Consider the following 68,941-nt stretch of genomic DNA (forward strand, 5'->3'; position numbering starts at 1 on the left):
TGGTTGTCTTTTTTGTAATGAACTATGCTTATGTCTGCCGATGAGGTCTAAACATTGATATGCTAATTTGTTTGCTAATTTGGCCATATAAGTGGCCTCAATTGTTTGCTTACAGTGTCCTGGCGGCCAAAAAACAGGGGAGTCCTTCGAATTGTGGCGCCAAACATGGGCCGCACCTCCCATTTATAAACACAAGAGTAAAACATAATGATATCTGCAGCATGTAGCATTTTTTCCACCGAGAACACCAGACTTGCACAAATTGAGCATACAGATGTTTCTTCAAAATTAAGAGCACAAGTGCAAACACAACATTACCTAGATATAGCATGTCAGGCAGAATCCATCCATTCCAATACAGCGTTAGAAACCAGGTTTGCAAATTCAGTTGCACCTCCCATATGGCAGGTTTTTCAGTATTTGGATACACAACTACCATATTACCTTCCAAGAGAAAGGAAAAGTGGCTTCTAGCCTTTTTACTTTTTCGAACTGGCTATTTGCACGTTACCTCAACAGAGACTATGGTTGCTTAATCGTCAACACTGCTCTCAAATGCAGCATGCGGTCAATAAAAAATGGGCTGTTATCAGCAATCAACTCCATCCAAGGAGTTGAGGAGATCTCTGGACCCGAATGAGTGACCGCAGTCGGTGAAGGTGTGGGTATACTTGGACTTAACCACGAACCCTCCTGAGGGTCTTTCTCTAGCAGCAAACTCACAGTCTAATGTAACTGGCATTGGGCCTCTATTCAGCAGTCCCAAGTAAAGACCAAACCTGTGTGTCATACTCTGCTGTTCCATCATACAGCATGCTTTGAGGAAAAAACCATGTGCTGCAAAACAAAATTCCTGTGACAATGCACATCCAGAGGGGAATAACTGGAAACACTCATCAATCTTCAGATCCAAATAGGCCATGCACTGCAGAAAGGGTCGATCAAAAACAATCACTTTCAGAGGCCTACACGAGTATGACCGTTCCTCATATTTCCGAGGGGCCACTCCATCTGCTGCAAGACAATTCTGCCGGTATGATGCATCAGCTTTGTATAGAAGTGAAGAGATGACATTTGAGGCTTGTTCATTGCGGTCTAGACCCATGAAAGCTAGGACTTTCTGCAGCTTCAAGTAGGACAGATGACTGAAGCGCAGCAGTGGAAACAACGAAGTGTTTAAGATCTTACGGCACTCCTTTGCATCAGGGTATTGCGCGATAGCCCACCTCAACAAGAAGTTATAGACATGATCCTCCGAAGGAACTTGCAGATCACTGCTTGAAAAAATAGCTTCAATGCCAGAAAGAGGGAGCCTCATCACCTCATCTTGGAACCTGAAACGAGACAACCATACCTAGGAGAATTCATACATGATGACAATCATGTCCAGATTTCTCAAAGATGGAAAAGGAATCGAGATCACACACCTCAAGAAATGCTTGTACTTGTTGGCAAGGAATTCCTTGGCTGCAGCTTTTACAGGCTCAAGCGCAACTGCCACTGAATGGGAGCACGGGTGATCTAGGTATAGGAGAGCATAATCTTTTGACATAGGCAATCTTGAGAGCAGCTCCGTGCAATGAGTAATGCAAGTGGTGACCTCAAATTTGTCAGCAACCATTAAAATATCAAGAAGAAGAATAGGATCATTTGTTTTCAGTTCTCCACTGTACATAAAGCTTAAAAGCTCCAGCATGGCTTCTTCTTCTGTACCAAATAGAATGAAAACAAGGAGGCATAAGAATTAACAGAAAAGTTCAATGCATAAAAAACAGATTTTTTTTGTTTCTGCATGATTATTTAGGTGAAACGTTGACTATCTATAACTGATTGAGAAAAGCTATATACTCACAGCAAACTAGACAAACTACCCATGCATTACATAGAGTTGATGCGGTTAAAAGAGACAAACCATTTCATTATGAAAAGAAAAAAGGAACAAGAGTGGCAGAAACTTCAATTCTCTAGAAAAAAGAGTGCAGAACTCAAGAGATAGAATCTGTTCTTGACAATTAAAATACATAAAGAAATAGGATGCTTGAAATCAATTGAGTTATAATGTTACCAGTTTCCATAATCCTAATAGTCACAGACTTCTGATTGGATTCTTGCATTCCATTTGTGAAGAGCTAAAAAGAATCATGAGGCATATTAGAAAGCTCGGCGAGCTGACTATAAAACAAATGCATTTCAGAAGGTTATCAGAATTACCTTTCGGAAGAAAGGACTACTTGCAGCAAGTATCACCGAACTTACAGGAATGCTTTTTACTCGTAAAGCTGGTGTGCCCATCATGCTCGGGGAAGTGTCAAGGTGTCCTTCATCACCTGCAAAATAACACAATCATAGAAAAGATAAATCAGTAAAAGATACATAACAGAATAACAAGATGTCTTTCTGCAATCAAATACTTGTAACAATCTGTTATTCCATTCTGCAGATTCATTTAATCAAAATTCAGAAATACGGTATACTGACAAATAAAAAAGGCCTCATGGAAACTAAACACCCCTAGCTACATTCAGAAATCTAGGCATGCCGGTAGCTCACTTAGAAATCATAACATTTCACAGAGGGATCCTATTAGAATTTCCTAAAACAGTAAAACTGGATTCAAGTAAAAAAGAATTTCCTACAACTGGATTCAAGTAAAAAAGGACCACATCAAGTGTTAGACGACTGTTATGTACTCCCTCTGATCCTAAATTCTTGACTCAAATTTGCCCAAATATGGATGTATCTATTCTTAAAAAGCGTCTAGATACATGTAATATTTCGACAACAATTTAGGATCGGAGGGAGTAATTATTATTATTGCATACCACACACGCATCTAGTAGCAGTAGCAAGTTCAAATAGCCAAAGTGTAAACGAGTGGTTAAAAAAGGACCGCATCAAATAAATTGGTGTGTACGATAGGTACTTTTACTACTTGAAAGTAAGTGATTTCAAGTAGGTAATATTCACCTTGAATGTTTCAAATAAAAAATAGAAATAGAGGTGAACAAGAAAATAAAAAGAAGAATAGCATTGACCTTAAACATTTAACAAGTATCGTTGTTGTCAAGAGTTCCAGAGTGTTCGCAAATATACTTATTAAGGATCATACTTGCTCGTGATAAGAAACTGATGCTACGAAACCCACAATACATTCGGTTAAAATATACTCTTCATGTTTGTTTTGTTGTTACATTCAGAAATATAACAACTGAAAGATTTCATGTGGTGATCAGGCAAATTTGATTTTCAAATTATCTGACACAACGACGTGTGAATAGATGCTAACCCAGAAATAGTAATTCAGAGAACTTTGAAATTTCCACTGATAAAGATTTTTCAAAAAAATTGTTAAATAAAGATAAAATTTCTTAACGAGTTTACAAAAGACGATAAGTAGTAAAATTGTCAGCTGGAATACCATCTTCACCAATGCTAGGCAGATGTTCTTCAGTCAATGACCCAAGCTCATTTTGATCTTCTTCAGATAAATGACAGTCTTTTGTCTCAACTTCATTGCCATTAGGATTAGGTGTGTCCAACAGGTGCCTTGCAGAATCTGTAGATGGAAATTGACAATAAAAGAGTTCTTTCAGTTTAATTGATTTAGTGATGGAAATTAAACTAGCACAACAACAATCTTTCGGATGGAACAAAAAATCATGGCACAAAGCAACAGAGAATGAATGTATAAGGAAAGTTGTAACATATACTGCATTAATAACATCTACACCAATCCATCAGGTATGCCAATAACCTGCAGACCAAACAAACAAGCTACTCCCATTTTCCCAAGTTGCATGGTTGTGCCCCTTTGTTGCACAGTGGTCATTCTCAATTAGAAAGGTCACATATTATTTAAGACCACATAAGCTTGCACTATTGTGGCTAAAGATTTACTGCATTCTAACTGGATGCATGTGCATTATATATTTTTTAAATCGTTTTGTCTGAATAAATTTGATACAGATAGAACTGAGATATATTCCAATATCATAGAACTGTTACATTTACACCACATCTCAGAGCTAAAAGCTGATTAATCCCCTCTATCGCTTCACCCATGGCCTAATCACTAATAAAATGGTCAGCTACTTACAAAGCATACACTTGACTGCCCCAAAATCACGAATAACCTCGAATTTATATTTCAATCTTGTCAAACAGCAGCAAAACTACTTACAAAGCATACACTTGACTGCCAACAGATGCTTCCATCCTACTTGTGCGCTTGCGATGGGGATTAGGTACGCACCTTTGTCCTCGCGGAGCTCCAAACGGCTACGCTTGCGGTGGCGCGCCGAGTCGGCTAGGGATCCGGCATCGTCGACGCCGCTAGAGCCCGGCAATGAATCGATGGCGGTAATCTCTAACCGCAGAAATCTGTCAGAGAAGCTCGGCGAGTTGAAGGCAAAAGCGAAGCTGGGCACCACGCCTCCACGCCGGATCAAATCCTGGTCCATCACTGCATCCGCCATAGACTCTTCAGCGCCCGCAGTCACAATGTACCTCTGGAAGGAAGGGGGTCGAAGCAGACACGGAGGACGAAGGCCGTAAACCCTACCTGATGGAGGCTTGTTCGGTTTTTACAGAAGGCAATCGAGGACGAGGAGGCGTAAGTCGCCCCGGAGCCGGAGGCCGGAGAGGCGGAGACGGCCAGACGGGGAAGAGAGAGACCCCCGTCGAATCCTTGACAATACTGGCACGGCACCGACTCACCGTATTTCCGCAGCGGGTTCGGCAGGCCCAGCTGGCTGCACCCCGACTCCCCGAGCGCCAGCCCAGCCCCACCTCAAAGAAACCTATGATTCCAACTGGCTCATTTGCTAGACCGAATCTCCGCATGGAATCGCGTCGTTTTCCACGGTCAGAAAAGCACGGTCCGCATTAACCCAGGGTAAGCCCAGGGACGCATTTGGTGGTCCGCGAGGGGGAGGGATACCAGCCTTTTCCCCGGCTCTTTCCTGGGCGAGATCTCCACGACCCTGCAAGTCGGAAGAAATCCCGGGCGAGCGATCAAGCGTGGCATTCGTGCGACGCCGCTGTCCTCCTCCGGCGATCGGGAGCGACGCCGCCGCCTCCCTCCGAGGTTGCTCGAGCGAGCTCTCACTTCCCTCCGACGACCGCGACACGAGCGACCCCGCCGCCTCCCTCCGACGACATAGAGCGACCCTGCCGCCTCCTTCCAGCTACCCGGCCACCGGCTGCAGTTGTGCCAAATGGCCACGGATACTTCCCCGTGAGAGGAGAGGTGATCCCCTGTGCATCCCGAAATCCCTGTCTGGGGATTCTTGCGCCGGGTTTTCTTCTCCCTGTGACCAAACGAGCCCTAAGAGAAACCTATGATTTCAAAATACCAATAAAAAAACAAGTTTTCCAAAATACCATCACTGTCACTTTTTTCGGTTCCAGAGTACCACCACCGTGAGTCCCTGTTAATCGAACCGTAAAAAATGTTGTTAGTTTTTATCCCATACCCAAATTATCCTCCGGCCTAAAGGAAACTGGGCCCCCAGCCTTCGCTCCCGCTCCTGCTCTGTCCAAATGACGCGGCCGCTCCCGCGCCACACCGCCCGCCCGCCGCGCCCGCGGCTTTCCGACCCCCCGTCGCTCACCCCACCGCTGCACTACTCCACCACGAGACCGCGCCGCCGCTCCCCTTCGATCCGCCCGCCGCCGCCGCCTTCTGGATCGCCGAGCCAAAGACCAGGTGATCCCGCCCGACCCCTCCAATCGCTCCGCTCTCTGTTTCCCCCTTCTTTGTTCTTCTTCGGAAAACTGGCCGTAATGTCCAGCGTGCATGCTCTGGTTCGTGCAGTACGAGAAGGTGGAGAAGATCGGGGAAGGGACGTACGGGGTGGTGTACAAGGCCAAGGACCGCTACAACAACGAGACCATCACGCTCAACAAGATCCGCCTCGAGTAGGAGGACGTGGGCCGTTAGGTCCGTTAGGGTTATTAGTCCATAGTGGTATTTCGGAGTGCAAAATTGAGTTACAGTGGCATTTTGGATAGCATGGCTTTTTGAGTGGTATTTTGGAATCATAGATTTCACATGGTGGTACTGTGTCAATTCTCTCCAACTCAAACCCCGCAATGGCAGCCTAGAAAGCACCCGCGGCCACACGGTTTTTTCTTCACAAACTTCCCGAATTCTCTGATGTGTTACTATTTTTTTTTTGACAAATTGTTTTTGCGGGGATTTGGACAATTTTTCAAATTCTGTAGGATGGATTTTTTACAAATTTTCCAATCAACGACGAGTGAAGCAACAAGAATGGGATCATGGCGTACAAAGGTGGAACGACCGCAACAGTCAGCCCAACACCAGCCGCCCAAATAAGAAGATGAGGTGGAGGGCGACAAGGTAAGTTGTCGTGCAGCTGCAATTGCCATGTCTCCTGCGATGATGGTTTCACTCTCTTGTAGTACGAGTAGCCCATATGAATTGGATTCAGAGTTATCCATCGGAACGAAAGAAAGAAAATAAGAACCAACTTTTAGGATATTTTCATTCCGGCTGGACTGGACTTGAAAGTTAGAACTTGGAAAGAAAGAAAGCTCCGACCAGACTTAATTGTAGGGATGCAAACACGATCCCGCGAAGAGCCCACTATTATTTCAATTCGCAATCCCCTATTCAAATTTGAACAAAACTTTGAATTGTATTAGTTGTGGGTAATTCTTGGAGTCCCGTTTTTGCATCCTTACTTAATTTCTATAGATTCATTTCACAATGAAATTTAAGGCGGCGCCTATGCTCCATGTCGTTAAGGTGAGCTCGATTTTGAATTTTTTTTTTCTAAACGACTAGCAGTGTTGTTGCGTTTATAATTACTCACTCCGGCTGGAATTATTTTTCACTGATTTAGCAAAAACGGTATTAAATCAGTGACACGTAATTTCGGACCAGTCAAGGATCCTTGATATTTACTGGAAAAAAAGGATTAATTGGATCTATGCCACTCCCTATTCTACCGGTTGGTGATATGCCATTAAAAAAACGTGACTTGGAGAAATGCCACTCTAACTTTCTTATACCTCTATCAATGCCATTCTGTCCACTTAAAACCAATAAGTGTTCATAAAATACATGTATTTCAGCGTGTACAACAGTATTTACCATAATACCCCTATTTACAACGTTCATCAGTACGTTCGATTCTTCTAGGCACCATAAAGGTTCAAAAAATTCAAATTTTACCCAAAATTCAATTTTCTCATAAAAGTCTATAAAAATTACAGAAAATAAAAAACAGTAATATGAGTCCACCGTTGCGGACCGGATATGAGGAGCGCATGAGAAATAAGAGGAATATGACTGTTTGACTTGGGATGAGAAAAAAACTGTTTGTATAGACCTATATTTATATGTATTTAGACAATATACGTGCTGGTATTGGACAAAATGGCATGAATAGAGGTATGAAAAAGTTAGAGCGTCATTTCTCCAAATCAAATTTTTACAATGACATATTTTCAACCGGTGTAAATTATAATGACATGGATCCAATTAAAAAAATCCACACCTTTGGGGTAACGCCAAAAGGTTTCCTCGCCCCGCAAATACGAATATTCCTCTCGTTCTGATCCCCACTCTTTCCTCTTGCTAAATGCTTGCAGACTTGCAATTACGCAGCAGCTGTCCCAGATCTTTACACGGCTCCGCCCCCATCGCTCTCACAGTCTCGCCGCCGCCCAGTCCCCTCTTGGAACCTCGTCGGGGCTTCCTGAAAAATGGTGGTCTCGTACACGCAGGAGCACGTGTACCGGCACCCCTGGCACCGCGTCACCGCCGCGGCGTGGCGCAAGTTCACCGACCCGGCGGCTCGCGAGGCCCCGCTCTCCCACATCCTCGACGTGCAGACGCTGTCCCGCCGCCTCGACCCGCGCGCCGGCCGCCTCCATGCCGTGCGCGCCATCGCCGGGCGGGCCCCCGCGCCTCTGCCCTTCCTCCTCCGCCCCCTCGCCGCCGGCGTCGACGCCGTGCTCTGCGTGGAGCGCACCACCGTGGACTGCCCCGCGCGCGCCATGCTCGTGATCTCCCGCAACGCCAACCTCCGCCGGCTCGTGGACGTGGAGGAGCGGTGCCGCTACGGGCCCCACCCGGAGCGGCCGGAGGAGTGGACGCTTGTCACGCAGGAGACCACCATCCGGTGCGCGCCGCTCGCGGCCGTGTCGGCCGTGGTCGCCGGGCTGGTTGAGCGGCGGTGCGCCGATAGCTTCGTGCAGAACGCGGCCAAGGGGCAGGAGGTCGTCGAGCGGATCTGCCAAGGTCTCGCGCTTGCAGACCACGAGGACTAAAAGTCTCCGGCGGCCGAGGCAGAAGAGATGGTCTTGGCGATTTTCTGTGTACAGGCGTTTGCTTTCAGACAGTAGTAATAATATGTAAATACCGGGAGTGAATAAATATCGCAAATTCTTTGATCACTTGTTAATTTGCTGAATCCGTCATCCGTGTCAATGTTGAGTGAAAAAAGAAGCAAGAGGCGAGACGCTCAGTTTTTTCATATTTATCGTTCACAGCTGCTACGAAAAATTGCGAGTTCATGGTGGCCAACAGCTGCACCCAGCAGTCGATTTGAGGTATGATCGTCACAAGCGTGCTTAAAATCGACAGAAGTTAATAGCAGTGACTAGCGAGGACGACGGTTTTTTATAGTGGTGTGCAGTGTGCCGCGTGTTGTCCTCCTACAAGGCTAGTACTATGCTAGGAACCTGTGGGAGCAAGCCATGGCGTGGTGGTGGCGACCATCATACACGTGTGAAGCGTATGTCATTAGCACTTGTGCGGTGGCACTTGTGGGCCGCCCTGCGCCAACGAAACGAGAAGCCCCTGTTTTTTTTTAAAATAACCCGTAACACGAGAGAATCGTACACTTATAGACTATAAGATAACTCTTATAATTAAGAATTACAATGTAATCTTTTAAAGATATCTTTTCCGTGATTTCATACTTTGCAACATGAAATTCTGTCGAGACTTCAACATAGAGACTGCAATCAGACTGTAACAGCAACATCGTTACAGGTATCTCTGCACGAATTTGACTACCTTCAAAGGTTTTGAAAAGGCTCTTGAGTCGCTCAAACAAGAAGATGAGAAGATGAGAAGCCATGAACGTTGAACGTACTTGGGCCGGGGATGATCCCCTAAACGTGCAGGTCGTCGAACCGCAAGATCTTCATCAGAACGCTAGAGAAGTATTCCAACATTACAAAAGATAAAATCAACAAAAACACCATGACACACTAACAAAAACTCAACAGATACGTACACAAACCCAAGATCCACAAGATCGGGTACACTAAATCCACAGGGATTAAAAATCTCTGGCTCCGCAGCAACGCCCGTTGAGGCACCACCGTAGCGGACGAAGAAGAATCAGAGTACCTTTATTCGCGACGGCATCGCAATCTCCACCATTGCGTCGCTTATCGGAACCAAACAATTGAAATATGCAAACACTTCTGGATAATTTTAGGAGGAACTGAGGTTCCCCCAACCTCGCAGCGTCAAGATGGCAGCCGGAGATGAGGGGAACGCTAAATCTTCAACGATGACGGCGAGGGCAGAGCTCTCGTGGAAAACCTAGAACAGTCACGCCACTTCATTGATAATTACCGGAAGACCCCAGTTTTTTTTTTTTAGAGCAACCGGAAGCCCCCAGTTATGCCTGTTGCCTGGTATCTGGACTGGATCGTTCTGTGTTCTAGACAGCAGGTCCTGTTGTTGGGATTACCAGGCCGGCCCATTGCTGTATGTCTCGGAAGCCGGGACCATCGATCGATCCCAGAGTCAGACGATCGAATGGCATCAGTTCAGAGTCCTCAAGATATACCGAAAGCAGGTTCGTACGAGATGCTACTTTCGTTTCACATTAGATCACCGAATCCCCTCAAAAAAACAATTAGATCAGTGAATTTTCCTCTAAAAAAAGATCACTAAATTTTCACAAAGAATATCTGTCCAAGCAAAACGTTCCAAACAAAAGCTCGAAGCAATGCCGTTTCAAATATTCAAAATTCACTTGCCCGACTACTTTACTTGCGAAGGAGTTTTCCTCTGCAGCTCTGCTGCAGCCGTACTGGCGATCCATCTAGAGAGAGACCAATCTCCTTTTTTCATGGACTACCTCCAATAGACCACAGACTCTGTTGTATTGGGCCCATAGGTGGACAAAGCGTCAAGTCTGGGTCGTCAAAGACTGAAAAGCTGAAGCGCAGACTGCTGCGCAGCGCAGTGCCACCACGGCACCACCGCCCACGATGCCGCTCCCGCTCCGCCGTAATGCCCTCTCCGCCGCCGCCGTCTCCGGGCTCCTCCTCCGCCGGGCACTCTTCACGACGGCCGCCTCGCGCCCGCAGTGGGCGATGACCGTCCGCATGGACCTGCATCTGATCAAGTCGTCGTCGACGCTCACCGCGTCTTTCGACCTCGCCGAGCCCCCGCGCGCCTCGCGCCTCGCTGTCCCCGACAACCGCGTCGACCTGCGGTTCCTCCCGGGACCCGACGGCAAATACATGGGCTTCGTCCCGGGCGACGTCCGCGCCGTGAGCGAGGACGGATTCCTCCTCCTCAACTTCATGGACCTCAATCTGACCGCCCAAGAGACCGGCCCTGATGTCTTCCGGTTCGTCTGCAACCCTCTCAGCGGAGAGCTGTTCCGCCTGCCGGACATGTTCGGGACCAGGAAGTCCGTGCGCTACATCTACCCTGGCCTCCTCACCGAGACCCGCCGCGGCAACGGGCACGGGCCGCCGGAGAGGTACGCCGTCGCCGAGGCCCTACCGAAAACGGAGCCGTCGCGGTTCTTCTCTCTGCGGCGCTTCCTCTCGGAGACAGGGGAGTGGGAGAAGCTGACGGGCCTGCGGTCCCCGCTCCCGCCGGCGCGGCAGATGAAGGTGGACCACGAGGCCGTGGCCTGCGGCGACCGCCTCTGGTGGGTCGACGTGAGCTGGGGCGTCCTATCCGTGGACCCGTTCAGCGACCGGCCCGAGCTCTGCTTCGTGGAGCTCCCGGAGGGCATGCCAGGCAAGGAGCACGCGGCCTCTGACCCTGAGCAACGGATCCTGGCCAGGTACCGGCGCGTCGGGGTCAGCGAGGGGCGGCTGCGTTACGCCGAGGTGTCCCAGAGGGAACCCTTCCTCCTCCGCTCCTTCGCCCTCGACGGCAACGACGGCGGCGGTGGCTGGACGCTGGAGCACGAGGTGGCGCTTAGCCCACTCTGGGCCAACGGAGGCTACCCATGGCTGCCCATGGAGGAGGGCCTCGATGGGACGCCGCGGATTGGCGTCTTCGACCCCATGAACGCCAGCATCATGCTTCTCACCGTCGGCAAATATGTCGTCACCGTGGACATGGACAGGGGAAAGGTGCTTGCCAGTGCAGTGGTATGCCAAGATCAAGATCACATTATCATCAGCTGCCCCCACGCTTCCTTGCAGTCATTTCTGCTCCCACCGTGGCTTGGATCAACCCGGATCCCTCCTGCAGGTAATCAGCTTGTTGCATTCTTCTGTCCTGATCAGGATGCTTGCATTAATGTTTGTCTAGCACATATATATATGAATATATGCTTAAGTAGCATACAGGATCTAATGGAAAATTTTGTTTACTATTTGTTAACAGTTTTGCTATTGATAAGTCGTCCGTTTTTTAGTTAGAGATCAATCGACATGTTAGCCATCGAATCTTAATCCAACGATAGAAAGTGAGAGATGAGAGAATGGGGGTGACCCTTGGATCTTAATCCAACGGATTTGAAACGTCGCCTGATATTTAAGGCTCATTTCTTAAAAAACGGGCAACTTAGAAATAGTCATACCCATTTGTTAATTGTAATGTGGGAATTAAAATTGAGGGGGGCATTTGACATTTGTAAACTAATAGGTTCTTCTGCCTCAAACTGTACCAGCAAACTAAGCAAAGCCCCAAATTTGTTGGCTTCCTTGAACATGGGGATTTCAAATTTGCCACTGTATATAGTATAAAGTACATTTTGTATCCATCTTTTTGATGTCCAGACTTAGGTTAAGGATGTTGTATCCATTTAACCATTCATCTAAAGTTCTTCGTTCTGCTGACTACTCAAGTAACTAATTGTCTCCAAAATAATCATATTTGTCTTAGAAGCTCAAGCTGTGGATATGTTGTACTGAACTATATATTGATAATTAATCTGGTAGATGCCAAAGTCTTGTTCCGCAGGTAATTAAGCTTGTTTGGAACATGAGAGTGATTCAGTATAAATTGGTACATTCTAATTCAATCAAAATTTTCTTTAGGTTTGAAAGGAAAACCTCAATTGTTATCTTCACTGCACAGTAATCTCTACTGTTATAAGTTGTATTGTGGCTGATGCTATTGTTCAAGGATTTTTCATCGTTTATGACGAAAAGAAGTATTTTCAGGCAAGCGGGGCAATCCCAAGAACAAGACTTTGGCAGATGTTTTGATACGTTCAAACTGATACCAGAACAGATGAAGCGTACAAGGTTACTATATCTTTGGCACTCTTTTCGTATCTAATGCTTCTATGACCCCATCAGGATACTGCATTCGTTCTACTCTATCCATGCGGTGTGCATTGCTTGGAAAAACAGTGTATGCATATTTTACGAACTATTTACTACATTCAACTGGTTCCCTCCGTATTGATCAATATATTGCCATCCTTAATAGTTAATGCCTGCTAGTCATTGGTTATAGTAAAGATAGTGATATTTTTTCAGACTTGAGACTGGTCACATATGATTAAGTTACAGAGTCTAAAGTGAGCAATGCCATTTGTTAGTCGCATACTGAATGTTCAAATTATTGCAAATAACTTCCTAGAATGCTACTTCTGTCAGAGCTTGCCACCTTGTGTTGGCAGTGGTGCTGAAAGATGAGAATTTATGGCGTATCACTTTATTCTGAACTAGTAGAGATCATGGTAAGTGAAGAATAACAAAATAAGATATTGTGTGTCAGCGCTACAAGATGTCTAGTGTTGCCATCATGCCGACCACCGTGTTTACCTGTTTTAGATTATAATCACACCAATTAGTCAAGCCTGAATTTGAAGCTTTAACTATAGCATGCATTTTTGCTGAAATCAAGACATAGATGTCATTTTCATATAGGGACGACATAGGGAGAGCGCTATAGAAGTTGCGCACGTATGGTTTTTGTTTAGATACTACTAAGCTGTGAAGAAAACTAAGTTTCTTTTCCTTTATTCAAGCATCCCTAATGATTACTCCGTATTATTCTCCTTTCAGGTTTCTTAATTAAGACTGGCAGATATGTCCTACTAATATACTAGGAAGCTTATGGTGGTATGGAGAACTCTGCTTTCTGGGGACCTATATATGGGAACTTTGGGTTTGATGAGTTTGCTGCTAAATTTGATGGAACTCATTTTGGGAAAGATTGTTTGAGGCTTTCCGTTCATACTTGACATTCCAGTAAAATGTCTCGATCCAGACAGTCTATTGTTCATATATATATATCCCTGAATAGTATGCTACGTTTACTTGCAAGACAATTTTGCTGATCTTTTAACTAGAAATTGTCTATTTCACCCAGTCATGTTTTGTTAGATACTATAACCTGTAAGAAGTTTTATAATGTCCTCATCTTAAATCGTCAACTGCATTCCGATAAATCTATGCTGATTATCTCAAGCGTGGTGGATAAGGTGGCCAACAAAATCCAAACGTGGGCTTCCCCTCTTCTAACGCTCGGTGGACGTCTCACTTTGGTTAGATCGACGCTCTGCGCCATGCATGTGTACGCTATGATGTCTCTTGACCTCCCTATGAAGATCATCAAGAGCATTGAGAAAATTTGTCGAGGCTTCTTGTGGAAAGGCCGGAAGGACGTTCGTGGGGGGCACTGCTTAGCGGCTTGGCGTGATGTCTGTTCTCCCCGGGAGTTTGGAGGTTTGGGTCTTCCAAATCTCAAGTTGCTGTGAGCGCGTTGGGGATGGCTTCAACGGGCCGAGCCTGGCAGGCCGTGGGCGGAATTTGATATTGCAATTCCGAAGCTGGCGAGGGGCATCTGCGAAGCTGCCATTGACTTCTTCGCGGCCACGGCCGATCGATTTTCTTCTGGCTTGATCCTTGGTTGCTAGGTGGTGGTTCTCTGGCGGTGTTTGCACCAACTTTATTCTCCCTGATCTCGAGCAGAGCATCAAGGATTTCAGTGGCAGATGCTTTGGTGGATCACGGCTGGCTGCAGGCCCTGAGCCCCGAGCTCACTCATCCGGCGCTCTTAGAGCTTCTGGCCGTTCTTGATCGGTGGGTACGGTGGTCCTTTCTGCGGATGAGGATCATTTCCACTGGAAATGGAACGCTTCTGTCATCTATATGGCCTCTTCGGCGTATGCAGCTTTCTTTGATGGTCGCGAGCTGGCTCCTGGGGCTGCCAAGGTCAGGTCCTCCAAAGCACCAATGAAGTGTAAGCTCTTCATGTGGTTGGCGCTCAGAGGCAGGTGCTGGACCGCGGACAGATTGGCTAGGCGCAGCCTGACTCATCCGACACGATGTCCTTTGTGTGATTAGGAGCATGAGACCATCTATCATCTTCTTCTTGGTTGTGTGGTTGCCAGGCAAGTTTGGGCATCATATCTGAGTGGTTGGGGCAAGCTTGGCTGGGTTCCTTCCTCACATGACACCCTTGCTAGCTGGTGGCCCGGTCTGGATGTACACGGCAAAAAAGACAGAAGGAACATCAACACTAGTATCACGCTCATATGCTGGTGTATTTGGAAGCACCGAAATGCGGTGGTCTTTGACGCGCTAACCCCGGGTGTCGCTCAGATTAGGCGGGCGATTGACATTGAAGGAAGGGCGTGGCTGCAGGCGGGGCTTTTCAGCAATGTTGCTGGTTTTTCCATTTCTAGGCTAGTGGACGTTGTGTGGAACATTTCTGAGTAATTGTTGTACCTGAGCCTATGGGCATGTAACCGCGTCGCGGTCTTCTTCAATATATGATACTCCTGCTTTGGAGTATTCTAGAAAAAAAAATCTCAAACACTCTTGACACTTATATCTACGATCCTTGCAAGAAGATGGATTGTTGTACTCCGTGCTTCATTTGGATGGATATATCTGTTTAGATACCCCATCTAACCATCCACATCCATCCCAAAAGACTGATCTAATAGGAAGATGAGATTTGATACACTTAACAACCCCCCCCCTCGACCCCTCCTTCACATCCGACGTGGATGTGGAAAGAAAGAAGCTCCCCCACGCCTGACGTGGCCATGGATAATGATGGGAAAATGCAGGAGGATTGAGACTCGAACTCGAGACATTTGGCTCTGATACCATGTTAAGATACACCATCTAAACATCTATCCCAAAAGACCGATCTGATAGGAAGAGGAGATTTGATACACTTAACAATATCACTCTTCAACAAATTGTGTGTGTATATATATATATATATACACACACACCTACAAGAACCAGTTCCTGTTTAACTAAACAGGGAACGAAGCGAACCCCCACGCCTGCACGAGTGAACTTCCGCTTATGAGGATGTGAACTTCCCCTCGCTGCGCTATACTCTGCACGCGCACGCAGTACGGGTGGTCTATGCGGACGGTAATTTGAAATCTTCTCTTAAACCGTACAAAATTAGCAAAAACGTTATATACGAAAAAGGTGCGCCTGGTTCATAGCTTTCCAACACCGTATTACTTGCATCATTCCGACAAGCGGTTCAAACATAATCGTAAAAATACTGTCCGTCCTTTTTAGATTGATCCGATTTCGGTATTTTTGAAATTATTCCTAAACCGTGGGGAATTTGGAAAAACATTACATATGAAAAAGCTGCGGATTTTTAGTAGTTTCCAGCGGTATATCGTTTGTGCAAATCCGAAAAAGCTTGAGAAACGCGAAGAAAAATCAGTACATCCTACGCGGCAACACGGCGTGCATGTTCTGAACTTCTATCGATACACGAATGAACTTCCATTTTATAGACTGTGAACTTCATGACGGTCTCTGAACCTCCGTCGGCTGTAATATTTTGCCCGCGCCGGAGAAGGAGGAGGTGTCCGGACGTGAATGAACTGAACTTCCCTAAATACAAGTGTGAACGTTTTATTTTATAGACCGTGAACTTCCGTAGTACAAGATTTCTGGCGAGGAAGTTTTGCAAATCCAGATTAACAAGGCTACTACACCCCTGTCTTTGCTGCGTGCCAGCTAGTGAACTTCCCAAATAAAACTTGCGAACTCCCATGAAACTAACTAGTGAACTTCTCAATCTAAACAAACGAAACTTTCATGAAAGGGCATCTGAACTTCTCAGTCTAAACAAGTGAACTTCTCAGTCTGTACGAGCGAACTCCCATGCTAGGGCATCTGAACTTCTGTACAAGTAAACTCTCATGAAAATTAGCTAGTGAACTTCTCAATCTGCATACGTGAACTTCCCTAAAAGCCAATGTGAACTTCCCAGCGTACCACGCCGATAACTGTGGTCTACGGGCGTGAACGTTCTGAACTTATATCGACCACACGAATGAACTTCCGTTTTATAAACTGTGAAGCTCTGCCGACTGTAATTTTTGCCCGCGTTAGAGAACAAGGATGTCAACGGGCGTGAACGTTCTGAACTTCCATTGATACACGAGTGAACTTCCGTTTTATAGACTGTGAACTTCCCGGCGGTCTCTGAACCTCCGCCGCTTATATCTTCCTCGTTTATACCTTGTGAACTTCTTGACGGTTTCGAACAACGGACGATAATTCGAAATCTGCTCTTAAACCGTAAGGAATTAGCAAAACCTTTATACACGAAAAAGTTGCGCCTAGTTCATACCTTTCCAACCCGTATCATTTGCATCATTCCGACAAGTGCTTCAAAATATATCGTAGAAATACCGTCCGCTGGGTTTTGTTTGGTGTAATCTGACGGACGGTAATTTGCAAACTGCTCTTAAACTGTTAAGAATTAGCAAAAACGTTGTATACGAAAAAGGTGCGCCTGGTTCATAGCTTTCCAACGCCGTATTACTTGCATCATTCCGACAAGCGGTTCAAACACAATCGTAAAAATATTTTCCGTCCTTTGTAGATTGCATCATTCGCTCGCTCAGCCGCACCGGCGGGAAGGAGGTGGGCGGCGTGTGGCGGCCGCCGCGGGCTCCCTCGCGTCGGCCTCCGCCGCCGCTCGCTCGCCCGCGTCGGGTGGGGAAGGAGGTGGTTGGGATCGGGGTGGTCTATTTCTCGGGATCGGGGTTGGTCGGGTCGGGATGTCTAAACAGGGGAATAGTTCCTGTTTAAGTTAAACAGACTTAAACAGGAACTCGTAAGGTAGGTTCCTGTTTAGTCCTGCCCAATTCCCACATGATTTGTGCAGGCTCCATTGATGAATTTGGATTGTATTAATTCCACCCACCATCTTCAAATTCGGATACAATATATATTCACAAAAGCATCGGACTCACCCACCATCTTCAAATTCGGATTATATATATTCACAAAAGACCGACCAACTTCTCTTCTTCCATATATAAGGCTGGACTAATTGGTGGACGACCACCAAAATGCATATGGGCAGATGAATTCCGACAACTCAAAAATGGATAGTCGGAGTTTTTTTGCTATTTTTGGTAACTTTTAATTTGTATTCATGTAAACCTTCATCATTTTTGCTCTTCCTTTTTATATAGGTGTGAATAGAGGTAAGCTTTTATTAATTTCATCAACTTTACAGTATTATGTAAGCCTAATTTGCATAGCGTAGGCTAACATGTTGGCAATTTATCAACTTTACAATCGACATAAGCATCCCACTTGCGAATTGTTAAAGACTATGGCTCATTAATTTCCAGTCACTCGTGATGATCGAGTATTAGCAACAAGGTGCCAAGCAACAAGATCATGCTCATCATATCGTGCTGCAAATCAATAATGGCTCAGCAGCAATCTGCTAAGACCATGCAAGTCTGAGTCCCATATTAAATGATTTTTTATTATATGTATTTAGACGTTTTTTAAACATAAATACATTTATATTTGGACAAATCACTTAATATGAAAGCGAGGGAGTATATGAGAGGCATTCCCTATCCGTCCCGTTGCAGTAAAGCCAAGGCGCTCTACGCACGAAGCGACGTGATTGTGTGGTCGTGGACTCGTGGTCCTGCAGCTGCAGGTGCGTGCGTACAAGCACGCCATGCTTAACCACGTTCTCCAATCCTGTTTATGACTAATCATTGTTTCAGGAAGGAAACAAAAAGCAAGAAGATTTCGAGCAATGAAACCTTCACCAACCAGGGTCTAAGCCTTGACCAGGCAGGGGCCTAGATCATCCATCACTGTCACTCTTGTACATGTGTCATGCAATTGTTGAGTCGGATGGTTTGGCTTGGTTCTCATGGATATCACCTAGTTATTGCTTTGAAAAAGCGGATTAAGTGATGATATCATAAAGCTTAATAAAGCTATTTACAATTAAAAAACAGATATTTTACTCACACCACAAGTGGTCTGAATTTTGACACTCCAATTAGTAAGCGGGCCTATTAGTTTTTCATTGCAGACAAGAAAGAGAAGGAAACTCAATAACTTTGACACTACAATAGCGTTCATCCATCTCTTATTTTGAACCTGCACAACTGGAGCTTTCGTTTGTTGGTTGAAGTGTCCCATTGCAATTTGTAAACTATACTGCAGGTTACCCTCAAATTCAGGCAGCGCTGGGCTCCACGAAGAATTATATGACTTGGAGAAAAGACAGAATAAAGAAACTCCCCCTCAAAGTAGGACAAAAGACGCAGCTGACGGACACTTAGCTTGGACTACTTGTTTTAAAAGTCGACCACTAAACTTCAACTTAACTCCACGCATACGTACTGTACTTAACCAGTAGTACATCTTTATACTCAACTCTCATGCACACTCATGATCGATCGATCCCTGATAAGTGTTCGTTGTTGTTTTTGTCAGGAAACCGGACTGGTCTTTTATTCAACGCGAATTTCAGGCTATTTTGGACGGGTAGCTCCAGTTCCGTGCTGAGAAACAAACAGTGCTTTCCACCCTGCACTTGCAGCGCCTAGTTTCTCACGGACAAGATAAATTCAGGGCACTGACAGACACTGTTATGTAGTGAACGCTGCGGCGGACCTAGCTAGCTTAGCTGTTTGTTAACACCTCAACTCTGGTAGGTGAAAATGACCAGATGCAATCCAGAACTGATTCAGTTAATGGTCTAGCTAGGACCCATTTCTGCCACGAGATCTAGCCAGCATTCATCGATCATGTTCGTTTTTCTTTGCATTGCATTGGTGGCGATCGCCAGCTTCCAAGACCGTACAAATTTTAACACGGATCGGGAAACGGCATCCGGAGGCGAAAATTGACGGCACGACACGTCCAATCGAAACCATCATCTTTTGTCAGCACGTGCCATAGCGGCCTTCGATAGCCCGTACCATAGCAAATTTCGAATTGCCCGTTTCCGTCCCATCAATATCAGATCGGCTCGTTAATTATGTATTTTTATTTCCCTTTGAATTCTTGTTCGGGAATCATTTATGAGATCCCTGATATGAGTATTGGCCGCACGTGGAAAGCTGCAGTTTCTGGCCTTGAGCTGCACGCAGAATGATGTTTCTTTTCTTTGTGTACTTAATTAACCGATCGAGCAACCTGCAGCAACCATTTTTCTCAAAGTATATATACCATGCCAAATCCGTTGCCTAGTTGCGTCCGGCCACTCCCAAGCAAAGCTGAACGTGAAAGTCGCGTTCCAGAACTGCCACCTACGAGTATAAACAAAGGAAGAACAGTCACAGTAATATTTTTGTCCATCGATTGACTGCAAAGTATAAAAATGTCTCCAAAGTCGAAATCGTATATTTTGGTTTCTCAGTTGGCAAAAACATATTATTTTAGTCTCTTTCGAGGCTGGTACTACCTCCATCGAATAAAGAATGTCTCAACTTTGACTAAATTTAAATGCATTTATACACTAATCTTAATACATTCAAATTTTAACACGGAGAGAGTATTATAGTTCGGAATTGTCATGGAAAGTTTCCGTCCTATTATTAACATCATGGAACGCCACCAGCGAGCCGGGTCCAATCATGTTTAGTGCAGTCAGTCACTTAGATACCAGTAATTTGCACTCCGCAGTCTGGTGGTTTGCTGAGCATCAATAAATTAGCCCCCCCCCCCCTAATGATTGTAGGTAGTACTCCGTATTTTTTTTTTCTTTTCAAAATGGAAACCATAACATACAAATGATCAGTAAGGTCTGTCTTGCACAGAAAAAACAACGGAGAAGCTCCTCTAGGATAAAACGGACGATGGAAAACAAGCCAGAGCCTAACAAAACTTTCCTTAATTTGCAGCATGACACAAAAGAAAATCATTTGTACTCAAGGCATGCCGCCACCCCACCCTTGCACTCAGCCGGCGGCCCCCTTGCCCCTTTATAAATCGCCACGAATCCACGTAAGTAACCCTCCCGACACTTTCAAAGTCCCGGCGCATCGACACGACGTGTGCGTGGTCACTCCGATGCAGCCCGACGAGTCGGGGTCGGGCGGCAGCGGCATGCCGGTGGACATAGACCTGGGCGCCGTGCGCGCGGTGCGCGTGCTGGGCCGCGGCGCCATGGGCACGGTGTTCCTGGTCGCGGACGACGCAGACGAGCCGGGAGTGCACGCGCTCAAGGTGTTCGACAAGCGCTCCCCTTCTTCTTCCCCTCGCGTCGTCAGCAGGGAGGCCGATGCCGCCGGCGACGCAGTGAGGCGCGCGCGGTGGGAGGTGTCCGTGCTGTCCCGGCTGGCGCCCCAGAACCACCCGCACCTCCCGTCGCTGCTGGGCCGGGCCGAGACGCCGGACCTGCTGGCGTGGGCCACGCCCTACTGCCCGGGGGGCGACCTCAACGCGGTCCGCCACGCGCAGCCCGACCGCGTCTTCTCCCCTGCCGCCGTCCGGTTCTACGCCGCCGAGCTCGTCTCCGCGATCGCGGGGCTCCACGCCGCCGGCATCGCCTACCGCGACCTCAAGCCCGAGAACGTGCTCCTCCGCGCCGACGGCCACGTCACCCTCACCGACTTCGACCTCTCCCGCCTCCTCATCGTCCCCTCGTCTTCCCCCTCCACGTCTTCCACCACGTCATCCTCGTGCTCGTGCTCTGCTACGCCTTCGCCGACCACGCCGAAGCCCCGACGGAGACAGTACCGCCACCACCTCCGGCGAATCTTCGCGAGAAGCGCGTCCGCTCTGGCCGCGCCATCATCGACACCCGGACAGGAGGAGGAGCCCCGTAACCTTGCCTGGTTCCTCAACAGAACCCACGGCGGCGCCGGCAATCTGACGAAGAAGGCGAAATCCGCGAGGGCGGCGTCATCGTTGCCGTCCGACCGCGAGAAGCACGCGGGCTTCTGCCCGGCCTCGGCCTCGGCGGCGGCTACGAGGTCGTTCTCGTTCGTGGGGACGGAGGAGTACGTGGCGCCGGAGGTGGTGCGGGGCGACGGGCACGAGTTCGCCGTGGACTGGTGGGCGCTCGGGGTGCTCGTGTACGAGATGGCGTTCGGGCGGACGCCGTTCCGCGGCCGGAGCCGGAGGGAGACCTTCCGGAACGTGCTGCTCCGGGAGCCCGGTTTTCCCGCGGACGTGCGGCGGCGGTGGCCGGACCTCACGGGCCTCGTCTCGCGCCTGCTGGACAAGGACCCCGCGACCAGGCTCGGGTTCTCGGGCGGCGCCGACGAGGTCAGGGCGCACCCGTTCTTCGCCCGCGTGGCGTGGGACTTGCTCGGGGAGGTGTCCCGGCCGCCCTATATCCCCTCGCTGGATGATCACGTTGTCTCGGCCGGCGAGGGGTTCAGCGTGGTGGATTACTTCCACAAGCTTCACCAGCCTCCGCCGCTGCCGCATGAATCGCCAGAGTCCGCCTTGCAGGAGTTCTGAGTTCTTTCTCCCCGACCTTTTGTCGTTTCGGACCTTCAAAAATCACCATATGTCGTGACGACGGGTTACTCGCCGTGCCGTTTAATGTGTAAATACAGTGGAGACAAGTAGAGAACAGAGTTCGTGGAGACAGCTCTCTTTTTTCATTATTTTTGCGAACAAACGAGTTTATAAGAAAACCCACATTGAATTGCATCTGGTGTGTTCTACTTCATTATACATGAACATTTGATGAATATATTATGTGAGCATGTTTTCTAGTCACACGCCAGAATCGATGTAAACATTAGAGGTCTCACTAAATTTTTGGAATTCTTCAGGCAGAGTGTATTTGATTATTCTTGTTCCTTTTGTGATGGCTAGTCCTTAATTTTCTAACATGATTATGCCAAATGCTAAGTTTTTAAGTATTGGATTTTCAACAATTCTTGTTAGAGTTATCAAATTTCTCATGTTCCAAACATGCTCTGACTATTATTTTTCTTTTCCGAAACCCCGGCCTCTGCATCAAGCGATGCACAAACCCATTTTTATTTGTCGGTGTCATCTTATTACTAACTTATAGAAGGGACTCACAACGGGTTATCATCGTCGTCTGACATTGTTAACCCTAAAACATAAGGTTTCTCCATTTCCTTATAGAAGAAAACAATTACCCAATTAATTAGATAACCATGATGAAACCTAGTAGATACAAAGAGCATGGAGCCCGCATAGGTCAACAAAAGGCGACGGAAAGCACAGATAGATGCACCACTAGACAATACCGACACACCATACAAAGTTGTTGAAGAAAAAGCTCCGCCACATCTAGTCCTACAAGGTCCCTCTACCGAGCAACCCAGATCCGGCTAACCCGCACATGACGGGGCATGAAGACCACAATAGGTTCCAGAAAGGAGTACAGAAGATACTTTGGGAAGCACCCCGCACCAACGTTGGCAGGTTCCGCCGTCTCCAAAGGGGAGAGAAACTAAAGCCGCAAAGAGGAGTGCGGTTGAGATGCCCTGAAATTGGTGGCAAAGAAGGCACATCTTGAAAAAAACGTGCGTCATCTTCATCACTCGACGCATCAACAACCACCACAAGCCCGGCCGGGATGTTACCGAAATATTTGTATTTGAGTAAAGGAAAAACAAGTAGACCCAGTTCATGCAAGAGCCAAGCCTGATCCCCGTTTTTGTCAAATGTCATCAAAATTTTGTTTGATTCGGTCAATTAAAACCCAAACTTTTGGTCATTTGTCCACTTTTGGTAATTTCTTTGATTCCAATGGTCTTGATCATCAGAACTATTAATTTCCATGCACATTTAATTGTGTTTATTTAACGGAGTGTCTATAGCTCGATAGCCTTAGAAATAGTTATTACTCGCTTGTTATTGATAGCCATTTGATCAAGATCTTCTCACCTTTTATGTAGTGCCACGAATCTCATGTTTATATTAAATGTGTTCCTAGCTAGTAGTGGTGATTTAGAAAATACTGCGTATATATTTCTGTGACAAACCGAGAAATAACAAAAAAAAAAATACTTGTTTACTTAACCTCCAGATGTCGCGCGTCTCCAGAACCATAGCTCCGGTTCCAATTGCTTCAATCCAACATGAATGGCAAGTCCGTACAAAATCACGTACTCCTGCTCCTGCATACGAGGGTCACTCCGTTCTGCAGATTCATGTATTCCAGTTTCACGTCTGTGTTTGCAGTACTATGCTGTTTGTTAGTCATCTGAATTGGAGTTAATTAATTCTTCGGCAGTTCCAATATGGCTGGCAAGTGTGTGCCAATCCTGTACATTTGGATAGCTAATTGGAGTCACTGATCAGTTGATCCTGCATGAGGTTGCAGGCAGGTCACCAATAACGAAGGTACTGTTAATTAATTGCTTAACGTTGGTTGGCCCTTAGTGACTGTCAAGTGACAGGTACTTAAACAAAAAGTTGAGAATTGATCGTTGCAGCCGGCTAACTACGATCTACTCCTAGTTAACTTCGTTTGTAGTATACTGTACTATGTCAATCCTAGGCGATACTAGACGAACCGGCGCGACACTGGGGTATAAACTAATCAGCTGGTCAGTTTTAGCCGCATAATTTACAGGTGCGATCGGGAGGATTTGATGGGGAATGTTCGAGGGGTAGGAGACATTTGGAGTTTTGCTTTTGTTTGTCCAAATCCAGTGGTAGTTATACATGGGCCACCTTGCACGAGGTCGCTTAATTTTGTGAAAAGTTTTGTCTACTAGTCCGGCCTAGCTCCTCTATTTTACAGTCTAATTAAGCAACTGATGTTTGCTTGGTTGTTGTAGTCATCGATTGCTACAAGTGAGCGAAAGCAAACTTTATCAACGTGCATGTTTGCTACTGCATGCCTTGGCTCAATTATTGATCAATACCCCCTGAATCAATTTGGTTATCTTCTAAGGCGTTTCTCCTCCAATTTCTATCACATGGCATCCATCTTTCATTTCATTTCATTTGGGGAGATGAAATGAAATCCATTTTTTGAAACGACTTCATTTGGTTGAATTTGAATTTCGAGTGCAAAAATCATGTTAATTGTCTACCGCATGTTATAATGTAATTTCATGAAATGTGAGATCGAATGCCTATAGCTAATTCCGTGCCAACCATAAACAAGTTGGTTTACGAAATTCAAAATGAATTACAAAATTCTAGGTCCAAATGATGAGTGTCAAGCTGTTATTAAAACATGACCGACTCCCTTAGACACTTTTCGGAATTCTTGGAGCATGAAGGCTAACTAAAATAAAAACATAAAAGAAAAAAAACACCTCTCGATATGATGGTGGTGGAGTCATGCACCCACCAAGATTCAAATCCTGGTGCTCACAATTGTGCTTTCGGTTTCTCCAACGTTCTTTCCATTAGAAAAGAAGAACACAAAACGACTAAAAATAGCAGGGCACAAAATCGCTCAACGAGTCAGAGTCTTTCGCCCCCTCTGCATGCGTGGGTTTTGCACAACTTTGTTGCTTCCGTTTCTATGAAAGGAAAATGATAGTCTAAAAGGAGCACTCAACTAGGCAGAGTCGCATGCATGGCTCACATATATACGGGCCGCGGCCACAGCAGACAGTGGTACTGGATGATGATGGAGATATGCACGTCAAGGACTTCCGCTCGTGCACGCACGTCGCGAGGTGGAGCGATCGCCATGCACGGCCGGAGCTGCCGAGACCTACTTTGTCGATCGACGGTCAAGAAAATTAAAGCAACGGTGTAAGCAGGCCGGCCCTTGTAAGTTAAATGCGCGGCCAAGCAGCCCAAGCCTAGGTTAAATGCGCTGATAGATCGATGGTCAACTCACAACTACTCCGGCCGGATGAGTAGTACTTCCACGGATCGTTATCGTCCCCATCAAATCGACCGCATGCACGATGAGTTGTTTCATGTTATCGATCGATCCAGCCACCAGCCACAACTTAAAAATGGCTGACCGCCGGTACATGCATGCATGCTTTTAATTGGGCTCCATCACATCACATGCGGCAATTATTTGACTTGACTGGACGAAGGCTATATATGCATGTTACTATGTGAGTGAGCTTCTTTGGGAAAAGGAAATCGCGGCGGCTAGCCATCAGCATCCATTTGCAGTACGAGCTACTCTACGTACTTAGCAAGCGTAGTACTTGCATGTCGATATATCACACACGTGTGCTTGGCACTTGTTTGCATGCAGTAGTATGTGTAGCTCCTGCTAGCTAGCCTCCTATGCAACTCGCGTTTTTGTCGTCGATGGATCAGGAACGCGACGCGGCCCATGCTCGAGACAACTTGCTGCTACAAAACAGTAAAACAGTGTATATGTGACGCCCGGCCCGTCGTTGATGACCATTATTGGCGGGCACTGAGTGACGGGCGTCAGTGATGACGTCTCATCACTAACGAGCATGCATGACTCGTCACTTATGACCACTCATCAGTAACGGGCACGGGAGACTCGTCACTAATGGTTTTATGTGAAAAATAACAAAATTCACAAAAACACACATCAGTGGCGGGCTTTAAATCTAGGTCCGCCACTGATGACCCTCGGAGACATTTGAAGATTGAAAAAATCATAACTAATTTATAAAAAATCAGAAAAATGTGATTCTTTTTGCTAAATTCTAATTTTTTTTCTTACTTAACATAATGGAACAATAATATCAGATGTTAACATTTAAAAATGACCTATATAGTATAAACTTGTAATTTCCGATAGTTGAAGTTTATTTTTAAGCCAAATGACCAAAGTTTGTCCAATTTCACGTCATAATTCATGATAATGTATCCATTTTTTTTGCGCAAAGGTGCATCTTGTCATGACAAACAATATTGCCAAAGAGGTTTACAAATGTTTGATTATAAAAAATGATTTTCCATTTTCCAAATGCAAAAAATAGGGTGTTTTGTGAAGCTATACAATTAATATGGTTAAAAAAGACCTATATCTATTTTTCACACAAAGTAAACCATATTTAAACGTACATATAGTTGGGACTACAATAGAAGCCATTAAGTTTGGTTAAAATTGTAAAAGGAACATGACAAACATAAAATAAAAAAACACAAAATTTTATACTCATCAGCAACGGGCATGCTGTCTTGCCCGCCACTAATGTTGTGCTGATAGCTGAAGATTAACACAAAAGAAATCAATAACTTTTTTCTCGTTTAAAGATTAACACAAAAAAAGTAATGAGAAAAAAAATAGTGAAGCTTCACCGGCGGGTCTGCAATTTTGCCCACCACTAAAGCGAAACACAAATCTTCATGGGCGCATGTGATTGGTGGAGAGTCAGTGGGCATGGATCAATGACGTGGATGCCTCCATCAATTCATTTTTCCATCTCTCCTCTCCCGATGCCTTCTTTTCCTACTCTCATCCCTATGCTCTCATCTCTATCTCCCCGTGCTCTCATCTCTCTATCTCCCTTCTGCTCTCTCCTCTCCAAGTCCACAACGCCATCTCTCTCCCTCTACTCCTCTCAATCTCTCCTGCCCCACCGCCTGCAGGTCGCCCCGCCGTCGCCGACCCCTGCCACGCGAGCCCCACCTCCGGCCTCACGGCACCCTGCCACCGACCCCGGACGCGCACCCTATCACCGACCCCTCTGCCCGCCACGCCGCCGGATCCGAAGAGGGCACTGCTGGATCCGGCCATCTTCCGCCGCACTACCGGATCCGAAGAGGCCGTCGCCAGATCCAGCCATCTTCAGCTGTGCCATCGCCGGATCTGGCCGACCCTGGCCCACTCGTCACCGGATCCGGCGACCAAGACGCCCCTGCACACCGCTGGTACGTTCTCCCCTCTCTCTCTGCCCTCAGTTGCCCCTCTGTTCTCTCACACAATCACAGATGGTGACCGCCAACCGCTTGCCGCATCGACGCACTGCCAGCTCCGGCGCCAACCGCTTCCCCCTCGCCATGTAGAAGCAGATCTAGGAGCTGGGCGATTTTTTCATGATTTTTGTTTTGCGATTTGTTCCTCATCGCTGTGTAATCCTCGATGCTTGATCTATGATTTGGGTTTTTTTTTTCTATGATTTGGGTGATCTGAGATGGTACGGTGGAAATGGCAGGCCTCTGGCCTGCTCTTTTTTTTAAATCGTGAAAATAGCATCACTTTCGGTCGTGTTAGACGCCCGCCACTGATGATGGTCATCATCAGTAACGGTCGGAGCGCCCGCCACTGATGATGGTACATCAGAAACGGTCGGAGCGACCGTTACTGATGATGACCATCATTAGTAACAGGAAGTTAGTAACGGCGGCCCCGCCCGTTATTGATGCTGTTTTTCGACCGTTACTGATAAGCCTTTCTGTAGTAGTGACTTCACGGTTATGTCGTCGCGAACTTGCATCGATACACGATACACGCGCACCACGTGAGTGTCATTTGTTGTTGAACTATTTTTTTTCTTTCTAGAATACATTAAACTAAATAAATTAAATCTCTTGTACCGTATCACCTAAACTAAATTAATTAAAAAAGACACCTGATAAAACTCTTGTACCGTATCACACCTAACCAATAGGATATCTGGTAAGAAGCGCTCCTACCGTCCCACCTAATACATGTTGCAAATTTGTCACGAGTAAACGAGCCCCCGGCTGGCGGCTGTCATCTCCAAGCACTTGCACCATGTAGCCGTGAAATTCTACAGCTCCGCTTGTTACAGTGGGCACCGATTTTTAGTCAGCTTTCGACCGTTGTCCAGCTTCAGGAGTTCGTTGATCTGGCTTCGATGCTCAGCGACATCACTCTGGACCCTCAAGGACCAGACTCCATCACTTGGATTTGGACCTCTGACGGTATCTACACATGTCCGTCCGCTTACCTGGCCCATTTCAATGGCTCTCACTTGAAGTTTGCGGCATCTAAAATTTGGAGTGCTCATGTTGAACCTAAGTGTAAGTCTTCTCCTGGCTCCTTCTCCAGAACCGTATTCTCACTGCCGACAGGCTTGCTATTCGTGGATGGCCCCATGATCCAATCTGCCAGCTTTGCTTAGGGGCGCCTGAAAACTCTACCCACCTTTGCAAGGACTGCCAGTTCTCAAGGAGTGTTTGGCGCCTGGTGGCCGAATGGACTGGGGAGTCCGCGGCTCCCGCCGACGAGTTTGGTTCCATTGATGGCTGGTGGGAGGCCTCACTCCCACATGCGGGCAAGGTTCCGAGGAAAAGGAGAAGCGGCCATCTCATCTACGTCTGGTGAAATGATTGGAAGGAACGGAATCGACGTATCTTCAACCATAAGCGCCTTACCTGCGTTGAGGTCGCCCATCTCGCGGTTGAAGAGATTAACCAGCGGAACTTGGCCTTCGGCTTACCAGCCGCTGCTTTGCAATTGAACCGGATTAGAGCTTGTTCTTTTGTTTTTGTGGGTTTGGCATGTTCCCTTTAAAAACATTGCCCCCTGAAAATATTCGCTCCTTCCTTCCTAATGAAAAGACAGCGCTCGTGACCGTTTCTTAAAAAAGAAAAAAGGGGCACCGAGCCCCGATCAGTACGGACCATTTTCTTATTAAACGTCAAAATCAATCAATGCGATGGCTCATCCTTAATACTCCATTATTACTCCTTGTTCCATGCATGCTCAGCCTCACAGGCTCACCAGTCACTAGCCCTAAAAAAAAAGGCTCGCCAGTCACTAAACACAGGAGGCGGCGACCATGCATGTGAAGAGAAGCCTTGACGCCGACAATGGCAAGCTTTGCACGCATGCACACTAAGAAATACTAATACTCTAAGAAATACTAATACTCCTCCGTCGACTGACGTGAATTTGTATAGATTTTTATATAAATTCAGATCAGTTAATTTGGAACGGAGGTAGTACTAAATCACCGACCACACACGGTTAGCTTGTGCGGTTTAAATGACGTCCTTGGTGTAACAGCTGGAGTGAGTGTTGCCGTATTGGTCCTTGCTTGAACTTGACATGCATGTTGTTCAGTTGTTCACCTGCACGTGCGCACGGTGGCAACAATTTTGTTTTTGTTTTTTGAGCGGAATACGGTGGCAACAATATGTGCGTACGTGGACTGGGGGAAGCAGGCCGAAAGGCTAACCACGGGCCGGCTTTGGCGGTAACTGTTCTTATTGGGCCTCACGGCCTGCTACTGGGTCTCCTCTCCCTCTCCTCTTGCCGGATTTTGAAATCGAAACCTGAAATTTAGCACATAAAAACACGATTTCTAAATCCAGAAGTGTGATAGAACGGCAGCATTAGCATTTCTGATCACTCACCTTAGGATCCTTTTCGCCCACACTTCCACGGCAGTACTCGATCTGCCGGTGTTTTCAGTGATCGGAGCTAGACTGGAAAAGTGAACGCGTGGAGTTCTGACAAAAAGTTAAAACTCTCGGTCAAGAGAGAGACAATAAAAATCATGCTGAAAACACAGAGGAACATGCGTGGTACCTAGACAACTGTTCTACTCCTGTTCACAACATTAACCAAAAGATGTGTGGGGAATCACAACAAGAAGGTACTGGTAGGAATTTGTAAGTTTAACAACCGGACATGTGCCTTTTGTTTTCTGAAACCGCGGAGTGCAGAGCAACTAACTGTCCTACATTTATTAATTGTCCCAAAGTTCTGAAATGGAAGGTTCCTACACTGAACTTTCTGAAATGAAAGGGTGTCCTACACTGAAGTTTCTGAAATGAAAGGTTGTCCAAATTTCGGTTCAAAGAGAGATTTTCCCTGCGAAAAAACTTCAAAACTCTATCCAGAGCAATACTATATTTTTTTTAGAGAGAGAACCATGCACAGCCCCCTTTATTAATTGAGAATATTCATAGGTACAAAATCGAAGTCAGAGGGTTGAAGAAACCAAACATGGCAAATGAATGCAACCGAGCGAGTCCCTTTGAGTTGTAACTGAGGAATGTAACTGAGGAAATCAGGGAATCCTTTGGATGTTCTATTTCATTAGTTTCAGTTGTCAGAGCAACATGTGTCAAGTACGACTTGTTAACTTCAGAAATGCGAAACACAGGATCGAACAAATATCAGAACTAACCCAGATTACAGCTACAGACTCTGTAGCTAAAAAGGAGAGATACAACTCCAATCCCTGTACAATTGTTCTCAAGTTCAAAACACAACCGACGCTGACATTTCTGAATCTTGACAGCATCCAAGTACAGTTGGATCTATGTAGCTTGGGGTGTGCTCGATCGAGCAGCTACTGTGCCTGCAATAAGGCCGACGCCGGAATAATGCCGGCGCAGCGAGGGAAGAAGGCCGGTATGGGCAGCATGCTCGGTTCTGGCGAGGTAATGAAGCTCGGTCCAGAGAACACGGGTTGCATGCGCGCCGCCGCCGCCATCATCTTCTTCAACGTTGTCTCGTCCTCTCGCGCTAGCTCCTTGTGGACGATCGTCTTCTGCTCCTCCTGATCGGCGTCAACCTGTGCTCCCGGGCGAGGCTTCTTGTGCGCGTCCCAGCGATCGCCGGAGTTGGCGCGGCTGGGCGGCCTCTTGCTGCTGTCCCACCTGTCGCATGACGGAGCCCGTCCGGGATTCCTGCTGCTTCCCTGGCTTGAAGTACTACTGCTGCTGATGGGGCTCTGTTTCTTCTTGTTGATGTCCCAGCGCTCGCAGGAGCCGGCACGGCCTGGGCTGGTACTACTGCCGCACGACGATGCTGAGCACCTGGGTTTCGTCGTCTTATCGTCGTTCTTGTGCGCGTCCCAGCGATCGGCGGAATCGGCGCGGCCAGGTTTAGGAAACTTGGGGTTGGAAGCCGCCGGCAGGATGATGATGCACGGCGACGACGGCGTGATCATCGAAGGAGGGGTCGGGAGCAGAGCGGGGAGAAGCGCCGCGGCAGCCTTGGCCATGGCTCTCGCTCGACGGACGCCATGGATCTAAGATCTTGATCTTCTTGGTCTGTGCAATGCAAAAACCTAGTGAGGAAAGGTGCTTCTTGATCGCCGGGGACGAACGAAGAGATATCGATTAATTTGATGGGCTGTGGGAATTGAGTTGTGTGCATATTTATTCGTTTGCTTCCACGCGCATGAGACGCCGTCTCGGACTAGGAGGATGCCACCGACGTTCCATGGAGCAGAGGGAAAACGCCGTGACTCCGGAATGAACCCCATTTCCATCGGCAGTTGCTGTCTCTCCATCACCGACCTTCATGAGGATGGGAAGACGACGCACAGGGTGAAGACGCTTTCCCCGCTGGGCCAAATGGGAAGGCGCACAGGCCATGACAACAATTGGGCTCAATAGAGCGGAGATACACGGGCTCGCAGGCCGGCCCATGGAAAGTAAGTGTTTGCTCGTTCAATGAAAACAAATCAATACTCACTCCGATCCATATTGATTGTCTCAAATTTGTCCAAATATGAATTTATTTACGCTTAAAAACGCCTAGATACATGTAACATTTCGACAACTGATATGGATCGGAGGGAGTAAATGAATATCCAATTATTCTAAAAAAAAAGAGATGAATATACGATGGTGTGTACAATTAGAAAGGTGGCTATAGTGTGTACAATTAGAGGAGTAAATGTTAAAACACCATAGTTTTGGGGCAGTCGTATCGCCGAACCACACTTATTGAAAAATCGTTCGCGTAACCACACACATTTTAAATCAGTTTGTTTCAAGTTGCTTGAAACCGAGTGGTTCGACGGTTTCATGTGTTTCGTCACACTAGGACCTATAGGTGACACCTTGAGCTCTCGACAGGCAGTCACCACGGGTTTGCTGGCGTTCATAGGAGGTGAGTTGGTGTGCTGATGTCTGCACCGATGTATGTTAGTTGTGTCCAATCAATGGTACTCTTCTCCGATTCTAAATTCTAGTCGTCGTTTTAGTTCAAATTTTGAACTCATTTTTTTTCATGTAATAAAAATTGCAACAAATTATTGCGAAACCAGTTGAAAATTAAGATCGAGATACGGAACAAGGCATCAACTCAACTGAACCATTTGAACACTATATCGATTACAATTCGATCAGGTGCATCGTAGGATTCGTAGCGCGTACAAGACGAATCTGAACATACTGCAAAGTACTCTCTCTGTTTCTAAATACTTGTTATGATTTTAGTGCAAATTTACTTGTCGTGGTTTTAGTGCAAATTTGCACTAAAATCACGACAAGTATTTAGGAACGAAGGGAGTATAGTACTGTTACAAGTGTTGGTGCGCGCGATCAATTAAGCGACTAGCGTGCTAGCTTGCACGAGCGCCGGCAGAGGAGTCATGCCGATGCCGGCACGGCGGCGAGCGAAGAAGAAGGCCGGCATGGGCAGCGTGCTCGGCTCCGGCGACGCGACGAAGGTTGGTCCAGAGAACACCAGGTGCGTGCGGGACGCCATCTCTTCCATCTCCGTTGCCTCGTCCTTCTTCTTGTCCTCGCTGATCGCCTGGTCGCGCGTCTGGCTCTCGGCGTCAGAAACTGCGTCGTCGCGGGCCTTCTTGTGCGCGTCCCAGCGATCGGCGGATGACGCGCGGCTGGGCGGACGCTTGCCGGAGATCATGCTGCTGGGGTTCTTCTTGATCTTGTTGATGTCCCAGCGCTGCTGGCAGGAGTCGGCGCGGCCTGGGCTCGTGCTGCCGCACGACGACGACGCTGGGCTCTTCTTGCACGCGTCCCAGCGATCGGCGGAATCGGCGCGGCCAGGTTTAGGAAACTTGGGGTTAGAAGCCGCCGGCATGATGACGATGCACGGGGACGGCGTGCTCATCGTCGGAGGGGTCGGGAGCAGACCGGGGAGAAGCGCCGCGGCAGCCTTGGCAATCGCTCGCTCGACGGACGCCATGGATGTTGATCTTCTTGATCGATGCAACAAAAGCTAGCGACCAACTGTGGAGGAGGCTACCGGTGGAGAACGGGCAGGCAGATGATCTGATGGGCTGTGGAGAATTGGGTTGGGTGCACATTTATTTGCAGAGCCATGAGACGCCGTCTCGGCCTCGGAGTGGGAGAACGCGTTATCCCCCGCGCGCCCAAGCCCTTGTTCCAGTGCCGCGTCTCCGAACTGTAGTCCATTTCGGATTAGCTTTCAGGGCGCAGGAAAGAGAACGGGAATGAACATGGAAGTAATCAGGCACCGCCGCAAAAGCCAACCCGGTAGTCGCCCTGTGTCCTTTGTTTAGGCTGCAGCCTATGCTTATTTGGCTTCTTGGGGCTACAAGCTAACAAGCTAAACCAAACAACTCATGTGCAGTTAGCTGGAGGAAAGAAGATTCAGCCAAATTGTACTAAAGAGCACAAGCACCTATTTCGGTGCTTCTCCCGGAGGCTGGAGCTTGTGAAATATCCCAAGCCCTTTACCCTCGTCACTTGTTCCGTATTTACATCCAAAATGCCACTCCGTCACCCAAATCGTTTTCTTGCCTATTCCCCTTTCCATCCCCTCGTTCTCTCCCCACCCCGTCTCCCGAGCGAGCAGCCTGATCCAGCGCCGCCTGCGGGTGCCGCCGGCCCGCCTCCCCCGGATCCGCCGCCTCCGCCGGCCCCCGAACTTCTCCTCTGTTGGCCCGCCTACGCCGGACCACTGACCGACGCCCAACACATGAAGCCTCCACATATACGACGGCGACTTCGTCTCCACGGACGGCGGCGACCACCTCTCCACGGACGTCGGCCCATCTCCCCCTCCGTCGACCCACGCTGCTTCCTCTGTTGGCCGACGCCCGAAGGCTCCCCTGCGATTTCTCCATCGAGGCAGACCCGCCCAAGCAGATTTGTTCTCCCATTCCTCCCGATTTGTTCTTAGTTTTCCTTTTTAGGAATTTACGATTTCTGATGTATGAATTAGATAAGATACTGCTCTTAATTTCTCTGCCACACAATTTTGAAATTAGGTATTTTACATTGAAAACAACTCTTAAACTTGCACTCTGCACTTATATCAGCAAACTCGACACTTAATCAAATTTGCAGCAAACAGAGACATTTCAGACATTCCACACCCATCCAGCTGCAACCACAGTTAAAGTTAAATAATAGTATTTTACGCCAAAACTGACTCTTAAACTCCATTTGCGTTTACATCGTCAAACTCAGCGTTTAATAAAAAATTGCAGCAAACATGGGCATTACACACATTCCACTTCCATACAGGAGCAGCCACAGTTTCACTATCATGCTAAACGAACAGCAAGTCAGGTTCAGCTCCAGCCTTCCAGCTCCAGCAGAAAATTAGCCTTTTCCAGCTCCAGTTAGCTTGAGTTCAGCTCCAGCCTAAACAAAGGCAGTCCTGAAAACTCCTCTTCTCGGTTTCGTTGGGCTTTCCAAGGGAAAAGGGCCTATTTCTCGACCGCAACTTCAGTCATATGGGCCGGCCCAATAACTTAATCAGCAAATGAGGCTACTTGTACCGGTTGACCGATTCGAGCACAAGCCACGATGTTCAGGACATTCGTGCATCAGAGGTCAGATTTTCCTAAAAAAATCTAGATGTCGGATTACAAGTGACGTGATCCTAGTGTAAGTTTGCATCAACCTGCAGGAAAGAGACATGCTTTAGAGGATGGTCCATGGAACTTTGGGAATGATTTGTTAGTAATGGAGGATTTTGTTGCGGATAAGACTGTCGATGAGTATGAGTTTGCTTATGTCCCAATCTGGATTAGGGTGTCAATTTTCCGATGGGAAGAATGACTAGGCAGGCGGGGGAGATGATTGGAGATGTGGTGGGCGAAACTCTGGATGTTGATGTGGGTGAAGATGAAACGGCCATAGCACGTATTTTTCGTATTAAGGTGAAGCTGCAGATTGATAGACCTTTGATGCGTGGTATTACTATAGAAAGAGAGGAGGAGGAGGACAAAGCTGCTGGCCAGATGGATGCAGGGAAAAAGGAAAAGGAGGATCGCTGGTGTGCGTTTACCTATGAGTATCTCCCTGAATTTTGCTATACCTGTGGTATAATTGGTCATACGTACAAGAGATGTATTAGAAAACTTTCAGTTTGGAAGTGGAATTCAGTATGTGCCACCGAGGCAATCGACCAGCTGGGGTGATCGTCCAGCTTGGCGAGAAGGGAGGCATTCGGGGAACGTGCATTATGTCCCTCCGGGACAGGGCAGTGGAAGTTCTGATTGGAGGAAGGATAAACAAGTGGCCCGTGGGCATGATGAGGCTGCTACCACTGATGCTCGACAGGCAGAAATGAATGAAAAGATGAAGAAGCAGCTCGCTCCGACAGTTTCGGTGCAGCCACTAGGGGGACAGGGAAGAGAGGGAGCTTCACAGAATACCGAGCCAGGGGCCGATGTGGACGTGAACAGTAGCATACAGTCCATGCAAAGTGACGGGAAGGGTGAGATAGATGATGCTGGCAACTCACCGGAGAAGGGGAAGGCTGAACTAGGTGACAACATGAAAAAAGGCAAAACTTACAAGAAGCTGCAAGGTAGACGAAGTAACAATAAATCAAACGAACGTTTGGGTGACATTGGTGGACAGAAGAGGGACAGAGGGGACGTGGAAGACTTGGGGTAAGGGGACCCAAAAAGAACTAAAAAGCATGCTAAGATGTCAGATGCTGATTTTGAAAAGATGAATGCCGGGCTGTCGGAACAGCTCCGCAAAGACCAATGAAGATAGTCGTTTGGAATTGCCGAGGATTGGGGAATAGGCCGGCAATTCGAGGTCTTCTGGAACTGCAGAAGAAGGAGGGCCCTGATATTCTGTTCTTGTCTGAAACTAAGCTGGACAAGAGGAGGATGGAGAAGTTTCGTAACATGTTAGGATTGCAAGGTATGCTGGTCCGTGATTGTGAAGGAAGAAGTGGGGGTGTTGCATTATTTTGGAGGCGTGGGGTGGATGTATCGCTGAGATGGATGGGAAGGGGACATATTGGTGTTGAAGTGTTGGAGCAGGATGGTTTCAAATGGAGGCTGACGGGTCTATATGGCAGTCCACGAACTGAAGAAAAGAAGCTTACTTTGCGTCTTCTTCGGACGTTGCATCAGCAAGCTGATCTCCCATGGGTGTGTCTTGGTGATTTCAATGAAATTCTGTTCGCTCATGAGAAACAAGGTGGGGCACCTCGAGCCCAATCATGTTTGGATAATTTTAGAGATGTGCTTGTTTTCTGTGGCTTAAAGGACCTCGGTTTTGAGGGAGATGTTTTTACTTGGCGTAATAATAATCACCGAGTTGACGGGTATATTCGTGAGAGGCTTGATCATGTAGTTGCAAATATGTCTTGGTGTGATCGTTGTGCAGATTACCGGGTCCGTAATATTGATCCTGAACATTCAGATCATAGGCCTATTGCTCTTACTATCAATGAAGGAAGTAGAAGGTCTGGGAGAAGCTTTGGACAGCAGGTCATACGTTTTGAAGCTCGATGGCTTTTAGAGGAAGATTGTGAGGCCGTGGTACAGAACGCCTGGGATATGGCAGGGCTTCGTGGTCAGGTTTCTGCTTCAGAGAGGCTTTGTGTCGTGTCCAAGGACCTGCATGACTGGATCCGCAATGTGTTGGGGGACCTACAGAAGCGCATAAAGGAACTGAAGGATGAATTGGAAGCTTGTAGGAGAGAGGATATTTCAGCGCGGTCTGGCCAAAGGGAGCAGGTTCTTCGCTTCAAACTTGAAAGACTGGAAGATCAACATGATCTTGTGTGGAGACAACGTGCCCATGTCCACTGGCTGGAGAAAGGTGACCGTAATACGTCCTTCTTCCACCGGGCTGCTTCAGAAAGAAAGAAACATAATTTAATCAAAAAATTGAAGGGGAGGAGGGTTTGAAGGCCCTGGTCACTAATTATTTCTTTGACTTTCTTTACCCCCTTGGCAGGTTTAGCATATGAACAAGCGCTCAGTCATATTTCCCCTAGGGTCAACGAGAGTATGAATATATTACTGATGGCTCCCTTCATTGTGGAAGATGTCAGGAAGGCGTTGGAGAGCATTGGCGACCTTAAAGCTCCAGGCCTTGATGGGATGCCTGCCATATTTTATAAGCGCTTTTGGGGCACGGTTGGTGAGACCGTCGTGCAAGAAGTGTTAGATGTGCTGCAGGGAGGCGAGTTACCGGAAATCACTCACAAAGTACAAAAGAAACTCACTAAATCATTCACACAGAGCATGGATTACATTCATGGAGTATGTGCAGAGTACACGGGTGATGGGAGAAAAAAACTGAAGCTTCTACACATTGCATCTCACTCCCCTCTACATATTCATTTGCTCCTTTTTATTTTGGTCATCTAACTCTGTCCAAATTACATTTAAGTCCTACTTCCAACACTCCCCCTCAAGATGGGGCAAATGCATCATATAGCCACATCTTGCCACACAGGCTAGAAAATATTTTCTCAGATAAACCTTTAGTCAATACATCAGCAAGTTGATTTGAAGAACTAACATATGGCATGCAGATGATCCCCTGGTCTAGCTTTTCTTTGATAAAGTGCCGATCGATCTCGATATGTTTTGTCCGACCATGATGTACAGGGTTATGAGCAGTATCAAGTGCAGCCTTGTTATCGCAGTATAATAATAACGGCTTCTGTTGGAATAAACCCAACTCCATTAATACAAATTTCAACCAGAGAACTTCACATACCCCGTGTGCCATGGCTCGGAACTCTGCTTCAGCTGTGGATCTGGCCACCACATTCTGCTTCTTACTTCGCCAAGTAACAAGATTTCCTCCAATGAAGGTGCAATAACCAGAGGTTGATCTTCTATCATCCACTGAGCCTGCCCAATCTGCATCTGTATAGCATTCAACTTGCAAATTACCATGAGATGTATACAACAAACCTCTACCAGGACACCCTTTGAGATAACGTATTATCCTCATCACAGCATCCAAATGGTGACTTCTAGGATCATGCATAAATTGACTCACAACACTGACAGCAAAGGCTAGATCAGGACGAGTGTGTGACAAGTAAATTAAACACCAAACTAGCCGCTGGTATTGCCCTTTATCTACAGGGGATCCTCCATCTTTAGTAAGACGTTGGTTCGCTTCAATTGGGGTAAAGGCTGGACGACACCCAGTCATTCCAGTTTCACTTAACAAGTCCAGAACATATTTTCTTTGTGAGAGGTAAATACCTTTTGCACTTCGTGACACTTCGATACCCAAGAAATATCTCAATTGTCCAAGGTCCTTAACTTCAAATTCCTTTGTTAGTTGCTGCTTTAATCTCTTTACTTCACTGCCATCATTTCCTGTGATAATAATATCATCAACATATACAATCAATATAGCAATTTTATCACCATTACGATTATAAAATAGAGTATGATCAGCATTACTCTGTTTGTATCCCATTTGAACCACAGCTTTACGAAATCGATCAAACCAAGCACGTGGAGATTGCTTTAAGCCATACAAGGACCGATGCAATTTCAGCACTTTGCCTTCAGTTTGAGCTGTACCAAAACCAGGAGGTATATGCATGTACACTTCTTCGCGAAGATCTCCATGAAGAAATGCATTTTTGACATCTAACTGATGTAAATCCCAATTAAGATTAGATGCACAAGATATCAAAGCTCTTATGGTATTCATCTTGGCCACTGGTGCAAATGTCTCTTCATAATCTATCCCATATGTTTGAGAGTAACCTTTCGCAACCAAACGAGCCTTAAATCTTTCTATTTTTCCTTCAAGATTATGTTTGATAGTATATACCCATTTGCACCCTACAGCCTCCTTGCCAGGTGGTAACTCAACCAATTCCCAAGTTTTATTTTTTTTCTAGAGCATTCATTTCCTCTAGCATAGCTGCCTTCCACTTAGGATCCTTCATAGCATCCTCCCAATTTTTAGGAATGCAGGCGGAATCTAAAGAGGCTATAAACCCTTTAAAGGTGGGACTGCACCTTTCATAGTTAACAAAATTTTGCGAGATCATGTTTATAACCTACATAGTCTTTCAGTCGTTCTGGTACACTAATTTTTCTTGCAGTCTTTCTCAATGCGATTGGTTGGTCGAGTAAAGGAAGACTAAGAGATTCAATACCTTCTTCTCCTGAAGTACCAGAAACAAGTTCCCTTGGTGATGGAGGGTTCTCAGGGACAAAAGTATGATCAACATTTCCTTCCGTTGCATCAATAGTTGTAGGCGCACCACTTGGAACTCTAGAATCTTCAGGTGTACTAGCATCAGTACCTGCATCACCTATATCTATATTTTGATCATGTGGGTAAATATCACAAACTTCTTCTTCTTCACTGATAGTTACAGTTTTCTCCCCCTCTGCTCCATCCTTCCGCTGAAATACATCAATTAAAGAAATCAATACCGGACTTCCAGGATTAGTCTGTATATCTGAGTTCTCCCCCTTACTATGAATACTATGGATATTGTTGCCATTTGACGAATAGAAGGGTTCTTTTTCATGAAAGGTAACATCCATACTCACAAAAAATCTTCTTTGTGTAGGACTCCAGCAACGGTATCCCTTCTGCTTAGGTGAATATCCCACAAAGATACACTTTATAGCACGCGGATCAAGTTTTCCAACCGAGTTCCTGTAATCATGGACAAAACATGTGCATCCAAATATCTTGGGTGGCACAATAAAATCATTAGTACCACTTAAGCATTCAACTGGAGTTTTGTAGCCTAGAATCCTTGATGGCATACGATTGATTAAGTATGCTGCAGTTTTAACCGCCTCACCCTAGAGAAATTTCGGGACATTCATCTTGAACATAAGGGACCGAGCTACTTCAAGCAAGTGTCTGTTTTTCCGTTCCACCACTCCATTTTGTTCAGCTGTATTTACACATGTTGTCTGGTGTATAATGCCATGAGAAGCGAGAAAACCATCAAAGTCCCCATTAACATATTCAGTTCCATTATCTGACCTGAATACCTTCACATTTGCATTGTATTGATCAGAGACCAGATTATAGAAATCTTTAAAAGCAGACATTACCTCAGATTTATGCTTCAAAAGGTATAGCCAGGTGCACCTGCTGAATCCATCAATAAAGGTTACATACCAACGCTCTCCTAAAAGAGAGGTTACTTTTGAAGGACTCCAAACATCAGAGTGCACTACTTCAAAAGGCACATTGCATCTTTCACCACTAGCAGGATAATTAGTTCTTGTGTGTTTGGCCAATTCACAAACATCACATAGCAGTTTTTCCTTGCAACATGCAGTAAATAGAGAAGGGAACATACGGCCAAGGGATTGGAACGATGGATGTCCAAGTCTGTAGTGCAATAAGAGCAACTCATCGGTAGCAGAAGTATTCATTGTGTTAAGCGCCAATGGAGTTGCTTCTTTGTCGAGATAGTATAGACCATCAAATTCAGTTCCAGTCCCAATAATCCTTCCGGACTTCAGCTCTTGAAATATACAGAATGTAGGCTCAAACACAGCTCTGCAATTTAGAGATTTTGTGATAGAGCTGACTGATAACAAATTCACAGGAAAGTTTGGGACATGCAACACAGGATTTAAAGTTAGGGATGTGGTACAGTCAACAGTCCCACAACCCATGATAGGTGCTGAAGATCCATCAGCTATACGTACTCTTTCCTTCCCTGACGGAGGCGCATATGATAAGAATTTCTTCGATGATCCTGTCATGTGATTTGTTGCGCCTGAATCTATAATCCATGGAGTTGATAAATAATTCTCACTACCAGCACACAGGGAACCGCTACCTTCTCTAGGCCCTTTGGAAGTGTCAGCCACAAATTTAGATTTAAACTCTTTGGATGATTGTACCAATTGCTTCACAAGTTTCCACAGTTCATACTCATCATGGCTCATAAGGACTGGAACCAACCCTTTCTCAAGTGCAATACTAAACAAAGTTTGAAACTTTCTTGTTTACTGTTCTTGTCATTTTGAAAGTCATAACCACTTCTTGGACTGTGCTGTCCCAACTTACCAGAGAGATCCCAGCAAAAAGCTTTGGCATGCCCCATCCGACCACAATGCTCACATTTCATCAAACGTTTGTATGTCGTCTTCAACAGAGTAGACATTGTGCTGCTAGACATTTCATCAAACACCTGTAGAGCAGTGAAGAAACGGATACAGGTCCAAGCAACAGCAAACCGAGATGATTATCTAGCTAGTACTCCACTGCCCAATCCTTCCACCGTGCAACAATTCCAGAGACAAACACCAAGTAGTAACAGCACTAGCAAGATATATTATTTAATCCGGCTAGGAATCAAGCATACAAGACCTTCACGTCTTGACTTGTGGTTGCTAATTGCAATTTAGACAGCAGCCAAACTAGCAAATGAAGACTCACAGGTCTTCTGCTCAAAGCTGGTGAAGACTTGGACCGAAACAATGCAGCAAGATGACGACCACCAAATCAGCTGGAGAATCGCCGTTTGACTCCGGGCGAGACCTCCTGCCTCAACTACCAAATTGGCTCAAAATCGCAGCAGAATCGCAAAGGAATCGTAGCTGCTCTGATACCATGTAACAATCACTCACAAAGTACAGAAGAAACTCACTAAATGACTCACACAGAGCATGGATTACATTCATGGAGTATGTGCAGAGTACACGGGTGATGGGAGAAGAAAACTGAAGCTTCTACACACTGCATCTCACTCCCCTCTACATATTCATTTGCTCCTTTTTATTTTAGTCATCTAACTCTGTCCAAATTACATTTAAGTCCTACTTCCAACAGGGATGGACTGAAACAATTGTTGTGCTCATCCCGAAGGTTCAGAATCCAGAACGTATGAAGGATCTACGCCCAAGCAGTCTCTGCAATGTCGTGTACAAGCTTGTCTCGAAGGTGTTGGCGAACCGGCTAAAGTGTATCTTGGGAGATATCATTTTAGAGAATCAAAGCGCTTTTGTGCCTGGACGCTTGATCTCAGATAATACCATATTGGCATATGAGATGACACATTATATGAAAAGGAAGAGATCAGGTACTGCGTATGCAGCTTTGAAGTTAGATATGAGTAAAGCCTATGATCGTGTTGAATGGAATTTTCTAAGAGAAGTGCTGGTGAAGTTGGGTTTCTGTGATGGTTTCGTCGCTAATATTATGAAATGTGTCACCACAGTTAAATACCGATTCTGTGTTAATGGTGCATTGACAGTACAACTTGTTCCGCGCCGAGGTATTCGCCAAGGAGACCCTATTTCGGCCATGCTGGTCCATGCTGAAACTGCAGGGAGCATAACAGGCATCAAATTATGTATGGCGGCACTAGCGGTAAACCACCTACTTTTCGAAGATGACTCTATGCTTTTGTTAGAGACCAGGGAGGATTCAGCCCATGCAATTAATAATATCCTGCATATCTATGAGCAAGGTTCAGGGCAGGTCATAAATCGAGACAAGTCTCCTATCATGTTTAGCACCAATTGCTCGCGTCGGACTCGGAGTAGTATCATGCATATACTCGGGCTCCGAGCGGAGTTGACCGAAGGAAAGTACCTGGGGCCGCCCACCTATATTGGAAGATCAAAAACTGAATGCTTCAGCTATCTGAAGGAGCGAGTTTGGAAGCACATACAAGGGTGGAAAGAGAAAGTTCTTCTAGAGCCGGAAAGGAGATTATGATTAAAGCGATTGCTCAAGCTATACCTACGTATGCTATGTCTTGTTTCGATTTAACAAAGAGCCTTTGTGATGATATTAGTCAGCTTATTTGTCGGTATTGGTGGGACCAAGATGATGATAAGCACAAAATGCATTGGGTTGGTTGGGATCGTTTAAAGTTGCCAAAGCATGAAGGGGGGCTGGGTTTCAGAGATTTGCATTCATTTAATATGGCTCTTCTAGCCAAACAGGCTTGGCGTATTATGCAAGCTCCTGGGTCACTTTGTGCAAGAATACTACAGGCAAAATATTTTCCAAATGGCAACATCTTGACAGCTGAACCTGTGACTGGAATGAGCTATGTTTGGAGAAGTATCCTCAAAGGAGTTGATCTTGTGAAAGATGGTCTAATTTATCGAGTTGGGAATGGAGAAAATATCAAGATCTGGTCTGATCCGTGGATCGCCAATGGTTTGTTGAGGCGAGTGAGAGGGCTGCGGTGGTTGTATCCTCACATATGTCGTTGAACTTATTGACCCCAATACTGGTGCGTGGGATGTGGATCTAGTCAGAGATACCTTGCCCCCTGATGATGCTGACATTGTGCTTAAAATCCCGGTATATGAAGATGCTGAAGATTTCCCGGCTTGGCACTTTGATCCGAGGGGAATTTTTTCTGTGAAATCTGCTTATAAAGTCCACATGTATGGCCGTATGAGGGACGAACGATCATCATCGTCATTGCCGGATGGTGAACAGTGGAAGGCGACAGTGTGGAATGGCCTGTGGAGCTTTGACTGTCCCCCAAAAACGCGTCATTTCTTGTGGCGTTTCAGTCTGAATTCTCACCCCCTTCGGATGAATATTGCAAGAAGGGGAGTTGAGCTTGATACTCGATGTGCAGTTTGCCATACACTTTTTGAAGATGGTAATCATCTATTCTTTAAGTGCAAGCTGGTGAAAATGAGGTGGCGTGCCTTGAATCTGGAGGAGGTACGGCTCAAGTTGAGTTTGTGTACCACCTCGTTGGCAGTCACTCTGATTGTATCTTGCATTTGCCAAGGAAGGATGCTAGTTTGGCTGTGGCTTTCTTATGGTGTTGGTGGTCGGAGAGGAACAAATCCAATCGTGGGGAAAATATGGCATCCGTTGAGGAGTTTCAGTTTTTGGTTACACATCATGCAGACGAATGGAATGCGGTCTTGAGGAAGGATAAAGAAACTGTTGCTCGACTGATCCCTTCCTGGAGCTTGCCGCCTGAAGATTTTGTTAAAATTAACTGTGATGGGGCGTATCATGCAGAGAGTGCGAGCGGTGGCTGGGGGTGCATCGCCAGGGATAGCGCCGGGGATGTCCTGTTTGCTGCAGCAGGACGTCTGCCTCACGCGTCGGAGGCCTTACAAGCTGAAGCTGAAGCAGTCATTCGCGCTAGCCTTTATGCTGAGCAGATGGGGATGGGAAGAATTATCATTGAGACCGACTATCAAATTCTGAAGCCTCTTCTCTCGTCGGATCATGATGCAGGTCCGTTGGGAGCGATGTTCAGGGAGGCCAAGTTTATCCTCCGGATGGGTTTTATTGTTTTTCGAGTTTGTCATATTTCTCGGGTCTGTAATAAACCGGCACATGTGCTGACTGCTTTGGGTTCACAGAGTGTCCAAGCTGAACATTTGGCGTGGCTTGAGAACCTACCGTCAGATGTAGCTCGTCTAGCGACCGGCGATCTTGTCGCGTGTCTGCAAGTTAACTGGAATGCGTGCGTTTTTCCTACAAATGATGTTGCTGTGAAGAAGAATGGTATAGACAGGTTAGGCTTGCGACCTCTTTGACGAGTTCTGAGGTGACACTGGGGCCATAAACTAGAAGGAATATGTTGTTTTTCCTAGCTTGTCGTCACTTTGAGCAGGCGAGTTGAATAATATTATGGCTGTGTGCATCGATTGATGCAAAGGCTGGGGGAATGACCTCCTTTTCGGAAAAAAAAAGTGACGTGTGAAAGAAAAATCTTTGATCTTCGACGGATCCACTCTTGATAAAATATCTGGCATTGAGAGAGAGAACCACAGATCAACATTTGATTCATAAAATGGAGAAACAGAGACGTTCTCTCCATTCCAACTTTCCGCTATATATGTTACAGAAATAAAAACTTAACCTGCGAGTGGAATCATCGAATAACAATATACAAGAATAAATGGGTAGAATTTTTGCAGTGGGGAAATCCAGAGACCAAAGCAAACAACACTAAGTTTCCTAGTACCCTTGATTATTCGGCACTGGAGGCAAAGCAGGTTCTTCACACTCTGGACACACAGTTTCTTACGACCCTTTTGTACAAAGAAACAACCGATGAGGTCTTGAAGTTTGCTCGGACAATCACTTCAGGTGCTCCGACCATACTTCTCTCAGGAGCTCATATCTTACATTTGCCATGGAGCCTGCTCGCCGAGTGCTGAAACACGCCACTCCGTCACAAGGTGAGGGTGGAGTGCTCCGATCATACAGGGACATCAAGGGAGAGCCTAGGTCATCCAGATCATCATCGCTAGTGTACCCTCTCCTCTGGACAATCGAGGCCCTTCGGTCCACCTCTGCATTGCCACTGGTGTCAGACACTTTCTTGGCTACATCCTCCAATCGAGGGGCATGGTACACAACAGGGGCAGCAATGCATGGGAATGTACTGATCACGTCTTTCTCTGTGAAGCGCTCCACTAAGCTCTGGACAGTAGTAATGACAAGGATCAATATGGAGCCTAATTATCTTTATCATTTTTTGTATGCGCCATTAAGTTTGTAGCATACAGCATAAGGGTTTCTACTTCAGCAAAAGAAACCATACCTCAGAATTCAGCTCCTCTAGGACTAAGCCAGGGACATGATCAGGGCAGAACTCGTCAGGAGTGAAGTTGCAGAGTATTCTTGTTACTAGTGGAAGGCCCATCGATGGGCAGACCTAAAACAAATTTAAGAAATTCAACCACACCACGCCTGATGCTTTACATAAAAGAGAAAATCATAACAACTTAGCAAGTTAGCATATTGTATCTAAGGACACTAGAACGACCAAGGATCTATGTGCAGGCACAGACCTCTTTCCGGATGGACTTCTCAAGAAGCATGTCCTTTGGGAGCATCAAAAGATCACTCAACTCATTGAGCAGCTTAAAAGAAATTGATTCAGCTCCATCTCTTCTACCATCATGATCTGCTCCTGCATCTTGGCCATCCTTGTGAGAGCCATCACCATCCATGCCAAACATATCCATTAACAACCTAGACCAGCTTCCAATCTGGGGATGTATTTGTGTGTTAACAGTAGATTTTGTTTGCAAGGAGTGATTGAAGACTGTCAAAAGGCCCTATTCTAGTTTCCTTGCTCTTCATGAAAATGCAAGGATCAAGCTGAAATAACGACTCAATCTAAAAATATAGTAGCTGCTTTGGAATTTGGTACGTACTGAAGTCTTCAGCTGTGCGCCTGACCCAAAGCTCAAGTCACCAGCTGGAATTGGCAGAACCCTTGAATCAAGAATCGGGTCGGATATTGGATCAGATGGTATCTCATTCTCTGATTCACGGAGGATGGCGTTAAATAAAGCAACATCTAAACGAGCTATGCATTGCTCCATCACCTGCTAATAACAAAACAGCATCATAAACACAGTTCAAAAAATATTATTCTTCCCAAATTATGAAAGAGAACTTAAAGCATACCAGTTCTGCCAATACAGGTAAGCAGCCACACTCATGTCCACCAGCACGAAGAGGACATATTCTGTTGAACACATCGCAAAATGCTGTCTTCCAGAGATTAATAGAAAAGGTGCCTTGATGCTGATCACCCAAAGAATGCCCTAACAGTCCCCCAGTGTTTGGAGTTGATGAATCTTCTACGGGAGTGTGCATACGGGGTGTCAGTGCCTGGAAGAGAAATACCCCTTAGAATTTTGACAACATGAATGAATTGGAATTCACTAGTCATGTTTTAGGCATGCAAGCCAAGTTTAAGGTTCTGAAAAAATTGTCAAGTTTGTATGAGGTGAACCTTTTACCTGCCACCACACAGACTCAACAATCCGAGAAAAGATCCAAGATTCAATCTTCTCCAGTGCCCCCAAGATCGTAGAAGTTTCCTGCCAATCCTCAGGAAACTGCATGATAGTAGGTCTAGCATGCTTGACACTGGAGTTGGTTTTCCATCGCATTGGCGGAGAATTCTTGTAAAGCTTATTTGCACTACTTTTTGGTGTAAAAGCCTTCATAACAGTAGTTGATTGGTTTGAAATGCCAAAGGTTTGTGCAATGATCTCTCTTAGGACAACTGTGTTCGATAGCCAGAATGTCAACCTACATTGAAATTAGACTCTTAAATCAAAGTCAGCAGGAGATAATACTGATGGCCATGTGCCGAAAGAATTTAGACATAATATAGCCCTTGTTTACCTTGAAACATCATTGCCGCAAGACTTTGCAACAAGCACAAGTCCAGAAACAGAGTTTTTCCCAACAGATGCTTTCTTCTCTGGGGACCAAAATTTTGATGCATGAATGTATAACCTAGACAGACGCCGAGCTGGTGTATGCAACTTATGTGACGAACACCCGTGCTCTGGCACAATAGAGTAGAGAGAAACCTCGAGGGCAGCAACTTCACGTAGCTCTTGTTCTAGCTTTTCAATTTTTGATTCTAGTTCCTCGAACTTTTCATCATTCTTTTCATACCCAACTGATTTGTCTTCATCAAGTATGTTTTGTTCGGTATCAGCGATTTCATCCTCAGTACCAGTACTCTGATCACAGTTTGGAGCTTCGTCCAATACATCAATCTCCTTAGCCTCTTCAGTGGCCCTATCACCAATCGCTATACCCTCAATGCCCTCATCATCGGTCCCTATGCCCTCAATGGTGTTGTCATTTGTAGCTATAACCTCGGTGGCCTTATCATGTGTAGATATACCCTCAATGGCCTTATCGTCGGTCAGTTTGTCCTCATTGGCCTTATGATCAGTCGCTATACCCTCAATGACCGCATCATTGGTCTCTCTGTGCTCATTGGCCTTATCATCAGTGACTTTATCATCAATGGTTCCGCCCTCAATAGCTTTATCATTTGTTTCCTCCGAAACATCAGATGAAGGACAAGAAGGAACTTCCACAGTTTCAGGCTTTTGTACTTCCAGAGTTTTAGCACCATTATCCACTTGGCTTGGCCTTGGTGATTTGTTCTTGTTTGGTGAAATATATTGCAGCTTAGTGTTGACTAGACGAGCGGAATTACTTCTGGCTGAACGTGGGCTGTTTAACTTCAACTCTTTCTTTGCTAGCTTCTTCGGAACCCTTGAGACTCTTTTCACTTTAGTATCCTCATTACAGTTAGCCTCACCTTGAGATGAAAGGGAATCTCTAGCTGCTTCGTAGTCTGATTCAGCTCCCTTCCCTTGTTTACCATCTTGCTCCACATCACTCGAATGGTCATTTCTCTCTTCCACATTCTCCCTAGCACCCATTTCAGTAGTTGCAGAATGTATTAAAAACTTGATGCCTAGACAGAGCATCGACAAAGTTAGTAACAAAAGAAAATGTGTAGCAGATAGCAGAACTTCTGTAGACTTGGTTTCTATTAATGGAAATCAGAGGGGAAACCCCTCTTTATAAATAAGAAAATAGACTATGAAGTGATATTAGAATGCATGATAACAGAAGTGATATCCAGGATGGTCCATCATAATGATTATGTCATGGTAAAAGACACATGGAAAAAAAATTTACATATAGCATGTTTCATCTGAAGAGAATACAAAACCGAGTAGAACTTCAGAGCAGAGAAATGACTGAAGGTGTGGTACTGTTTCAGAGCAGACAAATAGTGTTAGCTTTTAGTTCATTTTTTTGTTTCCCATCACCCCCCCCCCCCCCCCCCAAGCTCTAATCCTTCTTTTGTGTTTCTTTATGGTTCATCCCACAGTCAGGATCTTCCCAATTATTTCCTTGGCAATAAATGGCCGGTAGTTCCGTAAAAATAATATAAATATATAATGCAGCTTGTAGTAAGGCATCCAGTATACATCACAATGACTAGTACCTGAGGGCCTGACCAGCATACTAAGAAGCAAACGTTCTGCTGGAAAAAGGCGATAGGACACTGGATCAAACAGATGCTCTCCCAAAAGTCTCAAGATCTGGACAGCTAGGCAAAATAATCACCTCAAGAAACATCTAACGCACAATTAATGCTCTAACAATAGAATTTGGCGCTAATGATATGTCTCCTTGTGCAATTCACTTGGGGAGAAGGGAGGTAGTTGGAGGGCACATGGCGGTGGGACATGCTGAGGTTGTACCTCAATTCGACTGGATTACATTGGAGAATGAGGTCCCAGCTCCCAATCGGACGATAGTGCCAGAGACACAAAGGTGTACCAAAACTGGAGTACTGAGTCACTGAGATCTGCCAAACTGTACCAAATGTAAACTCGGCACTGGTGAGGCAGCAAGTACGTGATTCCACAAGAGATTAACGAGTCCTAGTCGTTGCCTAGAGAATTACCAATCACCACACGAAGCAACTAAATAGGCAAGTGCAGCACTCCGATTCCTATTCCCCGCAGGAAAAGAAAACGCACTCCGATTCCTATGGCTGCAACAAATTTGCCACATCAATCCACCGCAAAAAGGTATCAGAATGGCTAGGGAAAAGAACACCTGATAGCTGACTAACCCAAATTCGCACTCAAGATGCTTGGACCGGTGGAGTTCATCAGAAAACTACTAGTCTGCTACGACAACAAAATGCTCGCCCATGACAGGAACGAGAGCGAGAACTAAAGAAATAGGCTAGATAACAAAGATGCCACCAGTTACGGTTGCATCAATCCGCGAATGCGGATCACAAGGCCACAAGCTACTATCAGACAGCTATAGAGCCGCGATCTCACACACAAGTGCTCCGACAGGGATAATTGGGCGTAGTGTAACACTGTAATGTACCCAGGAGGCCAGGACCAGGATCGATCCCCTGCTATACAGTACAGGCCTAGCAACGAGAAGGAAGCGGAAACGAATACTACAGCAGAAGGAAACAAACCATCCTCAAATCTAGAATCAAATGCCACGGCGCGGAAATCTCCCCTCCCCGCAGTGCAAGAACAAGAATCCGGGGTAGATTTAGGGGAAGCGGAACGGCAAGCAGACGCAGAGCAGAGCGATCCTCACCAGGCAAAATTCGTGCAGTTGCTGCGACTCGAGCGGGAGCAGTGGGGAGCGAAACCAAATCAAACCGAGCGGTTGTTTCCTCCGCTTCCCTTTTTCTAATGGCGGGCGCGGGCTTCAATACCGAGCGGAACCTGGCTCCTTAACGAGGGCGCAGGAGCGGGAGCGGGAGCACGGATCAGCGGCGCGGAATGCCGGTGAGGGCGCGGTCGGCGCCGGACGCACACGCGGCCGCCGACCTCTGGGCTGGGTTGATGCTATTGCTGCTGCGGCGGCGAGACGAGAGCGTCAGTGGCGTGCACCGCGTGAGGGTGCTGGGTTTGGGCTGGCGCTCTGCTTCAATCAATCGACGTGCATATCGAGGCCTCTGAGTCGGCTGACCGCGCGGTGAGGTTAGCGAGCCCTCTCTTCTGTTCTGCTGCTTCGTTCCCTTTGTCTAGCACTCCTACAAGTCTTTTCTTTCGAATTTGTGCAGGGTTGTTTACTAGGCTTTCGTGCAAAGAATATATCTTTGCGCACACCCGATATATTCCCTTCGAATGTTCTTATATGATGGTCTAGGGACAACCAACATCAAGAATTATATCTACTGTGGTTGCAATTTTTATTCTCTTTTGGACGAGCATGATGACCGTGTGAGTACAAGATAAGATGTGGCTTGCGATTCCCCGCCTTCTGCTTCAATAGTATGGGCTATTTTCAATAGTATGGGCTATTTTCACAAAGCAGTATTATAAGCTAAGAGTTTTTTTTCCAATCGTATATAATGTGAAATTGTTACGTGAGAACCTGAACATTCGTTCTAAACAGTCAGGAAGAGAAATATCCAGCGATACCATTCGTTCATCCATAAACTCGTGGATTTGAAAAACGACTTCTTAAACTTGACAAGTTGGGTCATTTTAGTCCAAAATGACAATTTCGGACCAAATTAGGCCACGCAAACATCTGACACGGCTTGGGGGGGTCTTTTTGCAAAGTTGCGGCTTCTGAAATCTTGTGTTGGGCCTCCTGGAAAAATATGGGTTCTAGCCCGCAGCTTAAATCCCTAACCCTAACCTCAGAAATTCCCAAATCTTGCCACTACTCTCCTAAAGCAAGCGCGAGCCGTGACGTCGTTCCAGTAGTCACCGCAGAAGCCATCGACGTCGTCGTTTGTGTGGACATCGACGGAGCCGCCGTTCAAGTCATCGTCGTCTACGCGGTTCCATCTCCGAGATGTGGGTGTCGCCAGCTATGCCGTCGGCGATCGCCTCCGGCCCTTCTGTTCCGTCGCTTTGTCTCCCACGGGCGAGACAGTGTAACGGAGGAGGGCAAGGGCCCAACGGTCTAACACGCAACGAGGGAGGGGGTTTTCTGAATAAATCAAACATGCCGCCTCTTCGTAGCGTTGTCTGGACCGCGGGTTATAGGCCAAAAAATAAGGGGGGTTCAATGAAAAAAACAGCGGCTGCAAATTTGCAAAGAAGACCCCCCCCCTCCACAGGCCAAATCAGATGCCAGAGTAGCCTAATTTAGACCGAATTCGTCAATTTGGACTATAAGTGAACCCACATGCCAAGTTTAAGGGGCCGTTTTTCAAATCCGCGAGTTTATGGATGAAAGTGAACATCGCTGCCAAGTTTATGGATCGCGCATGCAATTTTCTCCCACTCTTTAGTTATGTGCTATTAATGAAATAGTAGTGATCGTGCAAAAAAATTGAAATAGTGGTGTTAATAGTTACGAAAAATGTGCTTGATGTTGGCAAACTGCACCTCGCCCATCGGCTCTCTTGGTTCCATCATGTTCTTCCTAATAACTAGGCCCTACATTTGGTCAATTAAGACATCTTCGTTCGGCCTATTTGGTTTTCGGGAATTTCAGGTTATGATGGTGTTGTGGTGGTATCACGGAAGATGTCATAGAATGGCTTATGTTGGGGCCGATGGACGAAGGTGGATCCGGAGGAGGGAGGACGTGATGAGAAACACGCACAAACACACAAGGAAAATCCTAGATGTCTAAGTGAACCAATCTGCCCCTCCAGGAAGGGGTAGTGCTCCTATTTATGGACCGCCCATGTCACACTGACATGTGGGTTAGGGACTAACGTTATCTTCTAAGGGTCCCGCCGGACACGCGCCTTGGTTCCCTCTGGGTGGCACCGCAGGGGACAAGACAACTTTATTTTTCCTGGCGCCCTGCAACAAGTACAGCAGTTGCCTGCCGGCTTCCGTCACTGATTTTCTTTCGGTGCTTCTTTGCGCAGTCGCCTGGCACCGCAACGTAAGTGGCGACTGCTTTCCCGTGATAAATAGAACGCTTGCTTTACTTTGCGCCATGAGATAAGGATAAGACCGTCGAGCCATCTCGGCAGTGGCCGAGATCAGGATACTCGTCCTTATCCTGTAATCACATAAGACAAGATAGTCATGACTCAGTATTAGTTTGGCTTAAGGATGCCGACATACATGCTCGTGCCGGCTTTGCCTTCGTCATCTCGGCTAACATGTGTCGTCATGATCCTACCTGGGGTCATCCTCCCGACAGATGGCCAATTTTTTTGAAAATTAATAATCGAAGACCAAACCTAGATAGACTGATAATTTTGGTTTGATCTATTTGTTTACCGAATTGACCAAACAACATGGGATCATTGTGTACCAGATAAAACAGTAGTAATGCTTACAAGCATACATTGCAAAGACAACAACATATAATATATATATAGTATGTGCATCCATGCGTCTAAATCATTATCATTTGTTCATCCCATTACGAGAACAAAGAATAAAGACAAGAAGAGTATGAAGACTTATTCTTTTAGGAGAGAGTAGGAAGACTTCCGTCTGGGTTTAGGAGTTTTTGCTGGCTTTTACATATATTTCGGGTATTTTGTTCTACCATGGGTTTGAATGTCAAAGGCCGAACTCAAACATGTAGCTTGAATAAGATGAAAAAAGATCGAAACTGAACCGAATATATTGACAATTCGGTCTGTTCGGTTCTTGGGTTTAAATTGCCCACCCTAATCCTAATGACATGGTGCCTTTATAGCTCGAGCCATCATTTGCCATGCCTCCAAGCTTGAGGAAGACGAGTAGTGCAAGAAGCAAGCTCAAGCATATAAAATCAAATCTGGTCATGCATATGACAATACTCCATCCGCCAATGTTTATGGGACGGAGGGAGTATTTGGTTATTTTGATTCAGTTGTCGAGCCTGAGGTGGCGATCCATGTCGGTGCCTCGAATGTTGGTTTTGAATAACAATTTCTGTTATTGTCTCAAAGACTGTTTTAATATCTTGTGAGCGTTCAGATTTTTGCAGCATATACATGGCAAAAGTTTTTGTTTTCAAATGTATTTTAGCGTAAAGAAACGGATAACATGTTCTCCACATGCCTTTTCTTCAAAAAAAAATTGCATTTCAGTTCTTGAAGGGTGGTGATCGGAAACCGACCCCCGCCGTTCAAATCGGGGACCGGCAGAGGCTGTCGGTGGACGGTGGTGGCAGCGCCACCGGCGTGCCTGGCCAAGAAACCCATTCACGTCACATAATTGGATTAGCTATCTAGGATCGCGTCACACTGCAACGTTGCAGCCGTGACCCTTTCAGCTTTACCGTCACGTCTGATGCATGGGTCATGGCGCCACTGCTCCTGGTGTATACGTATACACCAGGGGAAAATCAATATACAGTACGGTATATACGCCTGTAGCTGAAAAGTCCGAACACATATACGCCCAACGAGAACTGTTTTTTTTTTCCCACAAACAATCAAGCTGGCCGGATTCCATGCACACGCGACGGGAACTTGGCAGATACTCCAATGTACCGATCTACGCACGTACGGAGTAGCTCAGATCACATTCACGTTCACTCCGAGAATCCATCTACCGATCTACGCACGGAGCGCCGCCTTCCGGTGGTTAGCTGTGTGCAGAAGAGCCAATGCGCACACTCCCAAGCTGTATAAAGGCTAACCACAAAACTACAATTGTTCTTGTCCATATGACCTCTGCGATCCGAGCCCCACCTGCCATGTGACCGGGACACTTGGACAAAGCAAATGGAACGTTCCTGGAAGCAAAGAGATCTGCGTACACGACTACACGCTCGCGGCTTGTCAGTGATACAAAGATTTGCTGTGACCATTACAGCTCCCAAACAAACAAGAGAGTTTTGGCCGGAGGGCGAGGGTCCCGTCCCCGTGACGTGCACAGATTGCGACTCAGTAGTCAGGACGTGTGCCAGTGCTACCGACACTGCTGTGGTGCTTTACCTAAATGCCCCTGCGTATCATGATATCAAAACAGATTCTTTTGTTGAAGGGCCAAACAATTGGGAATGGAAATGAACGAAAATCATCTGGTTATTCCATATAAAGACTCGCCCCTTAAGCTTGAGAGATGGAAGACTTGCAAACTTTTTCACCACAAGGTGCCAACTGCCGAGCACACGAAACACGATGTAGCCTAGAGGGAAAAGGAGAGACGGTTATGATCCTTTGGATGCGGAGATCACGGCCTGTGAGAGGGGCATTCAGCTGGCCCTGCAATGGTCTGATCTCCCCTTCACTGTTGAGTGCGATTCGAGTGAGTTCCTCAGCCTTTTGGCTCCTGGAAGCACCAACCTGTCCCTGTACAGGAATCGGGTCTCATCTATCCAACAGCTTGTAAGCCAACGGCCTGGCGTGACTGTACAGAAATGTTCTCGTGACCAAAATTGTGTTTCTGATAGCTTAGCTAAGTTTGCTAGAACTCAAAGCCGCACTGTTTGCTGGCTGGGTAAAAAACCTGATTTCTTAGTCGACGCCCTGCGTCGTGATTGTAATCGTACAAATGATTAATGAAGGTTTTATTTACCTGCAAAAAAAAAGAAAAGAAAAGGAGAGACGGTTCGACGCAATAGCCGATTTCTATCTCCGGTAGGACATGGCAAGAATGAATGGTAGCTGGCTAGCATCAGGCCATTTTAATTTGCCAGCGGCCTACTGTGACCAGTACTTCGGCATCTGCACACAGCCGACATACCGGCCCACACAATGAAAGCAAAAGTTATTGGATATGACAATAATCGTCCCATGGGGAAGAATATAGATATGTGTTACACACAAGTCCCTTGTAAAAGGAAAGATGTGTGCGATGTGGTCTCATACTTGCGACTGTATAGTACTAGTTGCATAATGCATTTGAGCTCAAATATCACTAGGGCTGTATCAGTTTTCTACTTATCGTATAAAACCATAGCAGGTGAAAAATCTTTTTGAGCCATCATCACCTGGTATGCTGGTGCCGCAAGAAAAGTCATGGAGACAGTGAGGGACAAATTACTGCCATGCTCAACTTTAGAAGCTGGCTCAGTAAAGTCAAGACATAAACAAGAGGAATCCAGTAAAGAACTGACAACCCTGTTCAAAAGCGCACGGAAGACACGTTATGCCTTTGGATCTACGCAAAAGCTAACGTCTGTACTCATATGAAGGTTTCTTTGCCACATACATACATGTATGGTTCCTACGCCTACGCCCAAAGGGTTGTAAGAAGAATCATTTCATGACAAAAGAAAGAAAGCAACGGAACAGAACAGATCTACTCGTACACTTTAGTAAATAAGCTGGTGTTTTTTTTAACAATATTGACCTTTTTGACAGTTAAGCCAGAAATGATCCTAACTCAAAACTTTAATTGAATCTGACTTTCTCAGCACCAACAAACATGGCGTTGAACTTGACTAGCTTAACACCATGCACCTAGGCGTTGAAAAACACTGTGAATTAGAGAGCAAATCAAAGATCCTAGGGTCCGAGCCAGATACCTCGATGCTAATCTGATGTCAGCGCCAGAATTCTTGGTGCCAAGCTGTCTGAGGTTGGTGCCAAATTATATGGCGCCGAGCTCAGACGGCTTTCCTGGCTGACCTTGTAATTGCCGATTTGCTCCCTAATTCACTTAGTTTTTATTCAGACGCCAAGTTCTGCGGCGCTGATCTATCCAAGCTCAGCACTGAGTTGGCTGACGATGAGCAAAGGAGTTTAGATTTCATTAACCTTTCCAGGTAGGGTCAGATTTGTCGATTTCTAAGTAAGCTGTGCAACAGATTCAAGTCTGGAGCTATAAAATTAACGCAGAAGCATGTAAAGTGACATCTTTATTTAGTAGACCAGAATTGAGAAACTAACACTGCTGTCCATTGAATAGAAGATCTTTAACTTGTTCTACGCTAAGATGGCTAGTTACTTGGTTAGATCTTAAGAAAATTGTAGGAAAGCGGGATCCAGTCAATAGATCACAATTGTATAGATTGCCCACTAGAGAAAAATACTAGAGATATTTGTGTGCCCTAGCAGTCACACAAAATCAATCAGTTTGCTGCCATATTGTTAACTATTTATCATGGCTATTTATCCTTAGTGACATGTCAATCTTGACAAAAACAAGGCATGCATGGAAAATACGTGTTACATGTCGTCGAGATAAGCATTTTTGTAAACCAAGTTGGGGTGAAAATATAATGTCTCCAAGACAGGTTAGTCCTACCATCAGCAAAAACAATCCATGTCTCGATATGAAAGGCAAAAGAGCAGTACATGTTCTTGAAAGGAACAATGATGTTTGAAATCTACAGTTTATACAGTGTGACATGCTATTCTATTGCAGGCCATGGTAATTTAAATAATCAAGAGCACTAAGTTACCAAGTATTCTGCAGCCTAACAAAGATCTATCAGAGAACACTTGTAAAAATTACAAGAAACAGAAAATAAACAACTTTACTAAAACTCATGTGTTAAGCAAACATGACAAAAAAGTGTTCATTGAGTGCAGAATGCTCCTGAAATAGGATACACTAACCATTTAAACAATGCTCAGTAGGATAATAGGACAATATTAAGACCTGAAAGCTTGAGGTAAGCAATTGTAATTCTCGGTTACCATGTCGATAAAGAATGTCAAATATTTAGCAATAGAATCGGTATACCTCATTGCATACGTTTCTACGAGGAATCATAAATAGGCCCCTTAATATGTAAAGCTTAACTGAGACAAAATCATGCTTGAAAAAAAAATCTGGCTCAGCCTCTTAGGCATATGGCGATGCTAGCACATGAATGTAACCTGGGCTTAGACCATGTTATGTTCAGCAACTAGAACGTAAGACAAATATTTCTTCCCTTGCACTAGAAGTACCTAGACCATCTTCTATTCAAGGGTGGCTTCAAGCTCCACACAAGGAAGGCACTTCCATAACTACATGCTTTTGAGGTAGACACTCCTAGCAGGAAATCTACAATAGTACCTGTTCATCTCTCCAATACTATACAATTGTTTGCCCCTACCTGCCGGGTTTGGGTGCGGGTGAAGCCACCCCAAAGGCCCAAACCCATACCCACTCCTACTGAGCTTACCCATACCCATTGCCGGGTACATTTTTCCCATACCCATCATAGCTGAAGCACATAACGCATTGCATGCAACATTATTGATTATACTACTGGTCTTAAATGTCATTGTATATAAAGAAGATCATGAAGCAAAAAGTAGCAGGGGCATTATGCTAAACATGATCGAAATATTCATAATTGACTTCCATCTTCTGTGTGTCCACGTGCACACACAGACAACAGAAAAAGAAGAACGACTCACTGCCTATAGACTAGGGAGCATGGGCTAGAGCTTTCTTCTGCAATGAGTGATTTTACAGTCCTTCACATTTCTCTTTCCGAACATAGTGACCCCTAGTTCATGAGTTAGTCCACTGACAATGACAACCTTATTCACACGCCATAGATCATTAATATATGTTCCACAAACTACCTTAATGGTGAACACTCCTTGACCTGTACGGAAGGAACAAAACAGTTCTTTCCGATGAATTAAATACAGGTTGCTTTCCGGAGTAACATATGCACCAGCTAAGGCGTTCATGGTAGCCATATAAGTGCTTAAATAAGTGCCTAACCAATAAACATATTTATAACATTGTGTTTTCCTCAAATAAAATAAGCCTATTGCTGGTAGCTTGTGTGAATGAAGATAAAAACATGGTAAAGCATCTTGGGCTTGGCACCAATTTTTTGGGAAAAACAGGTCAGATAAGCAAATGACCTATAATGTTGTGTGTTATGTACTACTATTGGGGGATGTGTGGTAGCTGGGTAGGCAGTAGCAGAGGTAAGGTCTCCCAGAACTTGCTTTAGGCAGGGAAGACATTTGGAGATATGATCCTCAATATCATATTTAGTAGTACGTAGAATCATGTTAGGACTCTTTAGTTGTTTGGGAGTTGAACTTGCATTGTGCGTTCAGACTTTGTGAATTAGGATAACAGCATAAATATTCTGTAATTGGTCCCGTAAAAGGACATGTGTCTCCTGTTATTTTGGCAAGGGTGAATAGATCTCCCCATAATGCAAGTATGTCTTGTCACTTGGCTGGGTACAGTCCTAGCCATGCACACGAGAACAAGCTCGCCTAGTTCCCCTTGAGCTCACGCTCTGAGACACACTCACTCCTATGTCATCCCTTTCCACCAAAAGCCGGCACAAATCAAATAAGTATCACAAGAGACAAATCCTGAATTTACTTCTGCAAAACCTTGCTACAAACCTCACTTATTTTCGCAGAATTAACAGGTGACCATGAAAGGAAACTAACAATTGTGAACATATAGTATTCGGAATTCATGGTATCCTCTTGATAGTGATGAGCCAATACACAAGGTTTTTGTTCAAAATTGATAGGCTCAATCCCTAAGCTCTGTGAACAGAAAACAAATATAACTACCATAGATACAGTACAATGTTATCCGTCCTGACTTGTATTATTTTCAGATAGCTTACTAATCCAATAACACCCAGACTAGTTTATGGACATCCATGATGTCTACTATAGAGTTGGACTATTCACACTTCCCCAGATCATCAAAATACAAATGCGCATCATACCGACCAGAGGATTCATCACAGTTTGTGACAAACATTCAAGCAATATTTCAAGTTTTCAACCTTGCGTCCAATCGGCAATGGATAGAAAGGCCCAGCTTACAGCACATGCTAGACTGAAACTCAACTATATCTCTAGATATACAATTTTTTGTCTCTTCTATAACCAGGGGACTTGCAATATTTACTTAACTACTTAGGTAACCGATCCTGCCTTAACTCCTTTTACTGAATTAGCACTAAATTGTATACAAAAATATGCCAAAGATCATCTCCAATGCAAGAGGTATTTAAGAAGAGAGTATCATATCACCCACCAAGCATCCATTTACTACATTTTCTAGATACAGCATCCATTTACTACATAGCCAACCCCAAAAAAGCAAGCAACACTCCAAGTTCTAGGAACAGGCTTCGTCTGAGGTTAAATGTGATGTATTAGTGCACATTTCACAGCAAAGTTGTTCTGGAATAAAAGAGACATACATCATTAATCCTAAGTACGTTCACGAAAATTTGTAGTACAGTCAGACCAAAGGATAAAGAAGATAATATAATCGCAAAGCCTTACAAAATGTTTATGGCATCGCAAAGCATTTCAAAATGTTAAGGGAATCGCCATCATCAGACAAATTTCAGAACGAAACAGGAACAGAAATACAGTGTTTAGCCAGTGTTTTCCATCCATATCAGATTCGTACATCACAATAATCTTATTGGAAGCAAAACAGAAGCACCTAGGTTTCGAGGTGACCTGTGACGCGCGGATCACTCGGCCAGAGCGTCGGAGGACGCGGCGAGCTCCTGCTGCTTGAGGCGCTCGAGCGCCTTCTCGTGCGCCCAGGTCTCGAGGGTGAGGTCGGGCTTGGCGTTAAGCCCGACGCCGAGGATGACGACGGTGAGGAAGGAGGTGACGTAGCAGGGAAGCTCCCAGTCCTCCCACTTGCGCGACTCCCCCGGCGGCGGCGGTGTGCGGTTCATGGGGTAGCCCTTGGGCCGCACCTCGTGCCCCGGCGTCGTCCACCGCCCCGCGCCATCCCCGTGCCCGCCGCGGACGCGCGCCGCCCCGCTGAGCCGCGCGCGCAGCATCCCTGCCGCCGCCGACGAGATCGCCCGCATCGTGCTCGGTTGGTGCGTGTGTGCGAAGTGGAGGATTGGAGATCGGAGAGAGAGAGGGTCGCCGATTTGGGGGCTGCTCTGCGGAGACGATGCTGGGTTGGGGACGTTGCGGCGAGTGGTGTAAATGGGCCAGATTTTGTCAATGTGGAGTGGGCTAAGCATAAAGAAGTTTGTGATCTTGGTGGGCCAAAGGTTGGAGCAGTTCTTTTCTAAAAGAAAGATGAGAATTCCCTCTCTAAAAATGATGATTTTTTTTTCTAAAACAAAATCGAAAGACGAGAATATTGTACACATTTTTTGTAATTTAGCTATGTTTTCTGTATTTTCCTAGATACTGTCCGTGGCATAGTCAGCCGACCATATTTCCCTAACGGAGAACTAGTTATAAATACTAATGGCATTTCTTTTTTTTTCAATATACCATCATTAACTTCTAGAAGCTTCTTCTTTTTTGCGGGTACGTCCAAGTCTCCAAAATGAATAAATAAAAGAAGACAAAACTGTCAACGATGGCTCTGTTCCTCGGTCTTGCTTCTGATAGAGAGAAATGACACTAGAATATGAAAAATGAGGAAGAAACACGAACAGATCATCAACTCTTACGGACTGACAGGCTCACGGCCTACCAAACTTCATTACTCATCCACTTCAACAGAAACATGCGCAGGCAAAATTGCTCCCAACTCTATCTAAAACATTTCTGGAATCATCAGGTTGTGTCCAATAATACAATATCATCAATTCAACATCAGACAAAGGGCTTCAGGTTTACTCAAATTACCTCTGTAGGCTTGAATTCGAGCTCATGAAACAGTTATAGCAGTGACACTCACCCATATGCAGGAAATCAATACAATGTTGCTGTTTGGATATTTTATTAGTAACAAATTCACAAAGAATTGCCACTTATTCTGCGTCAATTCGTGGTATTGATACAGGTATGGTGCTGTTCATATTCAGTTGATCTGCTATTGAACATCCAACGACTGCCAGTCATGGAAAGACAGCCCATCGATAGTTGATGGTCGAAAGAGGAGCGGATTAACATCCCACCCTTTCAGACTTCCTTTCGACCATCTCATCTTGACATTGTCAATCTCCAGGCCAGAGATGTGCTCCAGCATCATACCACCAGTCCTGTGCTTCACCATCTCTTGACATCCAGGCCTGTAATCATACAGGCCACCCGTGTAGTTTGTCCATCTCTTGTAGGTCAGGTCAACGTTCTCGAACTTCAGATTGCGAAGAAGGCCATGCCTTGATCCAGCCAGGAAAACTCCATTTTCTGATACCGATGAGATGTTGATGAAACGGACATCCGAAATGGTGCCTTCTTTGTAACCAGGGTGCCTTGGACAGGTGGTGATGTAGATCGGTTCAGCTCGCCCCCACCATGAAGGATGGTAGTACCTGGTGCGCATTTTGATGTTTGAAAACATCACATCACTAACGTTCCCTGCAGAATTATGTACGACCAAGTTAGAGGATGCCTAAAGCAACCCATACTTAAGGAAATAGTTGAATGTACAAGATAGGATCAGTTCCAAGTAAATTTCAAACACATTTTATCTGAAGGCAAAGTAAAAGTTAACATGAGATTGCCTCAAACAAATGTCGCCAAAAATTTGCTTTAAGCCCCCTCCCTTCCACAAGGCTTAGGAGTTGCAAGAAAAACTAATACTCCCTCCGATCCATATTAATTGTCTCAAATTTGTCCAAATATGGATGTATCTATGCCTAAAAAGCGTCTACACACATGTAATATTTCGACAAGTAATATGGATCAGAGGGAGTAGCTCTCTTGAATAAGATGTTCAGTTATGCTAGTACCACCAAATAGTATCACGGTTCACTGACAATTGCAGGCATAAGTTTTTACCTCCATCACGTATCTGCATTCCAAGTCCTCGATGCGCATCAACTATAGTTATGTTGTCAAAGAGCAGCCTCTCAAAGTTGAAAAAGCTTGCACTTCCAAACTTGATAGCACAAGATTTAGTCCGAATCCAGCAGTTTGTTGCTGTCAAGTTGTAAACAGGCCCTGTGCTAGACTTCGGGCAGATTGCATCGTCACCAGTGTCTATGTGGCAATCAGTGATGACCGTGTTATTTGAATCCTCAATGTCAATTCCATCATTGTTGGGAGTATCAAAGTCCCCGTATATGGAGACATTGCGGATCACTGAGTTGTCACACCTGACAAGATGCAGACTGCAGAGAGTGCAAGCATATCAAGTAATACCTGACATAATTTTGCTAATACTACCTAGATATCTTTTTTTAACGGAATACTACATAAATATCTATGTCTCTTCTGGATCCTCTAACAAGTTAACAACCAAATAGGGCTGGTTGCAAATGTGGGTACCTGATTAATTTCTAGTATCAACAGAGTTCAAGAAAATGATATCAAGTAACACCGACATAATTTGCTAAGTGACAATCAGTCTCTAGTGAAGCTCTAACAACAACGGATAACAATAATCATTCAAGGACCAAAGCAGTAGTAACTGCAAAATTGTAAACTCAGTTCCCAGTACTATTAGAGTTCAGACTTCACAGTGAAGAATTAGACAAGTGAGTAAATTTATATACTTACCTGGTTTGTTTAATCAATTATGAGGTTGTACCCAGTGGTGGCATGTTCAATGTGTATGCTCAGAGCGAAAGAGGGATCAACAAATGCTCACCACCAGTAGGCCGGCTGGTTGAGGGTGATGTCATGAATCCTGACATCCTTGGAGTCGATGAAGCCAACGAGCCGCGGCCGGCACTCGTCGCCCTCGCAGTCCCCCGTGGTGTTCCAGCTCACCATGATGTTCTTCTGGTCGCTGGGCGTGACCACGAAGGCACCGCCCTGGCCGTTGATCTCGCCGCCGCCGGCGACGCCCGCGCCTGTGGTGTTCTCGGCCAGCACGACGTACCACCGGCGCGACTCGGGCGGGTAATCCCCCTGCCTGGTCCCGCCCAGCAGCCGCGCTCCGGGGGGCACATCGAGCACCACGCCCGACCGGAGGTGGACGGTCGCCGTCAGGTAGTCCCCGGGGGCCGGGAGGAGGACGCGGCCGCCCCCGGCCGCCGCGCAGGCGTTGACGGCGGCCTGGATGGCCGCCGTGTCGTAGCGCGCCCCGTCGCCGGCCGCGCCGTAGTCGACGACGGAGAAGACGCGGGGGGATGCCGCGGACTGAGCGGCCTGGGGCGGCGGCAGCAGGAGGAGCACGGAAACGGCCGCGAGCAAGAGAGGGGATAATGCCATTGCGGCGTTGACTCGAGGGATTGCTCTCTTCTCCTCCTCTCCGACTCCGGGCTAGCAGTGATGCAACTGCCGCGGCATGGGCTGAGCAATACTCGCACGCAAGCTGCTCGAGCTGATCGGCTTTTGCCGTTGGATCGGAGTTCATGTCGCCGTCAGGAGGAGGATGATATGGTGCGGCTCAAGAAAGGGGTTCGTTGTGAACTGAGGTGAGACCGGATAAGCTACTGTTGCTGCTGTTGACTGGGCTCTGAGCCTCTGAGGAAACTGGACCGGCTGTTCGTTCGGAACAACCAGAGTTTTGTTTTTGTTTTTTCATTCACAAAACGGATTACTGAGTATCCATGATCCTTGCTCGATAGTCAACCATGGAATGGCAACTGGCAAGTTCCTTTGTGAATTTCTTATTGCATCTGAAGAGAGCTGAGAATATCATTCCTCGTGGTCCAAATAGCCCAGATAACCCCGTAAGCTTAATACTACTTTCGATCTTAAATTCTTGTCGTGGGTTTAGTATAAATTTGAACTAAAACCATGACAAGATTTCAGAATCGGAGGAAGTGTGTGAGTTGCAAGCATCGAGAGAACTGCACTATATCCATGCTGCAGTAGATGTAACCCGGTAAACTTTACTCTGATTAATTACGATGTAAATTCTTAACCATTTTACATCATTTGATTTGGAGTAAAAAAAATTGAGATTGATTTGGAGTAAAATTAGAAAACTCACAGCATAGAAAGTTGGCAACCATGAGACTACACTAGGATACTCGAACGGTTCATCTGGTTGAACATGACACTAGAGTTCAAAAAAGTTTTCTATTAATTGTCTCCAGCGTTGACTGTGCTATAGTCCTTTTTTTTAGGGGAGTAGTCCTGCTTAACCCTTGTGAAAGTTCCATGTTTTTTTCTTTGAGAGGAAAGAAAACCTGATATCCTAACAGCCTAGTTGTCCAATAGTGCAATGGCGGCAACAGGCCGATAAGCCCGTCACAAGCCCACCATCCGTCTCGGCTTCCCGTCGTCTTCCTCGGCTCCATCCGGGTAGCTGCGTGCGCCAACAATCGAATCCCCCCTTGCGGCCTCGCCTCCGCCGAACCTACCCGCTTCCCCTTTTACCACCCCAATTCTCGCAGCCAATCTTTCTCTCCACTCTTTTCTGCAGGCGCACCTTCCCCTGTCCGATTCGCTCGATCTGAAAACTGAAGTTTGAAGGTGCAAATTTTCCGTTCGCTCTGCTTGCTGTGGTTAATTTCGATTGTGTCCTTGGTTCTTTGTTCCGTATAAGAGATATAGTAAGTATATGAATTGCCGCTTGTTGAACTGAAGCGCAGATTGCTCCAGTGCTAGGGTTTATACCATTATATGGGTTGTGCACTAACTGAATACATACATCACCTACAGTGTGGATGGTGAATAGGCTATGTTATTGCCTTCGTTGTTGCTGATTACCATAACCATGTGGGCATGAGCCGACATGGATGCTCTTGTTTACTCGGGGAGAAACACTAATCCTCGATGTGATCTCCACATCTATATGGGGATTTTGCATCGCATGGTGGTGGACCTCGATCATGCACTTGAAGGCAGATAGTATTGAACTTGTCATCAGATCAGCCTGCTTAGTATGCAAGTCATATGTAATGTGTGCATCCAGGCCCAGATCAGATGGTGCTTAACTAAATTATGTTAAGACGGGAGGGTATTCTCCTCCATTATCTAAATAAAACTAGTTTATTTTCTAAACTTTGCTTTTCTTTTCGAAAAGAACCTTGAAACCTTTTTTGAAGCATGGTTGAAGCATCATGAAAAAAATTTGATAGTTTGAGAGTCTGCCGATTCTGCAGCTTAGGTCTGGTTGAACCCTGGCAATGGCAGAGCGTTGGCACTAGGAAGTAGGATTGCTCGTACAACATCTATTCAAGGGCACGCGCAACGCCTCCTAACCGGTGGAAATTCCAAGGATGCGAGCCTATCCCCAGGAAAAAGAACAATATGACGTGATCTTAGGTAGCCAGAGGAATATATGTCTTGGTAGAATCACGTTCTTAATTGGCCGCGAAGCGTACCTTCCATCTCGTCTTTATGAGACACAAAAAATTGCATTTGCCATCACAACTTCATGGATTATTATTCCCGCTGGAATATATCACAGGACATTAGTACAAAATGTGTAGATATACACAGACCTTCACGTAATAATGGAGCGATATTCTTGCGTTTTGCACGAACCAAAGTGGTCGTAAAAGCATTATTGCAGGGTATTCCCAGTTGTGGGGATAACGGGAACACATCGGATTCCAATAAACGTCAACAAAGAAAAAACTTGGGGCCGTGCATGGCTACACACATATATTCCACGGTTATCTCGTTCTAATCCGTCGATGCTATAGTATTCCGTTCCATAATTCTTGTCAAGATATTATACGGAGTATGTACCTAGATGTCTTTTAAATAGATACATCCATTTTGGAACAAATTTGAAACAAGAATTATGAAATGGAGGAATCACTATTCTCCATGGCATTCTTGCCTGCAATCTCCACTACATCGATCCGTGACAATCCTTTTCGAAAGTATGAAGAAGAAGAAGAAGAAGAAAATGATCCATCCACGGCTCCATGCAGCATGGCCGGGTAGTTCTAGATCGTTGGTCGAAGCTAGATACCATTATATGCCTCCAAGTAATCCGCCTTATCTCCATCCGTAATTATGCTATGTTGCGCACGCGCTCACACACAATGTTACGTGCCCTTGGATTTCTCGAGGGAATAGCATCCTCGGATATGGTTCATTGCTTTAATCTAGAGCACACGGTTCTTGATGTGCCTATTCCGGAGAATAGATCCATGAAAGGAAACAAATATTGTACTATGCATTATCGAAAATTATAGGACGAATACGCTTATGGATGTATAGATCTCCCTCCGTTACATAATTCTTGTCTCAAATTTGCCCAAAAATAGATATATCTTCTATTCCTAAAAAGCGTCTAGATACATATAATATTTTGACAAAAATTATGAAACGGAGAGAGTAGTTTTTAGTACGATCTTATTACACCACTTGCAATACATTTTGAGAGAAAGACCTTATTATGAATTCATCCACTTTTCATTTCGGATCATACTACTGTCACTATCACGTATAAGAAAACCGTGTGCAAAAATTGGGTACTCCACTTCTTTTTTTCAAACGCAAACATTTCGTCATAACCAAATCGATTACATGAGAGAAGTTATTAGGTGTTAGCAGTCAAGTGCAAGGGAAAAGATGAACTAATCGGTCACAACACTCACAATACATTCCCGTGCCACCCAAATTGCACTCTCAACATTCAACAACCTCCCGTGCGGCCGTGCCTAGCCGGCCAATGTCAAACAAGACCAACGGCAGCACCTCTTTTCTCCAAGCACTTTGTGCCGTTAAGCGCCCAGCCACAAAAGCTTCGTGCCGTTTTTGTCTCCGCGTCGGATCGAACAAACAAAAAGCGGGGATCTGCTTTTTTTTTTGTCCTCCATGGATAACGGGAGCAGTAAAGCACAAGCTTGGCATGCACATAGGGGAGGAGGATGCCGGCCAGGGCGCTCATGTGGAGCCACATGGTTCACGAGATCTTGGCGCGCCGAGCCGGCGGAAAGGGTGGGATTCCCGTTTCCCCCTTTGATTCCTTCGGATGGAATCGGTTTGATTCGTCGGATCGAGGAAGATTGCCGTAGTTGAATTGATCGTGTCCTTACTATTACGATCGATACGGTGGTTAAAGCTCGATCCAGCTTCGATGGTAGCGTTGCTAAACTGCTTGCCTTCCGCCGACTTCAGGTTTCAAGAATTTCTGATTTTGTCAATCCGTGTGCCCAAATTTAGTACTCCTTACTGCAAGACGCCTAAAATAAACATCATGCTTTTCCATTGACTTGCCGCTTGCGCTTAGTTAAAACATCAGTACGACATTGGAGGATATATTACTCTCAGGTGTCAGTGCAGCGGGAAGACGATAGGCTGCCTAGATCCTGCAGATCGCCCTGCAGAGTGCAGCCTGCCTTCTTCAGTCGGGCACACGTGCTCCCCATCGTGAAAGAGCTCACACGTTAGTTTACAGTCTCGTCTGACCTTTTCGAGCTGTTTATGGGTTCTCAACAGAGATAAAGACTTTGTTTATGTGTTCCATTGGTGAATTTGTGGCGTTTCGTGGATCCACGTGTTCGAGTGCTTGCGGGCCATGCCAGGCCGTAGGATATATATAGAGTGGGCTGAGCCGAGGGCGGTGTGTCACCGGGCCGACACTGGAGGCTTGGGAGCATGTATGGATGGCCCCCTTTCCCTTTGGCTCCGCCCTGCCCGGTATGCATGTATGGCTGCAACCATTGCCAGGCGACGCCGATCGCACAGCCGACAATAAGTGAGTTGGTTCGAGTTATATATGGTTGATGGAACATCGAAACATGGGCTTTTCAGTCGAGAAAAAGCGAAATGGCTCTCACGTGCACACCCTCTTGGAATGAATAATAAATATGAACCAAATACTAGAACATGGAGAATAAATCTCTAAACCATGCAAATGTAGAAATTACGTCAGTTGTATGCACGTATATTTTATTAAAAATGGTGTGATTGCACCCTGAAAATGAAAAAAAAATAAGTACTCCAAAATATGTCAAATTATAAGCACAAAACTTTGTGTTTTTACATCGTCGGCAATAACTATCTCTTTTATGAAAATACATACATAGAGATGGACCGAGCGGGTATTTCGCATGTCAAGGGTAGAGTTGAAAGAAGCGCTCTAAGGCCTTGTCTGGCACTAGTGTATTTTCTAGTCACTAGTGTGTTGGTATTTGAGGGATTGGGTATTCATCCAATACTCTCAAAACCCTTTTCATCCTAAAACACTAGTGTTTTCTTTTAAAGCACTAGTAGGAGAAGTGTTTTTAATTGAAAAACCGTCCAATCCATAATAAGTGTCTTTTGTTTAGTACAACCTCCACATTATGGATAAGAGGAAGTACATAAAGGAGATGTCGTTTTGTGGGGAAAAAATAGAGATAATCCCCTCTAATCCCTCATCACCAAACAACCATTTGAATTTGTAGTGTTTTTCAATTTAGAGTGCATAATATCTTAAAAAGCACTAGTGCCAAACAAGGCCTAAAATGAAGATTAGCGAGGGTACACCCCCATGTGACGAATTTCGGGCTTAATTAAGAGTTCTTGACAAATGGCCAAGTATACCCTTAGGGAAGAGAGCAAGTAAGGGCAAGACGGTAAAACTTGGTTTGTGTTTAGTGTAGAAAAAGGGCTACTTTGATCCCTCCAGCTTACCTATATTCACTCGGGGAAGACACGTTTTATTTGGCTTTTGCCCCTCTAGCTCCGCTAATAATAACATGTACTCGTTCCGTTCCATATTAAGTGTCTCGAATTAGCTCAAATATGTATGTATCTTAATCCAAAAAACGTCTAGATATTTTTGGATTAAGATTC

At 45.7% G+C, this 68,941-nt stretch overlaps 8 protein-coding genes and 2 long non-coding RNA genes across 13 annotated transcripts; 6 read left to right on the top strand and 4 right to left on the bottom strand.

Annotated features, from left to right (window-relative positions):
* Nucleotides 1-229: 229 nt before the first annotated feature.
* LOC100828628 (BTB/POZ domain-containing protein POB1) lies at nucleotides 230-5,231 on the bottom strand. Its single transcript, XM_014902059.2, has 6 exons — nucleotides 4,253-5,231; nucleotides 3,419-3,556; nucleotides 2,212-2,327; nucleotides 2,066-2,129; nucleotides 1,428-1,707; nucleotides 230-1,334 (listed from the first exon to the last, which is right to left on the bottom strand). Exons 1-6 carry the CDS (start codon nucleotides 4,473-4,475, stop codon nucleotides 590-592), a joined length of 1,566 nt encoding a protein of 521 aa, XP_014757545.1. The 5' UTR covers nucleotides 4,476-5,231; the 3' UTR covers nucleotides 230-589.
* Nucleotides 5,232-5,528: 297 nt separating this feature from the next.
* On the top strand, nucleotides 5,529-6,053 carry LOC112272343. The gene is made up of 2 exons (XR_002966003.1): nucleotides 5,529-5,707; nucleotides 5,816-6,053. It is a non-coding gene; the product is annotated as an uncharacterized LOC112272343 (long non-coding RNA).
* A 1,528-nt stretch (nucleotides 6,054-7,581) lies between these two features.
* On the top strand, nucleotides 7,582-8,444 carry LOC100828929 (protein slowmo homolog). The gene has a single exon (XM_003576625.4). The coding sequence runs from the start codon at nucleotides 7,735-7,737 to the stop codon at nucleotides 8,299-8,301; it is 567 nt and encodes a 188-aa protein (XP_003576673.1). The 5' UTR covers nucleotides 7,582-7,734; the 3' UTR covers nucleotides 8,302-8,444.
* A 1,667-nt stretch (nucleotides 8,445-10,111) lies between these two features.
* On the top strand, nucleotides 10,112-13,627 carry LOC100829227. The gene is made up of 3 exons (XM_010241103.3): nucleotides 10,112-11,494; nucleotides 12,412-12,495; nucleotides 13,264-13,627. The coding sequence occupies exons 1-2, from the start codon at nucleotides 10,267-10,269 to the stop codon at nucleotides 12,468-12,470; spliced, it is 1,287 nt and encodes a 428-aa protein (XP_010239405.1). The 5' UTR covers nucleotides 10,112-10,266; the 3' UTR covers nucleotides 12,471-12,495; nucleotides 13,264-13,627.
* Nucleotides 13,628-20,498: 6,871 nt separating this feature from the next.
* On the top strand, nucleotides 20,499-22,200 carry LOC100829529 (serine/threonine-protein kinase UCN). Its single transcript, XM_003576627.4, has one exon. The coding sequence runs from the start codon at nucleotides 20,539-20,541 to the stop codon at nucleotides 21,934-21,936; it is 1,398 nt and encodes a 465-aa protein (XP_003576675.1). The 5' UTR covers nucleotides 20,499-20,538; the 3' UTR covers nucleotides 21,937-22,200.
* Nucleotides 22,201-33,765: 11,565 nt separating this feature from the next.
* LOC106866892 lies at nucleotides 33,766-44,765 on the top strand. 2 transcript variants are annotated; one of them, XM_014903300.2, is made up of 3 exons: nucleotides 33,766-34,856; nucleotides 34,934-37,095; nucleotides 37,234-37,802. In XM_014903300.2, exons 2-3 carry the CDS (start codon nucleotides 36,024-36,026, stop codon nucleotides 37,647-37,649), a joined length of 1,488 nt encoding a protein of 495 aa, XP_014758786.1. In that variant the 5' UTR covers nucleotides 33,766-34,856; nucleotides 34,934-36,023; the 3' UTR covers nucleotides 37,650-37,802. The 2 variants fall into 2 exon arrangements, with proteins under 2 accessions (XP_014758786.1, XP_024318899.1); XM_024463131.1 differs by lacking the exon at nucleotides 37,234-37,802 and adding an exon at nucleotides 42,076-44,765 and having other exon boundaries at nucleotides 33,766-37,095.
* A 253-nt stretch (nucleotides 44,766-45,018) lies between these two features.
* LOC100822798 lies at nucleotides 45,019-50,535 on the bottom strand. 3 transcript variants are annotated; one of them, XM_014903242.2, is made up of 8 exons: nucleotides 50,161-50,535; nucleotides 47,392-48,490; nucleotides 47,001-47,295; nucleotides 46,663-46,869; nucleotides 46,407-46,583; nucleotides 46,038-46,238; nucleotides 45,788-45,901; nucleotides 45,019-45,666 (listed from the first exon to the last, which is right to left on the bottom strand). In XM_014903242.2, the coding sequence occupies exons 2-8, from the start codon at nucleotides 48,453-48,455 to the stop codon at nucleotides 45,322-45,324; spliced, it is 2,403 nt and encodes an 800-aa protein (XP_014758728.1). In that variant the 5' UTR covers nucleotides 48,456-48,490; nucleotides 50,161-50,535; the 3' UTR covers nucleotides 45,019-45,321. The 3 variants fall into 3 exon arrangements, with proteins under 3 accessions (XP_014758728.1, XP_024318897.1, XP_024318896.1); XM_024463129.1 differs by lacking the exon at nucleotides 50,161-50,535 and adding an exon at nucleotides 49,031-49,064 and having other exon boundaries at nucleotides 46,407-46,580; XM_024463128.1 differs by lacking the exon at nucleotides 50,161-50,535 and adding an exon at nucleotides 49,031-49,064.
* A 9,084-nt stretch (nucleotides 50,536-59,619) lies between these two features.
* On the bottom strand, nucleotides 59,620-60,335 carry LOC100823109. The gene has a single exon (XM_003578276.3). It carries the CDS (start codon nucleotides 60,202-60,204, stop codon nucleotides 59,854-59,856), a length of 351 nt encoding a protein of 116 aa, XP_003578324.1. The 5' UTR covers nucleotides 60,205-60,335; the 3' UTR covers nucleotides 59,620-59,853.
* A 542-nt stretch (nucleotides 60,336-60,877) lies between these two features.
* On the bottom strand, nucleotides 60,878-63,661 carry LOC100830144 (probable polygalacturonase). The gene is made up of 3 exons (XM_003576628.4): nucleotides 62,895-63,661; nucleotides 62,084-62,415; nucleotides 60,878-61,660 (listed from the first exon to the last, which is right to left on the bottom strand). The coding sequence occupies exons 1-3, from the start codon at nucleotides 63,458-63,460 to the stop codon at nucleotides 61,173-61,175; spliced, it is 1,386 nt and encodes a 461-aa protein (XP_003576676.1). The 5' UTR covers nucleotides 63,461-63,661; the 3' UTR covers nucleotides 60,878-61,172.
* Nucleotides 63,662-64,393: 732 nt separating this feature from the next.
* Nucleotides 64,394-65,065, top strand: LOC112268810. Its single transcript, XR_002960294.1, has 2 exons — nucleotides 64,394-64,672; nucleotides 64,862-65,065. It is a non-coding gene; the product is annotated as an uncharacterized LOC112268810 (long non-coding RNA).
* Nucleotides 65,066-68,941: the final 3,876 nt, after the last annotated feature.

The sequence above is a fragment of the Brachypodium distachyon genome, chromosome 4 (assembly GCF_000005505.3).
Source record: "Brachypodium distachyon strain Bd21 chromosome 4, Brachypodium_distachyon_v3.0, whole genome shotgun sequence".
Taxonomy (NCBI): Eukaryota; Viridiplantae; Streptophyta; class Magnoliopsida; order Poales; family Poaceae; genus Brachypodium; species Brachypodium distachyon.

What these genes read in the sequence shown, in the direction of transcription:
- LOC100830144 (XM_003576628.4), bottom strand. Translation starts at nt 63,460, where the DNA reads ATGGCATTATCCCCTCTCTTGCTCGCGGCCGTTTCCGTGCTCCTCCTG. An exon ending in AACCAGCCGGCCTACTGGTG is followed by an intron (nt 62,416 to 62,894) that starts GTGAGCATTTGT and finishes CACTCTCTGCAG; the next exon opens with TCTGCATCTTGTCAGGTGTG. An exon ending in AATGCAGATACGTGATGGAG is followed by an intron (nt 61,661 to 62,083) that starts GTAAAAACTTAT and finishes ATAATTCTGCAG; the next exon opens with GGAACGTTAGTGATGTGATG.
- LOC100823109 (XM_003578276.3), bottom strand. Translation starts at nt 60,204, where the DNA reads ATGCGGGCGATCTCGTCGGCGGCGGCAGGGATGCTGCGCGCGCGGCTC.
- LOC100829227 (XM_010241103.3), top strand. Translation starts at nt 10,267, where the DNA reads ATGCCGCTCCCGCTCCGCCGTAATGCCCTCTCCGCCGCCGCCGTCTCC. An exon ending in AACCCGGATCCCTCCTGCAG is followed by an intron (nt 11,495 to 12,411) that starts GTAATCAGCTTG and finishes AAGTATTTTCAG; the next exon opens with GCAAGCGGGGCAATCCCAAG.
- LOC106866892 (XM_014903300.2), top strand. Translation starts at nt 36,024, where the DNA reads ATGAAGATAGTCGTTTGGAATTGCCGAGGATTGGGGAATAGGCCGGCA. An exon ending in TGTCCACTGGCTGGAGAAAG is followed by an intron (nt 37,096 to 37,233) that starts GTGACCGTAATA and finishes CCCCCTTGGCAG; the next exon opens with GTTTAGCATATGAACAAGCG.
- LOC100822798 (XM_024463128.1), bottom strand. An exon ending in TGCGGCAATGATGTTTCAAG is followed by an intron (nt 47,296 to 47,391) that starts GTAAACAAGGGC and finishes ATTTCAATGTAG; the next exon opens with GTTGACATTCTGGCTATCGA. An exon ending in GCGCACAGCTGAAGACTTCA is followed by an intron (nt 46,239 to 46,406) that starts GTACGTACCAAA and finishes ATACATCCCCAG; the next exon opens with ATTGGAAGCTGGTCTAGGTT.
- LOC100829529 (XM_003576627.4), top strand. Translation starts at nt 20,539, where the DNA reads ATGCAGCCCGACGAGTCGGGGTCGGGCGGCAGCGGCATGCCGGTGGAC.
- LOC100828929 (XM_003576625.4), top strand. Translation starts at nt 7,735, where the DNA reads ATGGTGGTCTCGTACACGCAGGAGCACGTGTACCGGCACCCCTGGCAC.
- LOC100828628 (XM_014902059.2), bottom strand. Translation starts at nt 4,475, where the DNA reads ATGGCGGATGCAGTGATGGACCAGGATTTGATCCGGCGTGGAGGCGTG. An exon ending in GGAGCTCCGCGAGGACAAAG is followed by an intron (nt 3,557 to 4,252) that starts GTGCGTACCTAA and finishes TTCCATCTACAG; the next exon opens with ATTCTGCAAGGCACCTGTTG. An exon ending in GTAGTCCTTTCTTCCGAAAG is followed by an intron (nt 2,130 to 2,211) that starts GTAATTCTGATA and finishes GATTCTTTTTAG; the next exon opens with CTCTTCACAAATGGAATGCA.